The sequence below is a fragment of the Simochromis diagramma genome, unplaced genomic scaffold (assembly GCF_900408965.1).
Source record: "Simochromis diagramma unplaced genomic scaffold, fSimDia1.1 OVJJ01000186.1, whole genome shotgun sequence".
In the NCBI taxonomy this organism is placed as follows: domain Eukaryota; kingdom Metazoa; phylum Chordata; class Actinopteri; order Cichliformes; family Cichlidae; genus Simochromis; species Simochromis diagramma.
Window position 1 is genome coordinate 278,164 of NW_024387464.1, and position 63,162 is coordinate 341,325.

At 39.9% G+C, this 63,162-nt stretch overlaps 2 protein-coding genes and 2 long non-coding RNA genes across 5 annotated transcripts; 3 read left to right on the plus strand and 1 right to left on the minus strand.

The window, feature by feature from the left end:
- Positions 1 to 4,376: 4,376 nt before the first annotated feature.
- Positions 4,377 to 7,275, minus strand: LOC120723232. Its single transcript, XR_005693688.1, has 2 exons — positions 5,246 to 7,275; positions 4,377 to 4,709 (listed from the first exon to the last, which is right to left on the minus strand). It is a non-coding gene; the product is annotated as an uncharacterized LOC120723232 (long non-coding RNA).
- Positions 7,276 to 25,018: 17,743 nt separating this feature from the next.
- LOC120723219 (carbonic anhydrase 4-like) lies at positions 25,019 to 29,199 on the plus strand. Its single transcript, XM_040014566.1, has 9 exons — positions 25,019 to 25,184; positions 25,342 to 25,414; positions 26,308 to 26,334; positions 26,423 to 26,593; positions 27,438 to 27,586; positions 27,722 to 27,817; positions 28,001 to 28,079; positions 28,211 to 28,374; positions 28,489 to 29,199. Exons 2-9 carry the CDS (start codon positions 25,342 to 25,344, stop codon positions 28,678 to 28,680), a joined length of 951 nt encoding a protein of 316 aa, XP_039870500.1. The 5' UTR covers positions 25,019 to 25,184; the 3' UTR covers positions 28,681 to 29,199.
- A 12,181-nt stretch (positions 29,200 to 41,380) lies between these two features.
- Positions 41,381 to 49,221, plus strand: LOC120723217 (integrin alpha-M-like). 2 transcript variants are annotated; one of them, XM_040014564.1, is made up of 15 exons: positions 41,381 to 41,756; positions 41,859 to 42,013; positions 42,127 to 42,252; positions 43,290 to 43,363; positions 46,737 to 46,878; positions 46,967 to 47,065; positions 47,186 to 47,265; positions 47,350 to 47,436; positions 47,531 to 47,600; positions 47,687 to 47,785; positions 47,898 to 47,978; positions 48,102 to 48,212; positions 48,296 to 48,409; positions 48,488 to 48,598; positions 48,774 to 49,221. In XM_040014564.1, the coding sequence occupies exons 1-15, from the start codon at positions 41,729 to 41,731 to the stop codon at positions 48,870 to 48,872; spliced, it is 1,476 nt and encodes a 491-aa protein (XP_039870498.1). In that variant the 5' UTR covers positions 41,381 to 41,728; the 3' UTR covers positions 48,873 to 49,221. The 2 variants fall into 2 exon arrangements, with proteins under 2 accessions (XP_039870498.1, XP_039870497.1); XM_040014563.1 differs by having other exon boundaries at positions 46,967 to 47,061; positions 47,182 to 47,265.
- A 10,133-nt stretch (positions 49,222 to 59,354) lies between these two features.
- Positions 59,355 to 60,253, plus strand: LOC120723231. Its single transcript, XR_005693687.1, has 3 exons — positions 59,355 to 59,497; positions 59,923 to 60,025; positions 60,205 to 60,253. It is a non-coding gene; the product is annotated as an uncharacterized LOC120723231 (long non-coding RNA).
- The last annotated feature ends 2,909 nt before the right edge of the window (positions 60,254 to 63,162 follow it).

Sequence of the window (63,162 nt, forward strand, 5' to 3'; positions counted from 1 at the left end):
CACTTTGTGGAGCATTGGACTGCCATTACCTCATAAGACTTTGTTGTTATACTATCTCTTACCGTACATACTAAATCTCCATTTGCACTATTTGCCTATTTGCACTACTCTGCCTGGTTTGCACTCAATGTCATTTACCCTTACCTGAATATTGTATATTGTATATTGCATAGCTTTCTTGTTAAATTGTATTGTATTTATTTAAATTTTTACTTTTTTAATTATTTTATTTGCATTTTTAATCACTCTCTTATATTTAAATGTTCATTTGCTATTTCATCTAGGGTTTGAGAGTAACGAAATTTCTATTCTCTGTATGTCCTGTACATGTGGCAGAATTGACAAATAAAGTTGACTTTGACTTTGACAATTTATGCAATGTATATGAGTACTACTTTACTGTCAAGATGACATCGTGGGCTTTCTATTGGTGCCATATTTCTTGGGATTTGGGCTAAAAGAACACACAGATTTTCTTTTCAAAATGTTAAGTGATTGCAGCTTCTGCATTTTGTGGCCACAAGGGAGATTGTGTGATAAGATCATGTGATTCTGTTCCCAAAAAATGAATTGTTTCTTTCATTGGAGAGTCTTAAATTTAATTTAGTTAGATTTCAGGAAGAAATCTTATCATTTATTTAGTGTCCTTTGTAGGGGACAACAGGACTTACCAACTCACATTTTCAAACTGTGTCCATACTTCAGGAAGTAGAGGGCAGGGTGAGTTTTTGTATACATTATATAGACGCTGAAACTCACAGTGCACCAGTCAAACTTTATAAGTATCATCAAGTATCAAAAGCATCACTGACATTTGTCCACTCATCTGCAAGAAACATACAGAAATGCATTCATATGCTATGATCATTACAGTATGACATATTTCTGATTTTCTGTCATTCAGCTCCACACTCTGTCTCCCTGGAAGGATTTCACCACCTGCCTGCCCTCTTGCCTCCGGTTTCACGGGAACCTTGGAACTCAGGCCAGCCCATCATCAGTATACTCAGCTTGCTGACCAGACCTTCACCTACCCCCTCTACGTATCAGTAAGATCACTCCTCTGTTTTACCTCGCCAAGTTAAATCACCAAGCCACGAATCCCTTGTTGAGTTTTCCCCTTTATTTATACTTTAAGTTCTCTGCTGTCTCCGTGTTTGGTTCTGCACTGGAGTCCGCAATCATGTACAGGCCTCTGGACCTCTTTGACACAAATAGAGTGTAGTAAATAAAGTCCACTGTGAGAAGTCATTTATTGAAATCATGTTTTAGTGTTCAGGTGTCTTTCTTTCATCTATTTTAATATTCATGAAAGAAAAAGAAATTTGAGCAGAAATCCACTCAAAAATGTGAAGAATCCTACATGCTCCCTCAGAATCTGCTCATTAAAAAAAAAGAAAGGAAAAATTAGCCCCATGTAAAAGAAGAAAATTTTTACCTTGATAAAACCTTGCATTTTTGTGCCACCATAACTTAAGTGGTCAATATATCTACACTAGTTAGTCTTTAACACAGCTTAAATGTGTTAAACCTGAATTAAAAAGAAAAAAATTCAGACCCAGTCAAATATATTTTGAAGGTTATTTCAAAGTTTATAGACAATATTTTGCATGGCTTCATTAAATATGCTTGAGTTAATGTACCAAAAACATCAGCTGATTTTATGGTAGGTAGGAGGCACACTGACCTTCATGCATTTACCAAACTGCAAACCATCACAATTCCCTATTCCATTTTGTTAATATTATTCAAGTGGAGCACTGACCAGCACAATAAAAAATAGAAATCCAGACAATGATGTAAGATGAGCAAACTGTCATTAAATAAACTACATATGTTTTCTATTAAAATGTATTTTATTCTTGTTTACTTATTGCTGTGGGGCATGATAGAGATGATAGTTCTGATTAGACAGATTAGAGAGATTGGATAAAACTTTATTATGACCTCGGGTGGGTTCCTCCGGGAAATTCTGTTTCCAGTAGCACAGCACCGATAGAAATGGCAAAAGAATGTAAGCAGAAATAGAATTATACCATATATACAGATATACACATATATAAATTCAGAGACATAAATACAGAGTATATAATAGCGACAAGTAGGGTAGGAATACCAGGGAATTGCACTGTCACGACCTGCGGGATCGGCAAGGCGCTGATCAGCATCTCTTCACTCCTAGCCCCCCTTCTCTTCTCTTTTTCCTCTCCCTCTCCCCTGTTTTGCCGGGGCGGAACTCATGGCGGGTTCACGCCCTCGGTCCACGCCTTCCCGGATCGTGCACACCTGGGCCTCATCAGAACAGCTGGTATATTAGAAGGAGGAGATCAGCTGTTCAACGCTGGATTGTTGTGAAGACTCTAGTCAGTACACGTCAAGCCCAAGTTTCGCATGCTTCCGTCTCAGAAAGTTAACGTGTGTCTCTGTGTTCTAGATTCCCCGGACCTGTCCCCATGTTTCCCTGTGTGGAGTGTGGAAGGAGTGACTGGTCACTAGCGGAGAGAGAGAGAGGTTGGAGTGAGTGCGTGTGTGATTCCCTTGTTTTCCCTGGAGCCCTGGAACCCTGCCTCTCACATCTTGTATATAGCACTATCTTCGCACTGTCTGTTAATACATTTGGTGAAGATCTTGTAAGTAAACCATGTTAAGGTTCAAAAATTGAGGAAGGAGAGTACAAACAACCATGGTCCAGAAGATCTTGGTCAAACAATGATTTTAATGAATACACACGTGTGGGAAGAACAACTCTGTACGCAGACAGCAATCGATCTTCGACTTAATCAAAGCATGAACAGGTATTTTATACCGTCAGGGCTTAAATTTACTGACGCCCCTTTAACGTCACAGACAGGATATAGACATACGTCAAATCAACACCACAATAACTTTTAACACAGTTTTTAAAAGAGCATCGTCTTCCATCTTCATAGCAGGTGCATCCTGTCACTGCCGGATGCTCGCTTGTCATCTTGACACCTCAGCAGCAGTTCTGCGACAAACTGCTTTTTGCAACCTCAGCAAAACATAATTAAACTTTCCCCTATAAATGATTCTCTCTAACTGAGTGTATGTGTGTCTGTGTCTGTGTACTAACCACAATCGCACCCTGTTTCACCTCGCGACTAGCTCCTGACCTCTAACCAGACAGAGAGACAGAAACCACTCTCGTATATGTAATAATCGAACTGAAACTATGGATATATCATCTGTTAAATAAATGTTTTAATCAAGAACCTCTACTAAAAGCTTAATATAAAATGACCTGATATAAGTGTTTTGTAAGCATGTATTGCAGTTTTAACCTTCTATAGCTCCAAGTCACTTGCACAATAGATTGTCCGGACATCGCGCCGAACAAAGCTTCCAACCCCCAATTAATTGACCGAGCTCCAACTCTTTAATAAGCACAGATATGCAATATGTATAAAATAGTTATAACTGCACCTGAAATACAAGGTTAACATAATAACTGTATGCATAACATCTTAAGGCCTTCTTAAAGCTATCTGTTACATTGTTAAAGCCTCGTCTTAGCCTGCTGCTCAAAATAACTTTCACTTCTGCAAACTCTCTCCAAGCCTGTTTCCTGCCACTTAGTCTTTCTGAAAGACACACACACTGTTCAACCTCTAAACGCAATATAAACTCCAGATTATATTATTAATGCAATGGTAATGATGACAATTACTTAACAATAGCAGTAAAATAATTTCCCTGCTCCACATTCCCTCTCTCGACCTCTGGCACACCAGAGGTCGCAATACATTGTGTCCTCGCTCAGCAAGTCAGACAACCTCATGTCATCTAATTGGTCCGGTAATAAACACCAGCTCCCATTCGAGAACACTCCATGTGTAAGCTTTGGTTTTCTCAGTCCCTCTCTTGTGGTTCAGCAGGCCTCGAGATCTCCAGGATCCTCGCCGAGATCTTCTGCAAAGGAAGCAAAACACCTTTTCCTGCATCTCCCGAACTTATCCTATTTGGGACTCTTTAATCAACAGCATGATCCTAATTATGCTCTTAACTTATTGACTTGTATTTATATATTCTTCAACGTTACTCATCACTTTAAAACTCTTAAGCGCTACTTCCACGTCCAATTGCTTGCTCTATTTTCCCTATCTGATCATCAACATCCTGTACACAAACTGTCCACCTTTTTAACAAAAAATCATTAGAACCAGCCTATTCTACTAAAAGCTCCTAAAGAAAACAACCACTTTAATCAATTAAGTTTAAGCATATAAGCAATTACTCCTGTATACATTTCATCATAGCTAAATGCTGCCTAAAAACAACTCCTGTGTGTTAACACTCACTTCATTTTAACCTCACATTTCCTATGTCATAACCTGGTTTTGATATAGCCTTTTTACTTCATTTTGCTCCTTTTAATGTAACAATACCTTCTAATTCTAATTTATCAGACTTAACCAAAATATGTGCTTTCCTTCCTCTTTGGTCCTTCTTTAAGTTCAGTTAACAACTAAATGAATTTGAGGCCTTTTGCCTGCAATCAATACTGTCATGTGTGTTTCTGGACTCTGTGTCTGTAAGCGTGTGCAATCCTTCAATATGTATAAAAATCATTTCTATTTATAAACTCTCCCCTTTATCCTAAAAATAAATCTATATAATATCTGTATATGTACGCCTACATTATAACCACTTCTTCTAGAAATCAAAAAGAAATCAAACCTGTTCTCCTCCTTCAACCCTCACTAATTTTCCCTCTAAGATTTATTCACAGCTTTGAAAAACCGGCATTGTATCTTCTAAACAGGATTCAGTTCACTTTAATCCTTTAACCTTAACATAAAAATAACAGTTCCAGTTTTACCATACCCAAATGATCAACAAACCCCCAAACATAATTACGCATAATAAGAACCACAAAAGTCCTAAAATGATCCTAAACTATTAAACAATTAAATTATTAAACCCTAAATTCCCCCTTTATTTTGACACATTTCATGTGTCAAAATACTATACAAAACTTAAAATGCTCAGTTTTCCCCACTCACGATCCAATCTATGTCATAAAAATAAACTTAAAACAGAACAATTATCAGTCATGTCTTTTCTTCAATTAATGGTAACATGAGTTACATCAAAAAATGTTTCCCCTTTAACATTTGGCATTCTCCCAACAATATACTATAATCCCACAATCTAACCCCAGTCTACAAAACAGAAATTTTCTCTGGTAAAAGCCAATTGTTTGTCCACATTTATTCATCCTCACCTTCATCCAGTCACACCTTCACTCACATGCAGTCACACCATATTTTGCTAATAGTGGAGCTTCCCGCACGATCAGATTCTCCACCCTCAGCAAAATGAGCTCATCCATTTTTTATTTTCCATAGGAAAATATTTCTTTATGCTTTTGGACTGGATTGACTCGCATAAAATCCTACAATTTTGGACAGGGACTTACGACCTGATCAGTCCCCACTGGTAGCTTTCTCCTCAGCCAATTGTAATCTGGAAAGCCCCCCTTATATTTGCTCTCCCCGAGAATTTGTCAGCGCTGTTGCAGGCCTGCTTAGAACAGAAATGAGAAAATAGAGCTGATTATTAGCTCACAAAACACAAAACAAAATCACCTGACAGGTTTTCTTTAAGTGCACTGTTACAAACTAATGGGCCCCTCAGACATGTCCATGTTTCCTAAAACTCCCTCTATTAAAAACAAAAACAACAACAACCCGAACCTGACTGACAGAATCAACCCATCACCACAACAACCTCAACAACCTTAAACACAAAAGTTTTGCCACCACATAATTTCACCTCCTCAATACACCGAAAGTCTTGTTAAAGCCACACAATTTGCACACAAAAATCACCCCCTTATGCTCTTTAACATACTTAAATTCAGCATAAAACCCCCTTACGACAACATATAATCACTAAACTATAAATTTCCTACCCAATCTGCACTTCTCGTCTCTGCTATGCTTCCTTTTCTGAAAGTCACTTCCTCAGTCACACACACAGACAGGAAGCTTCTTCGTCACCACTCACTCCAGCTAATTTGCATACTGAGTCATCTCTCAAGAAGTTGCCATCACAAGAGAAACATATGTTTAAACATTATCTCCTTATTAAATTATTTTATTTCATTTTTCACACAAACCATAGTACCAGAGCACTCCTAAGTCACTCTTTTAAAACTACTTTAATCACTTTTTTATTTTCCATAACTCCCTTTGTCATATAGCTTCTTTTGAGTTATTCCTCAACTTCAAACTCAAATGTATTTTATGTTTGTGTATGTCAATTTGCATGTGTTGCTTTTCCAGTGTGTCAAACTCCTTCATAATTTTGCCTTTAAACAGTCAATTTTCTCCTTCCCAAATTTGCTAATCCAAATTTTGATTTCCCACCTTAAATAGCAGCATTCCCTGTCCTCAGCCAGAAGTTAGGGCTCCACTTGCCACTTTCCACCTCCGCCTTAGCCCAGCGGCTTTACCCTTGAGGTCCCATCCTCTTCACTTCATCTCACCCGTGAGTCTGACCTCACAGGGACTGAGTGAGGCCGAGTAATCGTGACTGTGCCTGCCTTAGGTTGTCCCAGGGTTTTGAGGTGGGATCTTACCCGTCATGGGCTATCCAGCCTTCCATACTCGCCTGATACGGAGGCCAAGTGGGCAGGGGAGGGAACACACTGGCTCTGGAAATTAAAGGAGTGAAGGCTGCTTCCTTCATTGCATCTTATATTAACCTATCTCCCTTCTGATTCTTTCCTCGAATAATTTCACATATGGCACTTTGTGTATGTGTGTTTTCTATTCATTAATGTAATTGTCAGTTATTTTCTCTCTTCATTTTACTTTTTTATCTGTTTGTTTGTAACGTTCTACTTTAGTTCTACTAAATCTTCATGTAAACAATACACCCTTATTTCACGCACACTCTGCAGTTTGCCTCCGCACACACTTCTCTCTCAGACTTCCTCTGTTCACACACTTGCCTATGAGTTATTATTAGTTCTTTATTACTTTGTACAAATCACACAGAATCATTCAAATCTAGTACTCACAGCATTCACATCACAACCTTCAACGTGCTCACTTTCAATCCTGCAAGATGCAGAGATGGACATCTCCTTCACCTAACATAAAACTAAATTACCATATCAACATACAATTACTGAAATTCAAACTCAAATACACCATCTGTTTTAATAAAGTCAAAGAGTAAACGGGTGTACCAAGTGTATGTACTTATGTGTTTTTGAACTGAAAGAAAAAGAAACTCAAACTCTTATAACATCCCTCATGCATCTCTTAAATTAAAAACACTTTCAAAGTTTAAAACATCCTACTTTACATCACCAAAGAAATACCTCTCACACCTTTATTCATCATTCAAAACCTTCTAGTCACCGCATTCACACACTTAAACTGTGACCAGAGTTGAGGAATATAACTCAAAACACGCTTTCCTAAGAGTATTTTAGACATGCCTTTCATAATCAGAAAGAGCAAGTAAACAAAAACAAAGAAAAAAACGATTGAAACCTCTATTAATTATCACCGCACACACAAGAAATTGAAAAAATAAAACACACCAGCAACTACTGCTACGGCAACTCAATACTTTATTTATAGTCCTCTAATAAACATAAATGGCATTTTAAACACACACTCAACAATGTTTGCAGCAGTATCTGTAAAACCAACTGTGGCTTAAACAGTTCACTGCTTACTCATTTGCATTTTCACTCACACACACACCGTCTAAAAATAGCAGCAGCATTGCCTCAGACTCCTTTCACACAGAGATCTTTTTTATATTACAAAGACGTCTTATATTTACAACCACTGTCAGATCTGTCAGCTTTAGCGCCTAACCAATTTCGACAAATTTAAAATAACCGCCCAGCGGATAAACTCTCAGTTTTTTACGACCAATTCACCAGTATCAGACTCTAACTGTTTCTGGTCTAATCTCTAACATCCCTAAATTAATTTAAAAGCGTCAACCAACCCAAACTTTGCCTGAAGCTCTATTTTTGGCGTTTCACAGCCAAGGCTTACCCCGAAGTGTTAAGTTAAAGTTACACGCCCGAAGTCCAACTTCTGCTGACCAAAAAAGCGCAGATACCGTTCCAAACGGTAAGGAGACTCTAACTCCTAGCTTCATTCCAGGATGCCCTGTACCCCACAGTTAAGCCAAACTGAACTAACCCTGTTCGCCGACAGGTCAATGTCGCGCGTCCACGACAAGGAGGGAGCGTAGCCTCCGGGCTCTGCGCTTCCTAGCAGACTCTAACTGCCGTTCTAGAATAATTTATAATACTTTGAAACAACAATCAACACCCAAAACAAGTGTATGACTGAGGTAGATCTACCCTGATGGACAATGGGGACTCTAACCCACAAAATGACCAACAAAGGTCTGACCTAATGACCAACCGGGACTTTAACCCACAAAATGATCAAATTCCCTACCAAACTACTTGAGACTCTAACTCAATTTCTTTGGGACTTCAACCCAGTATTTAAACTTTTCCTAGCAGACTCTAACTGCTTTTAAATCCTTTTCCTTGGGACTCCAACCCAATTTTCCTAGCAGACTTTAACTGCTTCAACTCATGAGATTTTCCATCAAAATCAAAACAGACACCCTCCAGTAATTTCAGTGAGTAGACTTAAATTTTATCATGTCCAATTTGGCACACTTTGGAAATAATTCAACAGGTAGTGCCTTACCTTTGGATAAGCCGGCTTATGCCCACTCACTTCGACCACTGGCACTCATGTCTGCCCGTCCGACCACCTCAGACCACCGAATTTCTCCGTCTACACCTCAAATTCTCCCTCCTCAATAACCGGACGAAGCCCCCAAATGTTAAGGTTCAAAAATTGAGGAAGGAGAGTACAAACAACCATGGTCCAGAAGATCTTGGTCAAACAATGACTTTAATGAATACACACGTGTGGGAAGAACAACTCTGTACGCAGACAGCAATCGATCTTCGACTTAATCAAAGCATGAACAGATATTTTATACCGTCAGGGCTTAAATTTACTGACGCCCCTTTAACGTCACAGACAGGATATAGACATACGTCAAATCAACACCACAATAACTTTTAACACAGTTTTTAAAAGAGCATCGTCTTCCATCTTCATAGCAGGTGCATCCTGTCACTGCCGGATGCTCGCTTGTCATCTTGACACCTCAGCAGCAGTTCTGCGACAAACTGCTTTTTGCAACCTCAGCAAAACATAATTAAACTTTCCCCTATAAATGATTCTCTCTAACTGAGTGTATGTGTGTCTGTGTCTGTATGCTAACCACAATCGCAGCCTGTTTCACCTCGCGACTAGCTCCTGACCTCTAACCAGACAGAGAGACAGAAACCACTCTCGTATATGTAATAATCGAACTGAAACTATGGATATATCATCTGTTAAATAAATGTTTTAATCAAGAACCTCTACTAAAAGCTTAATATAAAATGACCTGATATAAGTGTTTTGTAAGCATGTATTGCAGTTTTAACCTTCTATAGCTCCAAGTCACTTGCACAATAGATTGTCCGGACATCGCGCCGAACAAAGCTTCCAACCCCCAATTAATTGACCGAGCTCCAACTCTTTAATAAGCACAGATATGCAATATGTATAAAATAGTTATAACTGCACCTGAAATACAAGGTTAACATAATAACTGTATGCATAACATCTTAAGGCCTTCTTAAAGCTATCTGTTACATTGTTAAAGCCTCGTCTTAGCCTGCTGCTCAAAATAACTTTCACTTCTGCAAACTCTCTCCAAGCCTGTTTCCTGCCACTTAGTCTTTCTGAAAGACACACACACTGTTCAACCTCTAAACGCAATATAAACTCCAGATTATATTATTAATGCAATGGTAATGATGACAATTACTTAACAATAGCAGTAAAATAATTTCCCTGCTCCACAACCATCTCTGTTAAAACACAACTCCGGAGTCCTGCGAGTGGATCCTCAGAGCAACCCGTGACATGCACATTTCAACTATTGTGAGTCTGTTGCACCGTTGAATAAAGAAAATATTACACAGTGAAAAGGGCACTACTATTCAAATAAAGAGATAAATAAATAGCAGTAGTAATGATCAATATTGAAACAAAGTGCAGCATTTCTCACTTAGAATCAAAGAAGAATGAATAATAGCAGTTTAAAAAAGGGGGGACTGTAAATTGGATGCAGTCTGTTACTTTTTTAACTCTCTCAAGGCAGGCGTTGCCGATTTGCAACAGTTAAAAACTAACAACCTGATTACCCCACATACATATTTTATGATTTTTTTTTTACTCAGAAGTACCACTGCAGGACTTGGTTGTGCATTAGCTACAAAAAGTTTAATTTGAGCCTGAGAGGGTTAATTGTTAAGGAGTTATGTTGTGCATGTGTTTTTGTTTTTTGTTTTTTTGACTTTTGCTGTCATGATTCCAGGTCTGTCTTGGAATTTTTACCTGGATAAATAAAGGACTAATAATAAATAATGAAACCATAGTGTTGCTTTCATTACCACTAGAGGGCAGCAAAGTCAGACATTTTTAAGTTATGTTTTCTGATATGATTACTTTGAAAATCTCAAACTGCTGTAACTGTGCATAGCAAATTTATTTTTCATTTATTTTTGTTACACAAAGCAAGCCTTTCTTTTTGGGCAGGCTAAGATTAATCAATATGTTTTTTTGGGTTTTTTATTTTATTTTAATCAACTTTAATTGAATTCACTTTATCTATCAGTTCAAGATACAAACAACAACAACAAACAAACAAACAAAACATAGCATGCGAAAATACTTTGTTAAATGATTTACTACTAGATTTTCAATCTCACCTGGCTGGTAGATGAATAACCCAGAAGATGTACATGTACTCATGTACATCTTCTCTTTATCACATCTAAGCTGATTTCTTCAGACTGCAATCATCAGGAATTCACACCTTTTTCTGCAGATGACACCTGATGCTATGAAAAAACATCCAAAATGTCTGATTTGTTTTATGTATCTGGAAATATGCCTCGCAGTTGATGAGTGGGTGATAGCACTGTTAATAAGCTTGTGGTGGTGGGGTGGATAAGCTAAGCAAATATTATTGAACTGTCTTGGCTGAAATCTTTCTGCAAGACAGGAATCAGATGGAAGTAGGGACAGTGTCTCTGGACTGACAGACTGTAGTGGTTCCCCTTTATAAGAACAGGAGGATGGACCACAAGCACCTCTAATTTAATCAAAGCAGCCCTAATGTTATATTTTTCAAATTTTGTCTATTGGAGACAGTGCATGCTGCAATGAAAACAAGTTTAAATGTCCAATGTTCTTGATGTTATAATGTTACAGTGCACTCACGCAGAGGCTTTGCATGCTTTAGTAGCATGGTGTGTTAATAAATTAGACTTGTGTTGCTGCAGCTGAAAGAAGAAGAAGAGAAAATTCAGTGGCATAAATCAATTCTCCAGCTTCAATAAGTTGCATGCTATAAGTCTGCTATCACTAGTTGTCAGCCAAGGAGCTGAGGTAGCTTATTAGTTTTTTATTCTGGCTGAACTGGGCTTCAGAGCTTATTTACAACACAACAGAGCTCCAGAGAGAAAGTCAGAAGGATGTTACTTGTCAGTGCCTAGAAGCAGCCCTTATTCAGTTAAAATATTGTCAAAAAGCAGTATACATCAGGCTTTTATTAGGTAATAAATGATTTCGCTGTTTCATTTACCTTTGTTGTTACAGTACAATGACTGCGAGAGGAATACGGAGAGGGTAGAGAGAGCAAAAAGAAATGGCCAAGAGTTGACATGTAGTTGTAAAACTGAGGCAGCTTACAGGGAGTGCAGAATTATTAGGCAAATGAGTATTTTGTCCACATCATCCTCTTCATGCATGTTGTCTTACTCCAAGCTGTATAGGCTCGAAAGCCTACTACCAATTAAGCATATTAGGTGATGTGCATCTCTGTAATGAGAAGGGGTGTGGTCTAATGACATCAACACCCTATATCAGGTGTGCATAATTATTAGGCAACTTCCTTTCCTTTGGCAAAATGGGTCAAAAGAAGGACTTGACAGGCTCAGAAAAGTAAAAAATAGTGAGATATCTTGCAGAGGGATGCAGCAGTCTCAAAATTGCAAAGCTTCTGAAGCGTGATCATTGAACAATCAAGCGTTTCATTCAAAATAGCCAACAGGGTCGCAAGAAGCGTGTGGAAAAACCAAGGCGCAAAATAACTGCCCATGAACTGAGAAAAGTCAAGCGTGCAGCTGCCAAGATGCCACTTGCCACCAGTTTGGCCATATTTCAGAGCTGCAACATCACTGGAGTGCCCAAAAGCACAAGGTGTGCAATACTCAGAGACATGGCCAAGGTAAGAAAGGCTGAAAGACGACCACCACTGAACAAGACACACAAGCTGAAACGTCAAGACTGGGCCAAGAAATATCTCAAGACTGATTTTTCTAAGGTTTTATGGACTGATGAAATGAGAGTGAGTCTTGATGGGCCAGATGGATGGGCCCGTGGCTGGATTGGTAAAAAGGGCAGAGAGCTCCAGTCCGACTCAGACGCCAGCAAGGTGGAGGTGGAGTACTGGTTTGGGCTGGTATCATCAAAGATGAGCTTGTGGGGCCTTTTCGGGTTGAGGATGGAGTCAAGCTCAACTCCCAGTCCTACTGCCAGTTTCTGGAAGACACCTTCTTCAAGCAGTGGTACAGGAAGAAGTCTGCATCCTTCAAGAAAAACATGATTTCCGCCTTAGCTACTGTGGTTGATATGGAGTTGGGACGGGCTTAGGGCGCCTGGAGGACCCCTAGAGACGTTATCCCTGGAGGGCTTAACCCGGGGGTTGTGTTCATAACCTGGTTAGTGGCTCTGGTCGCTCTTAGAGGTTGTTCTCCTCGTGGCTGCATGCAGCGGGGCTGGAGGATGGTCTGTACTGGTGGACGTAGGTTACTGGCCTGGTGGCCTGGCTGCCCCTGAGTGGATCTGGGGCAGGCATGGGGGTTTGGGGTTCGGGGGTGCCTCGCCTCCGTGCTGGGGCTCTGGCTGGGCCTTGGGGGCTTCGGTCCTCGTCGGTGTGTCACCGAGGTTGTGAGCGGGTGGGTGCACGGGGGCTCAGCCCTGGCGCAGGGGGCCTCTTGTGCATCAGCCTAACTGGGGGGCTCTTCAACTGGCGGGGAGGTTGTTCCATCCTTGCAGGAGTCCACTCTGCAGGTGGGGGAGAGACATAGGAGAGGTGGAGAATAAACTTAACCTGGGTGTCTGTTGTCTTGTGTAGTCTGGGAGACGATTGAATGTTGGGGTGGGTACAGTTTCCTCTGCGGTGGGGTAGGGTGGTCCTGTGGGGCTTGGCAGTGCTACCGTAGGCCCCGGTCTGGATGGACCTGGGCTCCCTTGCCTTGGTGGGTACCAGAGGACGGGGGTGCCTACTGGGGTCAGTGGGGGAGCTGGCCTTAAGGAGGGGCATCCTCCCCTCCCTCCTTTTCCTCCCCATCCCCGGCTACCTCCCTCTTCCCGCTCCACCACACTCACCCACACAGGTAGGGCCTTGGGGTGTGGGTGTGTCACAAGGGTGCAGGGGAGACATCCCCCCCCGTCCCCTTCTGGCCACCTGTGCCTCAATTTTATCTCACAACTTAGACATCCACATTACTTACACTTTCATAACATACTAGAGATGGCACGATACCACTTTTTTATGTCCGATACCGATACCGATATCATGAATTTGGATATCTGCCGATACCGATATGAATCCGATATAGTGTGTTTTTTAATCAATAAAACTGTTTTTTAATATCTTGCTGCATTTTGTATAAGTTCATACTCAAGTTTAAATAAACAACAGCACTAAAGCTATTCTGTTATACCTGTGTGTAAAAAGTACACTGCGCCCAAAATATTTCATAGTTCAGCAACACTGATCAATCTAATAAACTTAAACCTGCTCCATCCTTCCTATTCTGGTATTTTAAAGAGTACTTAGCAGAAATATTAAGCAACCTAACTAATAGGGTTGCAAACTACCAGCAAAAAAATTTAAAAAATAGGGAACCACCCTCCACCCTCCACTTCGTGATGCTTAATCGATGTAATCAACTTTAATTTGATGCAGTGTGAAAAAAAATGCACAGAAATAAATTATTTTTTCAAGAATAATTAAATAGATTCAACATCTTTCTTCAACAGAACTGCAGACTGCACAGATGGTACTTTCCCAAAGGAAAAAGTACTATAGCTTACTAGGGTATATTAGACTTAACAGTTACTATATACAGTAATGGACTTCTATACATTTTACATCAGATTAAAACTTTGGGTGTAAGATTCAGATAATTATTTATTAAAAGCTAGACATTTTAAATGAGAACAAGAAAGAAAAGTATGTCTTTGTGCCCCCTTTTCCCTGTTAACGCCCTATCGGCCCCCGTGGCTAAACTTTGCTAGATCCGCCCCTGCACAGTTACCAGCCATCAGCTGCGTAGAAAAGGATCCTGGTGTAGAAAGTAATATTAAATGAATTCTAACAACAGATTATCAACCTTAAACATGCTGCTGTTGTTCAGCCGCTGGTTTCCTCTTTCTGGTGCAAAGTGGGCCAAAAGCAAAGAAGAGAGACGGAGTCGCGACAGAAAAGCCGATCAGCTGATCATTAAGCAGTTTCATGAAGTAGCGGCAGGAGAGAGAGAGAGAGAGAGAGAGAGAGGCACTTGCTCCATATATCAGTTGTTAAGCTTAAGGCGGGAATGCTTTACAAACATTCAGAGAGGAACTTACACACTTGCTTTACTTCTCTCTGGGATAACTTCCTCGGAGATGAAATGCTGGTTTGGTAGCGAGGCTACAAATACACACAGCTGCTGTATCACGTGACCACACTGCTCCGACGTGCTACGGTTATGAGCCAAGTTACGCCATGTCGCAAGTTTTGTGAGGTGCTTTTTTGATATTTAATGGATCGGATTACATTTTTTATTTCTCGCCGATATCCGATCCAGTAATTTAGGTCAGTATCGGACCGATACCGCTACGTAATATCGGATCGGTCCATCTCTATAACATACACATATATATAGGGACTCTAGGGTGGGCATGTTAACGGCGTCCAGTGGACGGTCTGTGTACTCAAACCTACCTCTGGCACTGGTGCCCACCTCTCAATTTTAAATCCATGTAGACATTGAGGGTTCTCGGGAGGGGCCGTGCTAACACCTGCTGCTCTCTGGCAGCAGCACCATGCTCTCCCTTGTTTTAAATGCACTTTAGAACAACACGCAGCAACACTACACATGAGCGGGAGGAGGGAGGTATGGGGTCTTCACACACCCCCGTTCTCTGCTAGCCATTGGGGCGGGGGGGCTGGGAGGAGATGTTGGCTGTCCGATTGGCCTCCCTGCTGCTGCGGGGCCTGGGACGGTCTTCTTGCCTCCACCCCGGGGAGAAGGGTAACATCTCTTGGGTCTGGGTTCTGTTTCCCCCTCTGGGGGCGAGGGTACCTGGACCCGCGGTATAGAGTATGTTTGGGGAGTGTGATTGTGTGTACATGTCCATTTATGTCAATCCTTACGTTGGGTGAGTGCTGAGTGTTTGTATATGGTAAAAAATGGTAAATGGCCTGTATTTATATAGCGCTTTACTAGTCCTTAAGGACCCCAAAGCGCTTTACATATCCAGTCATCCACCCATTCACGCACACATTCACACACTGGTGATGCATGTGTGCATGAGGGTGGGAATGCATGTTTGTGTCTGTGTGTGCCTGTTTGTCTGTGTCTATATGTCAGGTCGGGTCTTAGACTCCACCTCTCTGGGAACTCCCAGGCCCTCCAAGGCCGATTTCCCCCCACCACACTCCCTGCCGGTGACTGATGCCCTCAGGGGTCGGTGCATTGGTGGTTCTTGGTGTCCGGGGCTGGGCACTCAGGTATGTACCAGCTCACTCCCGGTGGCTACCTGGCGGGGCCTGGCGCCTGTTGCTCAGTCAGGCCTTCTCCGGGGTGTGGGGGGCCCTCGGGCCTCCGGCCTCTGGGCCTGCGGCTCGGTTCACTCTAGCACAGCTGGCTGCCGGCAGAGCCGGCGGGCATGCCGGTGCAGCCCCCTCTAGCTTCTGCTCGGTGGCTACTGGGTGACGCCTCGTCTGGGGATCCTCAGCCCTTCCCATGAGGGTGGCACGGATGCCCCTCCGGTGGTCCTCCTTGGGCTCTCGCACTCTGAGGCCTCTGGATGTCTGGGGCCTGGATCTCCTCCATGCCTGTTTCATGCCCTGGGGGACGGGGCTATGGCTCGCTACATCCTCTTGCAGACCATTACATGTGGAAACCATTTAAATACAAGCGCGCTGATCCACACAGGTATGCACACGGGTGTTCACTGCTCGTAGACTTAAATTACACCTTTCTTGGCTGCTACTTCAAAGCACATTGTGCGCTGTCTGTCCTGCGTGCTGCACAACAACATTGAATATTTAGTATTTACTGCTGTCTACACTTAGCTAGATTAATGCGATGGTGTTGTGTTTAGTATGTTGCTTTGGTTTTTTTCTTTTTGCCTGTTTTCTATTCTTCTTCTCTCAACAGGTGATCCAGGAGATTTTTTTTTCTTCTCCCCCCCTTTCTCACTGTCCCTCTCCCCTTCCGTTTTTCTTTTCCTTCCTCTTTCTCTCTCCCTTTCCTATCCCTCACTCATGTCTGTCCCGTCTGTAACATCTGAAAATAAAATATAATAAATAATAAAAACAAAGGTCGATCAAATGGACCAATACGGCAATGCCACGATGAGCCACTTGGCAAAGTAAATCCATTGGGTATCCTTGTTGGTCTTCAGACAACAATTTTGTTGGCTAAAGAACCAAATGGGACAGGCAAAAAAAAAAACAAAAAAACAAAAAAAACAAAAAAAAAAACATGATTTCCATGCAGGACAAGTACTCCACAGCGTGGCTGGCAAGAAAGGGTATAAAAGAAGAAAAACTAATGACATGGCCTCCTTGTTCACCTGATCTGAACCCCATTGAGAACCTGTGGTCCATCATCAAATGTGAGATTTACAAGGAGGGAAAACAGTACACCTCTCTGAACAGTGTCTGGGAGGCTGTGGTTGCTACTGCACGCAATGTTAATGGTGAACAGATCAAAACACTGACAGAATCCATGGATGGCAGGCTTTTGAGTGTCCTTGCAAAGAAAGGTGGCTATATTGGTCGCTGATTTGTTTTTGTTTTTGTTTTGAATGTCAGAAATGTATATTTGTGAATGTGGAGATGTTATATTGGTTTCACTGGTGAAAATAAATAATTGAAATGAGTATATATTTGTTTTTTGTTAAGTTGCCTAATAATTATGCACAGTAATAGTCACCTGCACACACAGATATCCCCCTAAAATAGCTAAAACTAAAAACAAACTAAAAACTACTTCCACAAACATTCAGCTTTGATATTAATGAGTTTTTTGGGTTCATTGAGAACATGGTTGTTGTTCAATAATAAAATTATTCCTCAAAAATACAACTTGCCTAATAATTCTGCACTCCCTGTATGTTCTGCTCATGTTTACTGATGATTTTATGTTCTGAATAGAACAGCTATGACATGAAACTCTGACTCCAGCCTGAAAGAATCTGCTGCCATTCAGAAGGCAAATGAGGAGCTGGGAGCGTGGCTCACTAAGGTGGACAAGTCCAGCCTGCCTGGAAGATTTAAAGCCTGGATCTACCAGCATTCCATCCTGCCCCGAGTCCTGTGCCTCTGCTTGTCTATACAGTTCCAATAACTACTGTGAAGTGGCAGGGAGCATGGACAAGGTGGGAGAGCACCTTGCAGAGTAAGGTCACATGGGCAAACATCATGCGGGCAGACTTCCACCGGATCCATTTCCTAGTGCAGGCAGTATATGACACTCTGCCAAGCCCAGCAAACCTCCATCTGTGGGGGAAGAGCGAGCGACCTGTCTGTCCCTGGAAGAGGGACCCTAAAACACCTCCTTAGCAGCTGCCCAAAGGCCTTGGCCGATGGTCGGTATCGTTGGCAGCATGACCAGGTGCTCAGAGTAGTTGCTGAAAAGATTGACTCAGCAATCAGCACCAGCAAGCACCATCATGCTCCGAGGAGGGCAATCTCTTTCGTTAAGGCTGGAGAGAAACCCCAGGTGCGCCCACATTTAACAACCGGCCTCCTTAACAGAGCCTCGGATTGGAAGCTACAGACTGACCTGGCTAAACAGCTAAAGTTCCCACAGCACATTGCAAAAACATCCCTCCGGCCAGGCATGATCATTATTTCTGAGGCCTCAAAACAGCAGATCATGCTGGAACTCACAGTGTCCTGGGAAGCGCGGATTGAGGAGGCCAATGAAAGGAAATGCAATGTTTTCTCTTAATATTAAGTGGTGTTTTAATTTACTATTTTAACACAAAACCTATGTCCAAATTGACCCAAATTCTTCCAAGTTATCTATTAACTTACTAGCTATGGTTAATTGTATCTTTTAGATCTTATTTGGACAGATTAATATTATTGGATAATTTGCATATTTTAAAAAAAGATTTAATTTGTTGTGTGATTAATTCATAGATCTGACACTACTGAGTGACAGATTTTTAATCTTCCCCTTCAAAATGGGCACCATTAGAAAGAGTAGGCTGAGAGTACGTGGAAATTATTTTAGCTTTAATCACATGGAATACAATTGCATGTGCCATAATACGCCCAATACATGATCAGAACATTTGTTTGTTTGTCTGTTTTTTTCTTCATCTTCAGATAACAACCTTTACCATGAAGTGAAAATCAAAGGTGAAATTATTTTTTCAGTAAAGCCTTTGCAACTTTGCTATGTTAAAAATATACTTAACTGCTAATTTATTCTGACTTCAAAAGAGCCACTCCTAAAGTTATACTTGGACAAAAATGCTATCAGGCCTGCAGGTGTGTACATAGATTGTACTGACTACATTGCACAGATACCTGCTAATAATGCCCATATGTGCTTTAAACAGTACAGAGTTTCTGAGAAACTGGAGCACAGACATCTCAGAAACCTGTTTCATGTGACTTTGCACATAGCATTCTGCTTAACTGCATATTTTACGTAATTAAAATGAAAATTCTCACACAAAAACATTAGACACAACTGACAGAAGCAGTTCCAAAACCGAAAGCACCTAAACTGCTTTAAGTACTTCAGTAAATTTAGTTCCTGAAAGTCTACTTATGTGTCATCACTCATAAATAAAACTGTACTTTTGGCATTAATCCATCCAGTCTTCATGAGGATTTATTCTAGTCTATGTTGCTCTGGATGGAATGAGGTCAAAGTCTAAAATGGAAGCTGACAGTAACAAATAAAAGTTTAACTTTATTTAATATTCAAGTTAATGTTCAAAGTTTATTTTTAAGTAAATTAGCTATTTCAAACACTAGTGTATTATTAATTCATTTTAGTTGATGATGATGATGGTTATTATTATTATTATTATTATTATTATTATTAACAATATTATTGTTATAAACAATTTGGCTTTTCGCTCGTTTCACATGAAGTGATTTGTAGTAGCTGCCTTTGCTGTGTGCATCTTTGTGCCCACCATTTCCTGCAAGCAGGAATCACATGTGTATTCATTCATGAGCTTTGTTTCTGAGATGTTGTATAATCTCAGAAATCTTATTTGTATTCATGGCATTCTGAATGTTAACAACCTGATGGAAATTGGCAACTATATTGAGACCTTTACGATGACATTCATAGAAAACACTGGTGACACCAGTGATAACTAGGCTTAAAGCTTTATAAAACAATAGTGGTTACGACGTCCTTTTGACATGGTGTAAGATGTGAAGATTCATATTTTTTTTATGTGCTGCAGTGCTTTTTTTACTGTCCTTAAGCTGCTCTCCCAGTTAGGAGCTCAGTCTGAGGATAGTTCTCTTTTCTCCCCATGACCCTGATGTTGTTTAATTTCATTGTTATTCTTATCATTTTACCTCTCTCCAACCTGTCCTCCCAACGAGCCATGGATGTATGGTCGGAAGGGGTCCAACCTTCGCTGCACATGACAAAAAATGAAGTTCATTTATTATTGATGCACATTGTTTATTTCCTTAATTCTTTCCTGTATTGCTTGAACATGAAGAAAACTGTGACTTCATCTTATTAAATGACAATGAAAACTATTTGTGACTGTTTCTGCAGTTTTCCCTCTTGGAAGTTTCAGCCATTTTAAAATGATACATTGCTGGCTGGACTCTTTCATAGCTGCATTTGGTTTCCTTAACTAGGCCAAGTTGTTTAATATTTTAAGAGCTTGCTGTTCTAGTTCACAAAAAGTGCTTAAACCATGTATCTTCAGAAAAAAGTGTGCAGTTTTATTCCCAGTTGGTTTAAAAGCTGTGAAGCTGCCATTGTTTTTCCCACTCTCGTTTTAACCTTACAAATGTACGAATGTGTAGTGGTTAACGAGCTGTATCATCAATGAAATGTTGAAATATCAGGCCAAACAACACGCACCATTCTCACAATGCTGTTCCTGCTTTTGTAACAAAGGTATTTGATGGTATTGAGATAACATTAATTGCACTATTCTGCTCACAAACCTTCTCAGAAAGTAGTTTGAGTTAGTGTTTCACAAAGCTTTCTAGTTTAAAAACCTTCTGGTCATGAGAAAACATTAGCAGGGACATGCAGAGGAAAATTATCAGTGCAACTCTAAGCAAGCTATGGACTGAAAATGGTAACATATGATATAACACATTCTTCCAATAGGTTTGACTGGTTGTTTAAACAAACAAAAAAACAACAACAAAACTAGAAAAGTTGCCTGTGAATGCCAAAGTGAAAACAAACAGTGTCACAGACATTGCATGTGCACAATGTGTGCTTATGTAATCATATTTTTCATGGTGGCAAATCAAAGTACTTGTCACCATGCAACAATGATGGAAATAAAAGAATTCACCTTTAACTTGAAAAATACTCCAGCAGAGCCAGACTCAGGGAGGAAGAAGAAGGAAGGACAAGAAGACAAACTATGGGAGAAAGAAGACAACATTTAATGACATGCAATATGTGCTGTTGTAGTCAAAAGTTGCACTCATCATGGGCAGGAGTGTCATGGTAATTTGGGGCTCTTAATGACTCTTTTGAACTGTTCCTTTTCCAGGGTGGAATCATGTACAGCATTCATCTTTAATAACCACCAACAAACTTCTGGCATAATTCTGACTGGATATTTGACCACTCTTGGCAGAATTAGTTATTATCTTTTAACATGATTAGTTTTAACAGAAACAGATTTCATTTCATTTCATGTATTTATTTATTTATTTCACTCTTGGTTCAACAGTTTCAACAGTTTATCATTTCATACACACAAACCTTTTTCGATTTTTTTTAATCTGAAAAAAAGGGGGAAAAAAAAGACAATTTTTTTTAAAAGTCTAAAAATGGCCTGTCTTTGTATAGCGCTTTACTTAGTCCCTATGGACCCCAAAACGCTTTACACTACATTCAGTCATCCACCCATTCACACACTGGTGAACCACCAAAATAACCTACATTGCTGATGGGACTGTCTGCACTGGACAATTGAACAATGGAAGAAGGTGGCTTGAGCTGATGAATCAGGTTTTGCTTTCTAACATCCCCGTCCCACCAATTATGAAATAATTATTAACACAAGGCATAACTGTGAACTGAATGGCTTTGATTAGTCTTGACAGAAGAGTGAAGCTATGACAAACAGGCTGCTGTGGTTCCTGGTTACATGTATGCAGGAAATATCAGCATCACATGTGTTCACTAAAAACCGGTTGTGGGAAATTTCAAAAACTGAAAAAAAAACCCCATTCCATTTTAATAACAGCAACGACTCTCAATCACATGCTGCTGTCTTCCTGTTACTGATTTGGATGGGTGATAACACACTCAAACTGTCTATCAATACGTCTATCGTATTGCAAAGCTTTGTGTGTTCAACCAGCTTCCCAGGACCTTTCAAGAAGAAGAAACTGTAGCAGAGATCTAAGATTACTTGTTAGTGTAATTATCCACATAGCATTCTGGTTAGTTGAAATGTTTGTCATTTAATTAAAACAAACATGTTGGCATTGAAAACGCTATTGATGGATTGATACTCAAAACCCAAGCTGTCACCTGCACTTAACTGTCATGCATTCACACCTATCACCTTTCAAGAAAAACAAAAGAAAAAAAATTCATGCAGATCAAAGCTTGAATGCTCCTGAATGATGGAAAGCATGCTGTCTGTAATTGTCTACTGGGTGTCTAGGAACAGTCCTACCAAGGCAAAGACTGATATGTTGTTTTAGCAGTGAGTCGCATTAAATCGTCTTATTATTCATGAATCGACACAATCACACGAAAACACAAATAGAACATGATTTAAAAAAAAACCCGATGATAAAACAATCTCCCTCTTTGTCAAACGGTTTTCATTCTTGTTCACTGCACAGTTCCACCCCCGTTCTCTGCGGCCTGCTGGAGCGGGGGGCTAGGAGGAGGAGTTAGCTGTCCGACTGTAGTCTGGAATGTGGGGCCTCCCTGCTGCTGCGGAGTCGGGGCGGTCTGCCTCTCCCCACCGCAGGGAAAAGGGTAACACCACCTGGGTCTGGGTGCAGTTCCCCCCTCCAGGGGCAAGGGTACCTAGACCCGGTTCGTAGAGTACGCTTGGGGAGTGTGATCGTGTGTACAGTGTCTCTTTATGTCTGTCTCCACGTTGGTTGAGTGTGGAGTAAGTGCACACTCAACCAAGGGTGGGAATGGATGTTTGTATATGTGTGTGCCTGTATGTCTGTGGGAATGGATGTTTGTATATGTGTGTGCCTGTATGTCTGTGTCTATATGTCAGGTTGGGTATCAGACGCCACCTCTCTGGGGACATCTCAGGCCCTCCAAGGTTTGGAGGCCTATCTCCCCCCACCACCACTTCCCCTGGCGGACTCCCTCAGACATCGGTGCGTTGGTGGTTCTTTGTGTCTGGGGATGGGCGTCCAGGTACACACCGGCTCACTCCTTGGTGGCCGCTTATCGGGGCCTGGAGCCTGGGGCTCGCTCGGGCCACTTCGGAGGTGGGGTGCCCCCGGCCTCTCGGCCTGGGGCTCGGTCACTCAGGCACAGCTGGCTGCCAGCGGAGCTCACGGGTGCGTCACTGCAACCCCCCCTGGCTTCTGCTCCGCGGCTGCTGAGTGACCCCTCATCTGGGACTCTCCTCAGCTCTTTCTGGGACAGTGGCGCGGCTGCCCCTCTGTTGGTCTTCCTTGGTCTCTTGTGTTCTGGGGGCCTCTGGATGTCTGGAGTTTTGATCTCCTCCATACCTGCTTCATGCCCTGGAGGACAGGGCTGTGGCCCCCCCACACCCTCTAGCAGATCATTACATGAAGGAACCTTTTAAAAAAACAAGCGCGTCCATGCTCACAGGTGTACACACGGGTGATCACACCCACAAACTACACCCTTTTTGGCTCCTACCTCAAAGCACACTGTGTTCTGTTGATCTTACGTGCTGCACAATAATGTTTAATATTTAGTATTTACTGTCATATTCCCATATATCATTGTGATGTTGTTTATTCTATTACTCTTGTTCTCTTCTGCTTGTTTTCTTTTTTCTTTCTCAGCAGGTGATCCAGGTGATTGATATATGCATTTTTTTCTTTTTCTTTTTTTCCTGCCCATTCTGTTGGTTTTTGTTTTTTGCCCTTCTCCCCCGTCTCTCTTCTCAGCTGTTTCTCTTTCCCTCTTTCTTTCTCCCCTTCTTTCCCCCAGTCAAGTCTGTCCCGTATTCCGTAAGTGAAAATAAAATAAACAATAAAAGGTGAATCAAACGGACCATTACGGCAAGGCTGGGATGGTCAATTTGGTAAAGTAAATCCGTTGGACATCTTTCTTTGCCTTTAGACAATAATTCTGATGGCAAAAGAGCCAAACGGGACAGGCAAAAAAACAAAACAAAAACAAAAAAAACCCCAAACAGTTCCTGCTTGTGTAAAACAATAAATGAAAAAAGTGAGATCATTAATCATCAGGACGCAGTATTAAGGCCACATTAAGAAAAACTATCATTTTGATCATTTTGAGATTGAAGTCGAAACTATTTTGAAGAAAAAGTTTGCTGTACCCTTTCCAAGATGCCTTGTTTGGATTAAATTTATCAGCCGTCTTGTTATAAAACATGCATCATATTTATTGCACGAGGCTGTAATAACCTTTACGTAACCTTTCTGTCCAAAGTTGTGTTTTTTCCGTCTGCCCAAGGTGCAGTTTTCTTCTTATTTTCACCTTTTTATAATGACACCTACACTTTGTGAATGTGCCAAAAGAAAAAGTATTTCTTTTCTTGTTACGCAAACCGATTCTGAAGTGCGATTCCGCTTTGTCTTGAAATAACGAGTGTAATCTAGAATTACGACTTTAAACTCGAAATTTTGACTTTATTCTCAAAATGATCGATAATCTATTTTTTTTCTTAATGTCGCATTAATACTCAAATTCAAATTAAAATTTTATTTGTCACGTACACAGTCATACACAGTACGATATGCAGTGAAATGCTTGGAAAACTGCTTGTGGCCTAAAGAAAACAAAAAAAAGGAAAAGGCTATGAATAAGATAGGAAATAAATATGAAAAATTAAAAAGGGTAAATTTTACTAGGAAGGAATAAAATATAAATTAAGGTTAAAAAGGAAATAACTGTACAACACAAATTAGAATGAAGGGTAAATTTAACTGAGAAAGAATAAGATAAAATATATAAATTAAAGTTGAAAATAAAATAACTGTACAACAAAATACACAATACACAATATAGAACTATATAAGAATGTATGAATAAATAAATACTCCGTTGTACTTCCGCGAAATTATTGCGGAGAGATAAAGACCAACTCACATGTCACATGGAGGCGGTGTCCAGCCAGCTGCAGGATGCACTGAGGGAATAAAAAGAGGGAGGGTGAGGTGAGCTGCATCTGAAAACAGGCTGAACGGAGGCACAGGTGCATCAAAGGTAAGACACTGTGCTGCTCAGGTGAAGTGGACAGAAGCAAGAATTAGGCTACAGTTAGAAACCTGCATTTGTTGCATTCTTTTCTCTATTAACTGCAGCATTTGAAATTTTAGCATTAGTTAATTTTTAGAATTGAATGGTGAAAGTTTTTATATAGGTAAATTTGTCATTCCATACAGCAACATGTTAATTAATAAATTCATTCATTTATTTCTGTGTTTTACATTTTTTCAAATTATTTTAATTTAATTTAATGTATTATTATTTTTTAAATATGTGCGATTCTAAACAATGTGGCTTTTTGCTGTTTTCAGATGGAGTGGTTTAAAGTTGTTGCGTTTGCTGTGTGCGTCCTACCCACCGCTCACTGCATATCGGAATCTATAGGTGTGTATTCACTGTTGTGAAATCAGTTTCACCACGGTTCTTTTTATTCCTCAGGCATCCAGAGACGGCACCGGAACTCAGTAGTCATTTCGCAAAACCTTTATTCATCTTTATTCATCTTCATTTAAGCATGCATCTTCTAGAAGGGAAGATGTGCAAGGCCAGGTGTCCCTCTGCAGATCTTCACTCCTTTGTCTGTGAAACACAGTTTTGTAGAAGGGACCCTATCATAAAACCCCCATGGTGTTCTGCAAACTCTGTGTCTGTGTGTATGCACGAACACGTGAGTGCCTGTGTGTGCGCGTACCCGTGTGTCTATGTGAGTGCACATGAGTGAGTGTGCATGTAGATGTGTGTGTGTCTGTATACGTGACTTCCTGGGGGACATAAAAGTAATCTCCTCACCCAAGCTACACTAAATTCCTCTACACAACATAGAAAACAAGAGTTAACATATTACAAACACTGAGACTCCCACTCTGCATCCACTGGGCCAGTGGCCTCTTGTTGTCTTACATTTACAGATCATGTGGAGAGTCTCCTGCAAACCTACTTCTAAGTTATAACAATTATGAGTTTCTATTAAAGGTACAAGCATCAGCAACCCCCAACTGCAGCTTCCTGTCTCCTTTTATGACAGCAGAACCCAGTGTCCATAAATTCCTTTCTCTCTAAACAATTACACACACTCTCAGGCCTACAGCTAAGCCAAACTGAAACACACAGACAAATCCTTTCCTATTCATCTGATCTACTGCTGGACGCTCTCATCTAAGAAAATTAACACATTGTATTCTAATAATTGTTTTCTTGTACTCACATCACTTAAAAGCTTTTTGTCTACATAAGGGAATCTGAATGTCCTGTTTTAACCCCATCTTTTTTTCATCCAGCCTGGTGTTATCACCTCCCATCCTGCAGTAAGTACCCAATATCTCCATTATCTATTCCATGTTGCCCACTGGGTGACCGCTCTCCGGTGACTTTATGTGCCCTTTCTGCTTATAGATGACACAACCTGGCCAACAAATTCCCCCCACTATTGCAACGGCAGCCGACAGTCACCCATTGACATCGTCTCAGCATCAGCCACACCGAACAACAACCTGACTGTATTCACTTTTGTAAAGTATGACAACACCTCTGCAATGACATCCATAGAAAATACTGGCGACACAGGTAAACACCGGGTGTAAGGCTACAAAAGTGTCATCTCGTGTTTTTTAGATAATAATAATAGTAATAATACTTTGAAAAAGAAAAAAAAGACAACATGTCTTACTTGGATTTCAGCGCCCCCCTCTTCTCTACAATTAAACTGCCTTGGACCTGTACATTTCCTCTTACTTCTTTCAGGTTAGGTGTATGTTAGGGAAAATATTCTAAAACACTTCTTCAGTAAAGACTCAGAGAAGAGAAACACACAGAACTTCTTGCTAGCAAGGGCAGCCTCCAAACTGAGACTCACGCTAAGAAACTGCCCCGGTCTTTATTTATACTTCAGTGAGCGTTTGTGTGTGTGTGTGTGTGTGTGTGTGTGTGTGTGTGTGTGTGTGTGTGTGTGTGTGTGTGTGTGTGTGTGTGTGTGTGTCCTGCTGATCAAAGGGTCATATAACATGAAAGCACAAAAGGTACATCCTTGGTCAGGAAGAGGGTAATCTCCCCCTCACCCTAGATGGTTCACCCTAGATAACACAGTGAAGAAGTCCAGCAGTTCATCTAGACAAAAAGGCACTTAGACTAAAACAGACATAGCTATGTTAAAACAATAAAACAATAAAACAAGGTGCGACCTCTCTCATGCTCCCAGGACGTGGGGGTGAACCCTAGAATGTTACAGACCTCCTAGGATGAGACATTCTTTCAATATGTCACCAACTATATACTTCTACACACAAATGATTACATGCAGCATTCTACCATATGCAAACTTATATCACTAAAAGATTATACTGACTACTAAATACAATTTTCCATTGACAGTGTAACTTCACCATGTTTTTGTTTTTCCTCCTTCTTCCAGTCAAAGTGACCCTTGACACAGGAGTTAAGATTTCAGGAGGGGACCTGTCCGAGCAATATGACAGCCTCCAGTTTCACTTGCACTGGGGTAATGGCTCCTCTGTGCCCGGCTCAGAGCACACAGTAGATGGAAAGCGATATCCTATGGAGGTACAGATTTATTTAACGTTTATTTTGTACTTTTATCTTGTACATGTTAAATTGTAAAAATAAATAAATAAATAAATAAAATAAACAAACAAACAAACATCTGTATGATCTTTATGAATTTATGAATTTTCCCAGCTGCATATTGTGAACAGCAAGTCATCCTACAATGGGAATACAAGTCTAGCCGTCAAAGACTCCACCGGACTCGCAGCTCTTGGTTTCTTCATTGAGGTGAGAGAAGCAGCGCACGAGATGATGCAATGCCTGCTGTGTTATTCTGTTTTAAAATAACTGCATTGTCATTGTTGTGTGTGCCTGTGTGTGTGTGTGTTTGGGGTGGTGGTGGGGGGTTGTTGGTATTCTGTTTACACATCTTAGATGGGTATGACAATGTAAAATAAACTTTTTTTGCAGGTAATGCCAGGTAACTCAACTGGCCAGCCACAAAGCTGGCGCAATTTGACCTCTTACTTGGCCAACATCACACAAAAAGGTAACATTTTTGGTAACACCCCCCCCCCACACACACACACACACCAAAAAGAAAAAAACAACAACCTCCTCTCCTGTTTCTGCCTCTAAATTCTGTAATTTATAGTTCCTTCATGTTGTTTCTGTCCTCAGGCCAGAACGTTTCCATTGCTGCCGGGTTTTCCTTGGATGACCTGCTTGTTGGTGTGAATCGCACTAAGTATTACCGCTACCTCGGATCCTTGACAACCCCAGCTTGTAATGAGGCGGTGGTCTGGACCGTTTTTAAGGAACCAATTAAAGTCAGCAAAGATCTGGTAGGTGTTATTTCATTTCTTCCTTGTGTCTCCTAATTATCATTGCTGCAAGCACATAAACACTGTTAGTGGTTCATGGAGCTAACTGGAAACAAAAAAATGTCTCACTACCAGATTGACCTCTTCAGCACCACACTGCACTTCAACGACAGCATGTCACCACTCATGACAAACGTCTACAGAAGTGTACAAAACCAAAGAGATAGAATAGTCTGGACTCAGAGGAGCAACAGTTCTGCCTCCACAACCTGCTTCTCCCTGGGTCTGCTGCTCCTCAGCCTTACACTGGGCTCGAGTTGGAGCTAAAATAGAAAGAGGACATCATCAGCAACTTTGCTGATCAACCTGTTGCCTCACTTCAGCACATGCATTCTTTCCCCATTTAATTAAAACTGAGCTTCGCTGATTTCTAATGTAGCTCTTTATGTTTGACATAATCATAAAAAGTGTGAAAAGTAATTTATGAAGGTGAAGGCTTCCTCTGCTCCCATGTTATTTCTGCTATTTCTTGATTATGGCTACCTGCTACAAAGAACTTGCCTGTTGTTACATATCAGTCTAGTTTACTTTAAGCAATGACATGCACAAGTTTTCATTTTGCCTCCATCAGTGCAGCTACTAATGCATTTAAAGTGCACTGGTAGCTAAAACCACAAAATGGAAAATGAAAACCTGATGACTCATTTATGAAGTTCATGTTATGAAGGCTTTGTGTGTTACTTTCTTAGATGAACAAAATTATTTATCAGGGATGCATATTGTTTATTTCCTTAATACTGTACTGTATTGCATGAAATGAAGAAAACTGTGACCTTCCTGATCTTATTAAATGACAATTAAAATTGTTTATCACTCTTTCTTGAGTTTTACTGTCTTTTTTAAATTCTTGGAGGTTTCTGGGACTTTTAAAATGATACATAGCTCTTTCATAAGCTCTGCATTTGCTACCCTTAATTAGTGGAAGCCATCTGAGCCTTTGAGAGCTTGCTATTCTAGTTCTGAAAACACAAAAGTCCCCAGTTTTATTCTCTGTTGGTTCAAAACTTGTGAAGCCGCCAAGTAGGGACATTCTGTACTTAAGTAGAAGTACAAATACAACTGTTAAAAAGTATTTCAGCAAAAGTTGAAGTACTGTTTCAACTTCTTGAATCAAGTAGAAGTAAAAAAAATGTACAGGCTCCGAAATGTACTCAAAGTAATTAAAAAGCTCTTTGGGGGATGTTTCTGTTTTTGTGTCCTATATTAACACAATTATAAAATAACTTTAGTCTAACCGTTTTTTATTCTAATTGTGCCCAGCTCAGATCTGAAGAGATAAAAAGGGAAATAAAAATACTCTATTTTCTGTTGCCTACATTGTAGAGGATGTCTTTGAATCTAAGCAGAAAAATTGGTACATTTAGAGGTTAAAGTGGATTCAGCAGGTGGGGGAACTCTAAAATCAGTTGTAGTGGCTCAGTGTGGGTAAAAGAATCACAACTCACAATAATTTCTATTGAGCACTACAGTAGATTTTCCTGATGTACATGCTTTGATCAGCTGACCTTTGTGGATTTACAGAACTAAATTGTACCACCTCAACTGCACACTTTTCATGAGTTGTCCTGGCTGATTTCCATTGCCCACACTGACTGTATGCATTTCTAGACTCTAGAAAGTTGATACAAAGGTTGAATTCAGTCACTGGATCTAATCAGGCTACTAGCGTCAGCTAAATTTATACAAATCTCTGCTACCCTTTATGTAACCTGAATGACCATGAGCAATACAGCCACTGATAGCAGTCCCACACACTGTTCTTTACTTTAACCTCTTAGGACCTGGCATCCACACATGTGGACATCACATTTTGGGTTATTTAGACCAAAATACTTAATTTTGCTCTACAAGGGCCTGATATCCACTTACGAGGACATTATACTGCTACTGTTCTATTGAAAATTTAAAAAAATATCCTCATATATGGCTCTCATTTTTCTTAGAAACAAAAATTAGGTAAAAAAAAAAAAATCTGGTAATTCTTTGTTTTTACATTCATCAGGTCCCAATCAGCCCAAATATCAAAGAGAAATTAAAAATGATTGCCGTGGAAGAGTTCGGGTCTTAGGAGGTTAAATCCATCGCAGTACAGCAAACTAACCTGTTTATCCTGCACTGACCTGCAGAGTAGTTTCACACAACCTGATAAGGTGACCTAAAAAGTTGGACTCAGACGCAGGCTTCCAATGCTCAGTGAATTTATGTACAGTAAATGTCTGGCAGTACACTGTTTATGCTGTCTTTTTGATTTTGTAAAACTGGTGTGAGGGTAGAATTCAGTAAATGGATTTAAGCATCATTAGTTAAAATTTATATGAATCTCTGCTACACATGTAACCTTACTCTGATCATCAAATCACAGCTGCTGTGCGCCAGTCACACACTGTTCTTTACTTTAAACCATCACAGTACAGCAGGCTAACCTGTTTGTCCTGCACCAACCTGCAAAGGTTTTTTTATGCAGTTTCTAAATAAGACTGTTAGTTTACCTCAGTTGTATTTGCAGCAAGTTTCACAATTTAAAGAAAAATATAATGTCACATGTACAGATCCAATATCTGATTTAAAAACACGAGAACTTACATGTGAGCTTTCCATTTCCAGTTTATCAAATACTACTGAGCACTCGTCTTCCTCGGACCCCCTTCTCTTACTCCGACTCTCACCTGCCTTCTCAGTTCCTCCATTCATGATGGTAAAGAACAACGCAGACGTGGCACCTTCGAAGGCCTCCATACTGATTGCTAAGTGAAGACTTGTGTAAAGGAGTGTCAAACAGGTGCTACAGTGATTTCATTCTGGTAGTTTTAAATAGTTAGGAATAGGTGATCCCTCAGCAACAGTCTGTGAGAATTTACTGTTATTTGACCTTGTCCTAATTTTCACTCCCTACACAAACAACTCTCATCTCATGTGAATCTATAACTGTCTATTCTCTTTTATTCTGAGTGCTCAGTAGTGCAATTAACTATTAAAGTGATCTAAAATATATTACACTCCATACCATTTGCCAGCAAAGGTTTTGTAACCCAAACTTTTCTAGTCTACTACTAACTTAGTAGTAAGTCTACTAACTTTTCGTAAATTAGTAGTCTTAATAGTTTTTGTTTGGTTTAAAATTATATTCAGATACAAGTCTTGTTGTGAAAGCCAAATTTATCACATCTATGAACCAGATTATGGGCCTGCTAAATGTTGAACATCTTGGTTGGTTTTAAAGATGGGGAAAAAAGTAATTTAGCTTGTGCTTCTAAATAAACAAGTTAAATTCTATATCCACAATCAGAATCAGAAACATTTTGGGGTAGTCTATGATAAACAATGCCACATGCTTTATGTGGTCAGTGCTTATTAGAAATTGTAATGCCAAATACAGAAATAAAAATGTCGCAATACCACACATTTAGAAAACCATTTAGACATAGTGGTGGATTTTAAATCGCTAATTTTATTAATAAGTACTATATGTGTTAGTGTAATTTGGTTGTATGACAAGTATATTGACTTTCTATGTTATAAGTTCAAATCAAAGGATCAAATCAGCTAATAAACAATTTTCTGTTTTTTTTCTCCCTCTACTTGCTTTTTTAGTTTGTTTGATGCTCAGACCAGCACCCAAAATACATAAAACTCTTACATGTCTAGAAAAGGAGCTTTTGGAAAGAAAGACATCAACTAAGTGGTAAGTATTTTGATTTGCCAAAATATTAGTAATCTTTAGTGTCATTTATGTTAATCATGCTAAACTTTAATCATACTTTAGACCTTAACTTCTCGCTTTATTTGTGTGCTGGCTTTACTGATCTTTCCCTTTCTTCTGTTTTTGGACTTGAGATATGACTGCCCTATGCTGTTGCTGCTCCAGTACATTCTGCGAGACATGCTGTGTAAGTAAATACAAACAACAACAGTTTGGTCTGAAGTTTTTGAAAGATCATATCCCATATCCGCTGTTTTTGAACAGCAAAATTATTTTTTGTGCCCAAATTATTCAGCAGATCACCAGAAATAAAATTTAGTGGCGATTTTTGCGTAGCCCTTTTTAAAAATAAGCTTTCACGACATTAATGTGTGTTGGATGGTGGTCAGGGTTATCAAGACTCACAAGTGGGACACTGAATGTCATCTCTCCAGTGGGGAGTGAGTGCAGGAGGTTGAAAGATACTCATCTCAATGCACAGCTTGGCTATCTGCAGCTGTATGTTATTTACACTCAGTGAAGACAGGGGCTGAGCTGTCAACTGATCAAAACTCACAGGTCAGTTTGATCAGGTGGTGAAGGAGCATGCTGGACAGACCTGGCAAGCCCAATTGTATAGTGAGGGTGCACTGAGGATGCCTGACAGAGACCCCAGTTCAGCAGATCATCAACTCCCAGTTTCACAGCATTCTGAGGGAGGCTAGGTAGTTCTGCACTTCCATAGCTGGTTGCTGCTGCAAGGAGCAGTGGCCACAAGGTGGTTGATGCCTGTCGTGGTCGTAATTACCATCAAGCTGACGAGGGGTCCTGTTTGGCTTGGATAACCATCAGGTGGCGGATCCGGCTATCTCTGGAGCAGTTCACAGCTGAGTATGGAGCGGTGGGAATATTAATCATCAACTCTGTGTTCATGGTCCTCAGCCGGAAAAGAATGAAGTGCCCAATCTACATCAGGGATGAGTTGCTGCCTCAAGTGGAGGACTTTATGTATGTCAGGCTGTTGTTCACGAGTGAGCAAAGAGGGGAACAAGCTATCGACAAATGGACTGTTGTGGTGGTACAGACATCTGACAAGAATGATTCCTGTGCGTCTGTTGGGTGAAGTCTAACATGAAAGGCCCCGGAGCAGAACCAGGACCTGCTGGAATTTCACTGGAGGAGGGGAGAGGGAGGGGATTCTTTATTTAGGCTGCCAGCTTCCTTGCAGATAAGTGTAAGAAAATTGATGGGTGTATGGATGGCATAATTGTTTATATCAAAGTTACAGTATTTCTTTGGTAATAGTGTAATAATGCAGATTGTCAAACTTAAGATCTGTTCTACAGCAGATCCAGAAACATTTTTTTATGGAAATATCACTTAATTTTCTAAAGAATATGATTGTTTCCTTGCAGGACACCAGGACAGATGAGCTCTCCATCTCAGATGGTGTTATCAGTGAAGATGGCCAAATGCAGGTTCACAGTCATTGCATCTCAAACCCACATCCACTTCCACTGTACTTAAGGGAAATTACAACAATGTTAAAGACTTTCATCATTGCATTTGTATCACCTAAATCCATGACAGCCATTTAGGCAGTAATGCCAGGACGGAGAAACAAAACACCATTACAAATGTTACAATGTAACAAGCATCTGTGTTTGATTGTTAAACAACTTTGTTGATTGAGCTAGTGTCATGGACCCGGTTCCGGGGAGTCGGGGTTCGTGAACAGTGTGGACCTTTATTGTTATTAGTGTATTGGATGTATGTTTGCTGCACTGTGCTCTTGTGTTCCATGCTGGTGTGTGTACACGTGTGTGTGTGTGTGTGTGTGTGTGGCTGGAGGATGAAGGACAGCCACCTGCAGGCTTGATGGGTGTGGCCCTGCCAGCTGCTGGTCACGCCTAGCTTCCCACACATCTGCTTTTGATCAGGATCGTCGGGGGAGCTACTTAACAGAGCGATGGAGCGTCCTCCGGCGCAGGATCGTTGAGTTAGACTCCACGTCAGTGTCTCTAGTGTTGTTAAGTGTATGCCTGCCGGAGTTGGTGCCATAACGGCTGTGTCTGTTTTTCCTCAGGAGGAAAGCGGAACACACGACTGCAAGACACACGGGGTGTGTGAAGGCACAGGGGCAGAGAGCACGGGATACCAGCACTTGGGAGAAGACACGTCACGGGAGTCGAGGGAGCACTTTGGAGAAATATTGTGTGGTGTACATTTACCTCACTGTAAATAAACCCACTGTTCATTCCTCTAAGTCCAGCGTTTGGGTCCTTTCTCCAACACCCCCCACGGTCTGCCCCCCAGACCGTGACAGCTAGAGACTGTACTTGTGGCTGAAAAATAAATACATTTTATATTGGTTATATCAGTAATGTAACTTGCAATACAAAGTTTGAGGAGCCTAAACCTAGTTTCAGAATAATTAAATTTCAGACTTGTTTCATTTTAAGGTTTTTAAAGTTTAAATCGTTTAAAAAATAAATATAAATCTGAAATTTGATCATGTTTAAAGTGTTATTAAATAACACCAGCTGCATTTGTGGCAATATACTTGTCATTGTTCAGCAGAAGGGTGTCCAGTGTGTTGGCAAATATACATTTTTATATTTGAAAATTAAAGTTGGGCTGATTTTAACTGCATTACAGGAAGTGTTAATTAATTATTTTGAATCATATATGTATAAAGTGTTTATGTTAAGTGTTGTACCAGAAATCTCAAGTTCAACGATTATAAAACATAATGTAATTTAGTTGTATGGATTTTATCAACTGGTCCCTTAACAAAACTGACAACCCCCGGGGAATGGGAGAGCCTGATTTTCCTGCGGAAACGTTTGCTGCTGGATACTCAATGGTCGGTTGCGACGTGTGTCTGGCAACACTCTCGATGGAAGACATTGAACAACATCTACCAATTTGGAACCACGATAACAGAGTTCTGGCTGATTGAAGCTGGCTCGGACCTGATGAACAAGAAGCGGCTACAGCTGTTCAAAATCCCACAAGGCTGGCCGACATGATAGACAATGGGCAAAGCTGTGAGTACTCTGTGTTTTTAAACGCAATATGGATGAGATCCAGGAGACGTTCATGGCCCTGCTATATGGATAACATCTTGAAGAAGAACAACGGGAATTGAGAGACCTGGTGACTAGTGACAGACATTAGACAAACTGTAAAATTAGAAGCAGTTTGTTCACACTACCCAAAACAAGCACTAACCAAACACATGTGCTATGTGCTCAGGTGTTTTTTTTTTCTCTTCTCAAACTGATCTCCCTGTTGGAGCTCAGTCTGGGGGGAGTTATTATTTCTCCTCGTCTTTCCTCATGTTGTGCATTTTCCATTGTTATACCTCTCTGACCTGTCTTCCTCATGTGATGTTGTGTAATGTATGTATAGTCGGAAGGGTAAGATGGTGCTGGCAAAGGTCGGCTGTCAAGAAGCGCTGTGTGGCAGGCAGGAGTTGGACCCAAAATCCAGGCGCTGGACTGAAGGGATTAACTCAAAATAACAGCTTTATTGGCTGGCACGAATACAAAACTAAACTACACTAGGGAAAATATAAACTACACTTTACAGAGAGGCACACAGGGAGATCCACACAGCAAGAGGGACGACGCAACATGGAACAAAGGGATACTCTGACATAAATACACAGAAGGTAATGAGGGAAGTGGGAACACACGGGGAACACAGCTGAGGACAATTACTTATGATAGCACGGAGAGGACACGAAACTGAAAACACTGACACCAACACACAGACCTTAAACATAACACAGAGAGAGGCAGAGAGAGAGGCAGAGAACATGAAGGAATACATGAGGGGATGAGGAGAACACAGAACACAAGGAGTGGGAACACGGTACCAGAACAAACACCACAATATAAGCACGGACACAGGGAGAATCCAAAGAAACCAAACCAAACAATCCTGGGAACATAAAGAACAAAATACAAAACGACAGGAAAACTAAGAACGCTGGGTCAAAATGACCCAGGACCATGGCATTGTCATTCTAACCCAAAAAATGTCCCACGCGTGGGACTAATAAAGGTTATCTTATTTATATGTAAACAAAATATTAAAAAGCAAGTTACCAAAATAGTTTTTTAACACTGGTATTTGATGGCATTTAGATAAGTAGGTCACTACAATTAGGGAGAGGTTTTCCTAATAAAGCTTAAACGGATCAGTAACCACTAAAACATTTACTGTGATGCTCAATCTGCAAAGTTGGGAATCTTAGTAACACATCGAAGTCATATTAACAAACCTCAGTCTTAAGAATATTCAAATATCAAATTTAAACATAAAACCTTTGTGACACAATGACAGCAATGAACATAAATGGAAAGGAAACACAGGTTTGCATTTAAATTGGTAAAGAACACACAAAAAAGTTTAATTTCCCAAATTCCAGATCTGATTGTTCTGATTGCTCACTACATACATGCATATACATACACATATATAAAAAACAAAACAAAAAAACACCCAGCACGCCCCTGCGGGCGGTTTATCCTTCAAGCTCGGGTCCTCTACCAGAGGCCTGGGAGCTTGAGGGTCCTGCGCAGTATCTTAGCTGTTCCCAGGACTGCGCTCTTCTGGACAGAGATCTCCGATGTTGTTCCCGGGATCTGCTGAAGCCACTCGCCTAGCTTGGGAGTCACCGCACCTAGTGCTCCGATTACCATGGGGACCACTGTTACCTTCACCCTCCACATCCTCTCGAGCTCTTCTCTGAGCCCTTGGTATTTCTCCAGCTTCTCATGTTCCTTCTTCCTGATATTGCTGTCATTCGGAACCGCTACATCGATCACTACGGCCGTCTTCTTCTGTTTGTCTACCACCACTATGTCCGGTTGGTTAGCCACCACCATTTTGTCCGTCTGTATCTGGAAGTCCCACAGGATTTTAGCTCGGTCATTCTCCACCACCCTTGGGGGCATCTCCCATAGGGTGGGAGAGGGTGTATATATATATATATATATATATATAGCCGGTGTATCAGAAAAACTCAGGAGAGTTTTCTCCAAGCATGACATCCCGGTGCATTTCAGACCCAGCAACACGCTCAGACAAAAACTGGTTCACCCGAAAGACAAAACGCCAAAACACAGACTTAACAATGTGGTGTATGCTGTACAGTGCAGCGAGGAATACCCAGACCTCTACATTGGACAGACCAAACAGCCACTTCACAAGCGCATGGCACAACACAGAAGAGCCACCTCCACAGGACAAGACTCAGCAGTCCATCTGCATCTTAAGGATAAAGGACACTCTTTCGAGGATGCCAATGTTCACATTTTGGACAGAGAGGACAGATGGTTTGAAAGAGGAGTGAAAGAAGCCATCTATGTCCACTGTGAGCGACCATCTTTGAACAGAGGCGGTGGTTTACGACACCAACTCTCTGCCATCTATAATCCAGTTTTGAGTTCCCTCACCAGACGCCTTAACACCCACTCACATCCTGGGCCATCTGACCTCAGGAATTCGCATGATAAGGTGGGGCCAGGTTTCACAATGAACTCACCCGAAACTCTGGCTGATTGGGACCCACACCCATTTTCACACCTTGGCTCAGGCGATTAGAGGATCATCAGGGGGTCCTTTTGTCCCTCTGTGGGGGGATACTCCCACTAGGCTTATATCTGGGACTCTCCACCATTTGACCTTAGAACTGAAGAAGCTTCTCGGATGAGAGGTGAAATGTCTTCAAGTAACTTAAAGAAGTCCAGACGCTTTTCTTTGCAAGCTCCTTTGACCACCCATAAGTGGCTTATTTTATGAGATGGTGACACTACAAGATCTTACACTACTAGTCAAAAGTTTGGACAGACTTTCTCATTTAATGATTTGTCTTTATTTCTACTACTTTCTACATTGTAGATACATATTGAAGACATCCAATATATCAAGCAAGATATATTGAATTATATAGTAAAGAAAATTTTGATAAATAACTCTCAATGTATTATATTTTAGATTTCTCAAAGTAGCTACCTTTTGCATTGTTGTGAGCGCTGCAAACCCTTGGCCTTTTCTCAGTGAGCTTCATTGATGTAGTCACCAGTTAGTGAATCAGGTGTTCATTTGTGGAATTTCTTGCCGTAATAATGGGGTTGGGACCATTAATTGTGTTGTGCAGAAGTCTGGGTTGGTACACATCTGACAGCCCTTTTTGATAACTGTTAGAATTCATATTATGGCAGTCCAGAACATTGCTTTATTTATTTATTTATTTATTTTTGCCTGTCCCGTTTGGCTCTTTTGCCATCAGAATTATTGTCTAAAGGCGAAGAAAGATGCCCAACGGATTTACTTTACTAAATGGACCATCCCAGATTGCCATAATGGTCTATTTGATTCACCTTTTATTGTTTATTTTATTTTATTTTATTTTCACTTGCTAAATACGGGACAGACTTGACTGGGGAAAAGAAAGGGGAGAAAGAAAGAGGGAAAGAAAAACAGCGGGGAAGAGGAACGATGATAAAGGGCAAAAAACAAAAACCAACAAAATAAGCAGACAAAAAATACATATATCAATCACCTGGATCACCTGTTGAGAAAGAAAAAAGAGAAAACAAGCAGAAAAAAAGAGCAATATAATAAACATCATCACGATGATCTATGGGAATATAACAGTAAATACTAAATATTAAACATTACTGTAAGATCAACAGCGCACAGTATGCTTTGAGATAGGAGCCAAAAAGGTGAGCACCCGTGTGTACACCTGTGAGCATTAGCGCACTTGTATTTAAAAGGTTCCTTCATGTAATGATCTGCTAGAGCAGGGGTGGGCAATTCCAGGCCCCGAGGGCCGGTGTCCCTGCAGGTTTTAGATGTGTCTTTGAACCAACGCAGCTGATTTAAATGGCTAAATTAGCTTCTCAACATGTCCTGAAGTTCTCCAGAGGCCTGGTAACGAACTCTTCATGTGATTCAGGTGTGTTGACCCAAGGTGAGATCTAAAACCTGCAGGGACACCGGCCCTCGGGGCCTGGAATTGCCCACCCCTGTGCTAGAGGGTGTGGGGGGCCACAGCCCCGTCCTCCAGGGCATGAAGCAGGTATGGAGGAGATCAAAACTCCAGACATCCAGAGGCCCTCAGAACACAAGAGATCAAGGTAGACCAACAGAGGGGCAGCCGGGCCACTGTCCCAGAAAGAGCTGAGGAGAGTCCCAGATGAGAGGTCACTCAGCAGCCGCGGAGCAGAAGCCAGGGGGGGGTTGCAGTGACATGCCCGTGAGCTCCACCGGCAGCCAGCTGTGCCAGAGTGACCGAGCCCCAGGCAGAGAGGCCGAGGGCACCCCACTCCCAAAGTGGCCCGAGCAAGCCCCAGGCTCCAGGCCCTGACAAGCAGCCACAAGGAGTGAGCCGGTGTGTACCTGGACGCCCATCCCTGGACACAAAGAACCACCAATGCACTGATGTCTGAGGGCGTCTGCCCATGGCAGGGTAAGTGGTGGGGGGAGCTAGGCCTCCGTACCTTGGAGGGCCTGAGATGTCCCTAGAGAGGTGGCGTCTGATACCCGACCTGACATATGGACACAGACAAACAGGCACACACAGATACAAACATCCATTCCCACCCTCATGCTCTCATATGCAATTACTCAACACTCACCCAACATAGAGACAGACATAAAGAGACACTGTACACACAATCACACTCCCAAAGCATACTCTAAGCCCCAGGTCTAGGTACCCTTGCCCCGGGAGGGGGAAACTGCACCCAGACCCAGGCAGTGTTACCCTTTTCCCTGGGGTGGAGAGAAGCAGACCGCCCCGACTTGGCAGCAGCAGGAAGGCCCCACATTCCAGACCCCAATCGGACGGCCAACTCCTCCTCTCAGCCCCCCCCCCCACTCCAACAGGCAGCACAGAATGGGGGTGTGTGAAGACTCCAAACCTCCCTCCGCCCGCTCATATGTAGTGTTGATGCATGTCTGTTCTAACGTGCATTTAAAACCCAAAATATTGCTAAAACTTTAAATGTGTCCCTAATTGCAGTAGCAAAAACCATCAAGCGCTGGATGACACTGGCTCACATGAGGACCGCCCCCGGAAAGGAAGACCTCTGTTGATGAGGATAAATTTATTTGAGTCACCAGCCTCACTTGTAAGTTTCTCAACAGCCTCCTGTACTCCAGTTCCTGTTTACCCTTAATACACCCAACCAATGCGGTGTCATCAGAGAGCTTCTGTAGGTGGCATGTTTCACAGTTGTAGTAGATATCTGAGGTGTGAAAAGTAAACAGGAATGGAGATCAGTCCCCTATGTGCCCCAGTATAGAGATTGAAAATGTGATGTTATTTCCAGGGTAAAACCGCAAAGAATTGTAAGTACGAGTGGTAAGCGGTACTAGCGCACGCAGGCTTTCACATGAAAAGTCAGACAGCGATAAAAAGAAACACAAAAAATGGCAAGAAGCTGTTGTATTATTAACTGCAATAGCCGGTCGCATGACAGCCACGGGAAGCTGACGGGTAAAGAGAGCGGTTGTTATCCGATTACGTCGTGGAGGAGAAATTGTTCAAGCCAAGTAACAAAGAGCCGAACGATGGCCTGGATTGCAGCCATTCGAAGACCAAATATAATGTTCCAAAACACTTCAGCTCACATGTTAGTCTGCTCCAAGCATTTCCATAAAGGTAAGTCTTCTGTTGTAGTTATTACATGATTTATCACATAAATAACATAATTGTTGATGTAGGTTACAAAAAAGTCTTATAATGATTTGAATTGAATTCGTTGCGTTATGCTGCTTTGTTTGCTGTGGCTTTGCAGGCTAATGTTTGTTGTGTTTTGTAGGAAAACGAGCCTAATAAAATGCTGGAATGCGATCCAGACTGGGCACCCTCTATCAACCTGGGTCATACTGAGTGTAAAGCTGCTACCAAAGCGGGATTTGATCGGTTAAGAGAGAGAGAGATATCAAAACAGCCACGAATAATAATAATTTACAGCATTTCTGTTTTTTGGGGTTTGGGGTATGATTTAGATCTACTTCAATTTTTATTAAGTTTTTAGTTTCTGACTTTCTAGTGCGCCCCAGTGTTTCCCTTTATACTCAAACTTCCCTCTGTGAATTATTTGTTTATTATTTTCAGTTGTGTTTTGTTTCATTGTTTCCTATCTCCATCATTATCTGATGTTTTATACTGTCTGAGTCTCCCTCTGTTCCGTGTTGCATATTCCCTCTAAATAAGTCCTGTGATTTCTGGTTTGAATCCCTTGCTTTTTTTTTTTTTTTGCTTTTGTTTTGAAAGTATTCAGCATTAAAGCTGCCTTTTCGGTTTAGATATCATTTCTCAGGTCCATATTTTCCCTTTCACACAGCTTAACCCAGACAATTAGATAAAATCAAAAGTTCTCTTTCCCAAAGGAAATTCTCCCCTTTAACAGGAAGAAACCTCTGTCTGAACACGGCTCAGGCAGGGGCAGCCATCTGCCATGTCCTTCACACGTGTTCTTTTTACTTTCCAGATCAAGACCCATAGTAACAGTAAAGGCTGAGGTATCGTTTAGCCCAAACAAAATCCCTACACAGAATGTAGACTGCTCAAAACCATTAGAGAATACAGCTGAAATCTGCTTTACTATGAGCAGAGTGTCTACAGTCGACACAGGTTAATCATCCTTCTCTCTTTTTCTCAATCACTGCACATCATTTTATTTTTATTGTATTTAAACTTGCAACATTAAAATCAAATTATATTTCTCTATTTTAGCTCGAGCAATGATTGATTACACTATAACACTGGATGCCACTCGCAAGCCTCCAAACAACCGAGCTTATTTTAGTGGGAAACAACGAGAGCAGTCTGGATCAGTTACTGTTGACTTAGGAATAAAAAAATGTTCAACTGTAAAATTCCTCATTGAGGTAAGATCTAATAGCAATCTTAAAATCCTTCAGAGTCATTAAACTTAAGATTTTGTTTAATTAATTTTACTTTTAAGACTCCTCCAACATTGAATCTAAACCTCTTCTTGCAGGCTTGCCCCGAAGACGCTCTCAACCAACTTTCCAATGAGCTCAAATTCACGTTTAATGGTTCGGCCTCAAACACCAACCTCAGACCTGGTCTTGTCCCGCAGGCCCAAACAACAACCATTCATCCTGTAAGTAAACCTTTAAAAACCCTATTAGCTGACCAACTGAAGCTAGTCTTTATGAAGTTATGAGAAACTTTTAGGTTTGCCCTTAACTTTACTGAATCAATTTTATTGTAGGCATGCAACTGACGGATACCTCTTTGAGCGACTTCTGTGCAAGTACTTGAAGTAAATGAGTCACCATTAGTGCAGTGACGACATGTTTAAAGCTGAGCCCATGAAGGCCTTCTGCCTGTTCAGAAACAAATATCAAATAGAAAAAAAAATGTGTTTTTAAGTCACACATATGACCTTCCTCTTAGTATTTATGCATGAATACAAAGCTGACAGCAAAAGCAAATATGAAACCCTGCAAAAAGAGACTTTCAAGCAATCACCACAGTGATTCTACTTTAGAAACATGAACAGGTAGAAGCAGGGGATACAGCCTGACACCTTATCAGTTTGTTACATGTTGAACTTCAGGGTCTGGCTGCTGGCCTGAGGTCGACATTCACTCAGCTAACATAACTCTGAGTACTTGTATCAGCATGTTGTCTGTGCAGGTGATTGCAAAGAGCTGAAGTTGTGTTAGCAGCATAATGCAGTTGTTTCTGTCCAGGATGCATTTTACACTTTACCATCATGCTCTCATTCTTTATAAATAAAAATTAAAATAAAAATCCTTTTGGTTCATAAAACTCCAGTATAACTGCTTCCCCAGTCTCTCAAAAAAACCTCACATCAGATCAAGTGCAGCTTTTTGAACTGTTCCCACAATTAGATTAGAAGTGTGCTAAGCGGGGGGATTTCTGTTACTGTGGCTCTGTGTTTACATTCAAAACAGACTCAAAGTCCTTTTAATTTGTGCAGGGTTGCAGTTATTAACTGTGTTTTTTGTGTGTATATATTAACTTCTATTTTCTGTCTTTGTAAAGTTTTATTTTGTTGATTTTATTGCCTGTAGACCTACATGTGGTAGCACATTGGATCACCATAAAACCACTCATTTAGTCTTTAAATAATTTATAATGTGTACTTTTCCATCATGCTCTCTTCCACAGTTAGGGTTTGAGATCAACTGCGGCACTGATAACAAATGCGTTGATAACCTGAAAGTGGATTTCAACTTCACCAGGTGAGTCACTGTTACAGTGGGATGCAAAAGTTTGGGCAACCCTGTTAATAGTCATTATTTTCCTGTATAAATCGTTGGTTGTTACAATAAAAATGTCAGTTAAATATATCACACAGTGATATTTGAGAAGTGAAATGAAGTTTATTGGATTTACAGAAAGTGTGCAATAATTGTTTAAACAAAATCAGGCAGGTGCATAAATTTGGGCACCACAAAAAAAGAAATTAAATCAACACTTAGTAGATCCGCCTCTTGCAGAAATTACAGCCTCTAAACGCTTCCTGTAGGAAGGGCTGCACGATTAATCGTTAGAAGATCGCGATCTCGATTCGTACTTATGTGCGATCTCATTTCCAAATGACAACGATTTAAAAAACAAAAACAAAAAAAAAAAAACGACGGCGACGACTGTACCGCATTTTGATCCGGGACGTAACCTGCATGAAAACAAGCACTCACTCTTCCTGCTCAACAAATGACAAGGGCGGAGCCTTAAAACACGTGATACAGAAGCTGTGCCGTGTGATGCTAAAATTAGCAGGGAAAAAAACAACAGAGAGCACGTCAGGGATGACGAGAAAGTGACAGGAGAAAATCCGTCCCGGTCAACCACCCAAACATCAATAACGGGAACATTATACAGCGCTTCACGTCGAACTCCCGCAGGCACAAAGAAATTACGGAGGCTATCACTTATCACCTGACCAAAGATACGGCTCCCATCAACACTGTGCAAAACGAGGGATTTAGGAAAATGATCAACACCCTAGACAAACGCTACACAGTGCCGTCCCGCAACTATTTTTCTATTGTTGCATTACCTGCTCTATACACGCAGTGTCGAGCAACGGTGGAGACGGAATTTCAAGCAGTACAACATTTTGCGGCAACAACAAAACGTAAGACATTTATTGTTTTTATGTTCAGTCTCAACTGTTACGAAGTTGATGTGCAGTTAAAAAGTGCAATAAATATTTATACTGGAAAAGAAAATCGTGAGAGAATCGTGATCTCAATTCTAAGCCAAAAAATCGTGATTCTCATTTTATGCAAAATCGTGCAGCCCTACCTGTAGGTTCCAATGAGAGTCTGGATTGTGGTTGAAGGTATTTTGGACCATTCCTCTTTACAAAACATCTCTAGTTCATTCAGGTTTGATGGCGTCCGAGCATGGACAGCTCTCTTTAACTCACACCACAGATTTTCAATAATATTCAGGTCTGGGGACTGAGATGGCCGTTCAAGAACGATGTACTTGTTCCTCTGCATGATGCCTTAGTGGATTTTGAGCAGTGTTTCAGGTCGTTGTCCTGTTGAAAGATCCAGCCCCGGCGCAGCTTCAGCTTTGTCACTGATTCCTGGACATTGGTCTCCAGAATCTGCTGATACTGAGTGGAATCCATGTGTCCCTCAACTTTGACAAGATTCCCAGTCCCTGCACTGGCCACAGAGCCCCACAGCATGATGGACCCAGCACCATATTTTACTGTAGGTAGCAGGTGTTTTTCTTGGGATGCTGTGTTCTTTTTCCTCCATGTATAACGCCCCTTGTTATGCCCAAATAACTCAATTTTCGTTTCATCAGTCCACAGCACTTTATTTCAGAATGAAGCTGGCTTGTCCAACTGTGCTTTAGCAAACCTCAAGCGGCTCTGTTTGTGCTGCAGGCAGAGAAAAGGCTTCCTCTGCATCACTCTCACATACAGCATCTCCTTGTGTAAAGTGCACCGAATGCTTGAACGATGCACAGTGACTCCATCTGCTGCAAAATGATGTTGTAGGTCTTTGGTGCTGGTCTGTGGGTTGACTCTGACTGTTCTCACCATTCGTCACTTCTGTCTATCCGAGATTTTTCTTGGTCTGCCACTTCGAGCCTTAACTTGAACTGAGCCTGTGGTCTTCAATTTTCTCAATATGATCCTAAATGTGGAAACCGACAGCTTAAATCTCTGAGACAGCTTTCTGTATCCTTCCCCTAAAAACCATGATGGTGAACAATCTTTGTCTTCAGGTCATTTGAGAGTTGTTTTGAGACCCCCATGTTGCTACTCTTCAGAGAAAATTAAAAGAGGAGGGAAACTTACAATTGACCCCCTTAAATACTCTTTCTCCTTATTGGATTCACCTGTGTATGTAGGTCAGGGGTCACTGAGCTTACCAAGGCAAGTTGAGTTCCAATAATTAGTTCTAAAGGTTTTGGAATCAATAAAATGAAAATTGATTTTGATTTTGTTTAAACAATTATTGCACACTTTCTGTAAATCCAATAAACTTCATTTCACTTCTCAAATATCACTGTTTGTCTCCTATATGATATATTTAACTGACATTTTTTATTGTAACAACCAACGATTTATACAGGAAAATAATGACTATTATCAAGGTTGCCCAAACTTTTGCATCCCACTGTACAAAACTTAAGCTTTGCTTGTGCGTCTTGTTTTCTTCAAATGTGTTGTTATTTGCAAGTTGTACTTAATGTCACTTAACTTGTCCTTATACAACCATTATTAATATTTTTGAAACTGATGACACTGTTGTTTTTGTGCTACCCATATGGAAAAGAAATAGAAAAAACTAATAAAAGACTTGCATAAGATGTGGCCTACTTCATATAGTGAATCATATAAGGCTTATATGATTTACTAATGAAAGTGGCCACTTTCTCATTACTTTCATATATTTTTTTAGTAAGTATCCAAAACATACAAGTTTCGTTTATATAATTTTTCTAGGGATCTTATATCTGTTTTCACTCTTGTATTCTTTTCATACAAGTTTTACACAAGACAGATACAAATTTATAAGATTTATATATATCTTTTCCATATGGGGTGGATTCGGGAGGACGGACAGCAATAAGACGGTCACTGAGAATGTATATAAATCTTATACAATTTATATCTGTCTTGTGTGAAACTTGTATGAAAAGCATACAAGAGTGAAAACAGATATAAGATCCCTGGAATAATTATATAAACGAAACTTGTATGTTTTGGATACTTACTAAAAAAATATATGAAAGTGTCCACTTTCATGAGTAATAAGTATATAAGTATATAAGCCTTTTATGATTCACTATATGAAGTAGGCCACATCTGATAAAAGTCTTTCACAAGTTTTTTTCTATTTCTTTTCCATATGGGGAACCAGCAAGTATTAGAATGTTAACTCACTAAGAAGGGACGAATGTTTTTTTTTTTTCACTTTTAGCATCAGTATCTTAGCAAAGCCATTTACCTTACTGTTTGAGCTGAAAAATAACATGGTTTATCAAAGCTCAAAGTGCATTACATTTGGAATACTGTGACATTAGTATGCTTCTAGTCTTGTCTTGTTTTGCCTTGTTCTCATCTGGCTGCATACTCCACAGATCATCAGAGGTTAGAGTGGGTATTGAAGAGCTTTTGAATGTCACAGTCACAGTGGAGAACAGAGGAGAAAACTCCTACAACAGCCGTGTTATTCTCACGTACCCAGCTGGACTCTCCTACAGGAAGTTTACGATTCAGCAGGTAAGGCATCAGGATCAAGTCTGTTTTAGTTCATCACTGATCTGCTGCTCTCCCAATCCATTCAGCAGTCATTTTATTCCTAATAAAGGGACGAATCGAGTGCAACTCCTTGGACAGTGAAGCTGGTTCATCACGAGGAAGGACAGACTGCACTATTGACAAGCCAATTTTCAAGAGCAAAACTGGGGTTTGTTTCTTTTCTTTTTTTATTGTATTTGTACAGAACATCTTTTATCTCTTTCTTTTTTCTGACTTTTGCACAATTTAAAGACAAAGGGAAGTCACTCATTTCTCTCATTCAATTAAGGCTTCCTTCATTGTCTCCTATGGGATTGAAACCCATAGTCAACTTGAGAGGAAGATCTTTGTCACTGCAAATGCCACCAGGTACTGTTGCTTTGGTACAGATACTCTTAATTTATGCAACAGCACCAGATACAGAACAGATTTTTTTTTTCTTTTCTCTTTCAGTGGAAATCAGGAGCATGCACCTACAAGTGAACTCTACAAAAAGAAATTGATTGATGTAAAATACAGCATTTTTATGACATTTGAAAGGTGTGTGTCGTTATGTTTGTAACAAAAGAAATCACACAGTAACAAATGTTCTATTACATAATGTATATTTAAACCTCAAAATATGTCTGTTTAGCTCACTCAGCTATAACAATTTCACATTTGGGAAGAACGATTTGAAGAAACCAGTCCAACAGTCCGTTAAGGTAAAATATAACTATCCTCTTTAAAAGTTTATTGTATGATTTAGACCTAACTCTAATTCATTTGGTCCTTTTCCTCATTCATTTAGGTCACAAATGATATCAGAGCACTTAATTTCACTGTGGTGATCAGGGTTCCAGTGAGGCTTGGTGAAAAAGACATTTGGGTGGATTTGAGCAATCTACAGGTAATATTTATGTAATATATGTTTTAGCTGCTGAAACTACAAATAACTTAATTGTGGATGGATGCATATGGTAAAATTAAGACCAATAAAACTTAAATCAAACATATGTCAGATTCCAGACTGTCAGAAAGGAGATGACGAAGAACCAAGTGTCAGAGATTTTGTTACAAAGATACAAAAGGATAAAGTGGTGGTAAGTATGCATCTGCACTTTACCTGTTCAAATTTAACCTGATTGTAGATTTAAACAAACAAACAAAAATCACATTACACTGGCTCACAGCTTGTGTTGCATCTTCTCTTCTTTAAATCACAGGACTGCTCTGTAGCCATGTGCAGAGTGTTCAAGTGCAACACGTTCCTGGAAAGACTGCAGAGTACGACGTACAAAATCTCTGCCAACATTAGTTCACGATGGATACAGCAGGTAACTGGAGGGATTTTGGGGTTAAATGAAAGATTTTTTTTTTTTTTTTTTTTACAACTGTTAAGCTTTACATTTTTTCTTAGATTGGACTTCAATCTGCTAAATACCTCTTGACCAGCACAGCCAGTCTTGATTACGACAAAACCCAGTACATCTACTTTTCAACAGGGTCTGACAACAGTCCTCCTGTTCGCAAGGTGTGTACACATTATTTTCTCTCATTTTACTTATTAAGAGTTTCATTGGTATCAACATCCTGTCACTTCATCTCTCAGATTGAGGCAGAGGTAGAAGTTTACCCTGAGCCAGATTTCACCAAAGAGATCGTTGGAGGATGTCTGGGAGGGTTGGCTTTTCTGGCCTTACTCACAGCTGGCCTGTATAAGGTGAAAGACTCTTCTTACACTTTTTCAACTAATCAGTTATAAAGGTTTTAGAGAACATATCCTGTTGAAAATAGTTTAATGGTTATTATATTTACTCATATACCTTGATTATTTTTGTTCATTTTTAATGCATGATCGTTACATTTATGTGTGGGGGTTTTTTTTGCACTCCTAGGCTGGATTCTTCAAGAGCAAATACAAACAGATGATAAATGAAAATGCTGCAGATGGTCCGAGTCCTGGGACTGATGCAGGCGCAACCCTACCAGAGTAAAAAAGATCACATATGTAGTTGTACATTTAATTTATATGAAATCTATAGATCCTCTGGATAGTTTTAGGAGTGAACATGGTAGGTACAAATGTCCATTCTACTACATTTGATTGATCGAATAAAAACAGCTTGCTGTGTCTAATATCACTCATTCAGTTTCCTCACTGGTGGTCAAGACATTGAAAACAGGGTCACAATACTGTATTTTGTGAGGAATCCTTCTGCTCATCTTTCAATTTAAATTACTGCAAACATTGTACAGTGAAACTAATTGTCATGCCATCATGTACTGTAAAACTTATCAAATTCAATAGATATAGTTAAAAAACACTTTGCTTGCTTTAAAAAACTGAACTTGTGAAATGTGACTTGCTTTGTTGAGAAATAATGGGTATGCAATGTTTTAGCTCTGTGATGTGACTTTGCATAAAAAGTATTTCTCATACGTCAGTGTTTGTCATTTGCAATATGTAAAAAAAAATTGTTTTTGGTTTCATATGATGAAGTTATAATTAGAAAGATGTTAGAGGAAACTATTCGTTAAACAAGTACTTGGAGCAATAAAACACAGAGACCTTAGATCTGTCTTTTCAAACGTGCACGGGTGAGGCCCAAAGGAAACCCATAACAAAAGATAACAGCAGTTTATCATAAGTTTATTAAAAGAAATCATTTTTATACAACATATTGTCATGTTGTCTGTGATGTGTGGTCAATCATCCAGATAAGAAAATACTTGTAGACATGACAACACGGGCTTGATAACATGAAACACACAGACAAGAAATACAAGTCATACTGACACAGAGAACAAGAGCAGACTCACACAAAGGGACATACAGTGGGGCAAAAAAGTATTTAGTCAGCCACCGATTGTGCAAGTTCCCCCACCTAAAATGATGACAGAGGTCAGTAATTTGCACCAGAGGTACACTTCAACTGTGAGAGACAGAATGTGAAAAAAAATCCATGAATTCACATGGTAGGATTTGTAAAGAATTTATTCGTAAATCAGGGTGGAAAATAAGTATTTGGTCAATAACAAAAATACAACTCAATACTTTGTAACATAACCTTTGTTGGCAATAACAGAGGTCAAACGTTTACTATAGGTCTTTACCAGGTTTGCACACACAGTAGCTGGTATTTCGGCCCATTCCTCCATGCAGATCTTCTCGAGAGCAGTGATGTTTTGGGGCTGTCGCCGAGCAACACGGACTTTCAACTCCCGCCACAGATTTTCTATGGGGTTGAGGTCTGGAGACTGGCTAGGTCACTCCAGGACTTTCAAATGCTTCTTACGGAGCCACTCCTTTGTTGCCCGGGCGGTGTGTTTTGGATCATTGTCATGTTGGAAGACCCAGCCTCGTTTCATCTTCAAAGTTCTCACTGATGGAAGGAGGTTTTGGCTCAAAATCTCACGATACATGGCCCCATTCATTCTGTCCTTAACACGGATCAGTCGTCCTGTCCCCTTGGCAGGAAAACAGCCCCATAGCATGATGTTTCCACCCCCATGCTTCACAGTAGGTATGGTGTTCTTGGGATGCAACTCAGTATTCTTCTTCCTCCAAACACGACGAGTTGAGTTTATACCAAAAAGTTCTACTTTGGTTTCATCTGACCACATGACATTCTCCCAATCCTCTGCTGTATCATCCATGTGCTCTCTGGCAAACTTCAGACGGGCCTGGACATGCACTGGCTTCAGCAGCGGAACACGTCTGGCACTGCGGGATTTGATTCCCTGCCGTTGTAGTGTGTTACTGATGGTGACCTTTGTTACTTTGGTCCCAGCTCTCTGCAGGTCATTCACCAGGTCCCCCCGTGTGGTTCTGGGATCTTTGCTCACCGTTCTCATGATCATTTTGACCCCACGGGATGAGATCTTGCGTGGAGCCCCAGATCAAGGGAGATTATCAGTGGTCTTGTATGTCTTCCATTTTCTGATGATTGCTCCCACAGTTGATTTTTTCACACCAAGCTGCTTGCCTATTGTAGATTCACTCTTCCCAGTCTGGTGCAGGTCTACAATACTTTTCCTGGTGTCCTTCGAAAGCTCTCTGGTCTTGGCCATGGCGGAGTTTGGAGTCTGACTGTTTGAGGCTGTGGACAGGCGTCTTTTATACAGATGATGGGTTCAAACAGGTGCCATTCATACAGGTAACGAGTGGGGGACAGAAAAGCTTCTTACAGAAGACGTTACAGGTCTGTGAGAGCCAGAGATTTTCCTTGTTTGAGGTGACCAAATACTTATTTTCCACCCTAATTTACGAATAAATTCTTTACAAATCCTACCATGTGAATTCATGGATTTTTTTTTCACATTCTGTCTCTCACAGTTGAAGTGTACCTCTGGTGCAAATTACTGACCTCTGTCATCATTTTAAGTGGGGGAACTTGCACAATCGGTGGCTGACTAAATACTTTTTTGCCCCACTGTATATAAGCATTGAGCCAAATTTAGTAATGCCAACATATTAAAAGAACAATATTTGTCTCTTATATAAAATACATCTATATATACACTGTCAAAGATACTTGTCTTTGAGTGAAGATTTAAGGTGATAGGAAATATAAATAAATGCAACTTGAATCTTTTCTGAAGCTCAGTGTTTGGCACAGAGTTCATGTTCACTGCTGTAATAACTAATAATGATTAATATAATATTACCCATATTATATTTACATTACCACAGTGAGATGATTTTAGTCTCATGAACAACATTAGCTAATTGTTATTTACTAGCTTATCTTAAATGACTGTTCAGTACAGAAATGAAGCCCAACAATCATGTTTTACAGTCTCGTGGTCTCAGCCTCAAATACTCAACTAATCACACAGAGCTCATGTAGAAACAAATGTACAAAATATGTTCTCCTTCATTTCTGTCAAACAAAGCTGTATGAAAAGTTTCCAGTTGTTAGTATCATGGTTGCTAGGCAACCTGGGCAGCACGATGGAGGCTAGACCGTCCCATTTCACAAGCCTACAAGCCTCGCACTTCCGGCCTCAGCGGTCTTTGAGTGCGGCCCTTGAGGACCGTTAAGGCTGCGTACTTTAAGGCTGCAGACCCTGAATTGGGACACAGCCCCTGAATTGGGATACAGCCATACATACATGTTTTGGTTCGTGTAACTGGTCCGTCTGGTTATTGTCTCCCCAGAAACATTTCCGTTGTGTTGTGTGTGCTTTTGCAGCGTTTTTCTTTTTGCAGCATTTTTCTTTTTGCAGTGTTTTTCTTTTTGCAGCATTTTTCTTTTTGCAGTGTTTTTCTTTTTGCAGTATTTTTCTTTTTGCAGTGTTTTTCTTTTTGCAGCATTTTTCCTTTTGCAAGTGTTTTTCTTTTTGCAGCATTTTTCTTTTTGCAGTGTTTTTCTTTTTGCAGCATTTTTCCTTTTGCAAGTGTTTTTCTTTTTGCTGGTGTTTTTCTTTTTGCAGCATTTTTCTTTTTGCAAGTGTTTTCTGAAGTTGCAGTCCGTTTGGCCTCTCAGGGCCACCGTACCCTTATGTCCATTCTTGTATATCAGTACATTACTGAAACCGATTTATTTAGCCGTGGAGGGTAAGAACTGAAAATATGAAATAAACACACATGTAAGCTAAGACTCTCTAAAGAAACAGCATTGTTTCGTGATACACCGTCATATTTACATTATTTGTACAGTACAAATGATTTGCTTTGGTACCTGGTCAAACTTCAGTTCTCCTCTGTCTGCCTAGCTCCGTTTCTCCAACAGCGCACTAGTAGGCAGCAGCTGCCCCGCCCCGCTTAGTGCCTGAGCTTGGATCATACCAATATTAGGGGGGATTTACGCACAGTCGTAAATTCCCACAGTGTGCACTATGTGCTTCGAATATTGTGTGTATTTTTTTGTTTTACACAGTTGTCAGCCAGGCATCTAATGATGAAAAAATTACACTCCAAAGGACCCCGGGCTTCTGAAAAAAACAACCTGGGCTTAAGCCCAGTAAGCCACCCCCCGCTCCGCCACTGATGATCAGTATTACGTTTACTGGCTGTTTACTATGACCAGTAACACAGGCTACCGTGGGCTGTATTCGACGCCAATACAACCGGGAAAACTCTCTCTCCAGAATCAAAACAAAACCCCCACTCTCTCTCTTCCCCAACTCGCGCTCCTTTCCCTGCACACACCAACAACAATACTCTTTAACACCCACCTACCACACATTTTCAGCCAACCACACGCATGCTCTGCTCTCTGTCATAGGTAGCTGATCTGATTGTCAGGCCCAACGGCCTCTACACTTTTACACATTCAGTGACACTCAGTACATCACACTGCTGCCGGTGTGGAGCAACTATGCCATAAGTGAGTGGCAATTCTGAACACAAAACACTCATAACACAACAGTCAAACTAACTTGTAACCCAGGCCTTTACAATATGATCCGGCGCATTAAACAAGAGAAACACAAGATCTTTACAATATAAAACACCTTAAGATTGTTGTGATTTGGCACTATATAAATACAATTGAATTCAGTTATGTTGAATGTGAGTTTATGACTGTCTGTTATAGGTCACTGGTATTTATTTTATATTCTTTGAACTAATATCTTTGTTATATGCATGCCTGCCTATTTATGATTTCAACATGATCAGTAAACTTAATATAGCTTCTTTTTCAAATCATAGAAGTTAAAGTCAGAGATCCTCAATTCAGCCTCTCAAGTGTCTCACTCATCTCATCATTCCATCTTAGACCTTGTCTAAGCCCGAGGTCAGCATTAGCACAAACATGCCACTCCACACAGAATCTCAGTGAGAGATCAAATGTTAAAATCATTTAATTCATCAGGTTGTATTTTCTTATTCATCATATTGATTAGACTTGTATATTATATTCTGATTAGAATGAAGGATTATTTTCAAAATCACATATAGGTAAATTCTGCTTTAACACTCTAGAGGAAGAGAAGACATTGCAGTAACATGAAGACAATACACAAAGACCTGAAGCATGAAACAGAAGAAGGAACAATTAGACAAACACTGTGGGAATCAAACACAAATAAATCCAAGAAGGAACTGAAACTAAATACAAATCAACGCTAGGACCCCAAGTGCTTTGGGATCCTAGTACAGCGCTATACAAATACAGGCCATTTACCATTTACCATCAATGAGCACTCACCCAGACCTCACCATCTGCCTTGCCCCCATGTCACAACCTGCCTGCGGACAAGACAAGATAAAACTCTTGCTCACTTATTGGCCATCTCCCCAGTGAACCTACTGACGACGCCAATACAACCGGGAAAACACTCTCTCCAGAATCAAAACAAAACCCCCACTCTCTCTCTTCCCCAACTCGCGCTCCTTTCCCTGCACACACCAACCAACAAACCTCTCGGTTTTAGTGATTCTATTCACCGGCCCCGAACAACGACTCCTTTGCCCATTTCCTGTTCATAATTGAAAGCACCTGATATAGTTTATTGGTCATGTTGTTGTATTCCAAGTGTCAAGTTTCTGTATAAGAAAGCTTTCACGTCTAGCCGCCTCAACAAAGAAGCTGTATACAAAAAGGGGACGAGCAAGCTGTATTTACTGAGAAAGCTTAGATCCTCCAATACATGCAGCAAAATGATGGAGATTTTCTGTCACTGTGGCAAGCACAGCGTAGATTGTGCGGCTTGCTGGTGGAGCAGTATCAGAGCTTATGGGCAATGCTGGCCATTCTCGATCAGTGCCACAAGGACATATACAGGGAAACTGTCATATCTTATGCAGTTACTCTCTTTAATCTGTGTCCTCAGTAAACATTTTTCCTAATTACCCGTGAAAGTGATAAACATCTTTATCTTAGTAAAGCTTAAAGAATTTAGTTTCACAGCTGCTAACAAGAAAATATTAGAAACTTTTATTTGGTTATTTTTATTTGTATTAATACTTATGAGTAAAACAATTTAATCTGGTTGCCCAGAAACTAATAGAACATACAGTCTGTTTACTATAAGTGTTATTATTGTTAATTAATAAGTAATAAGTTCTTGAAATACTGGTTGAAAATTAAGTAATGCTTTCATGATATAGTGTGTCTTTGCCATGGTAGTGATCTGTGACCAAGTGAAAGTTTGACATTATGCTGATTATTTTTGAATACTCTGTGATTCTTAGGTTCATGGTTATTTTTACGTCATGTATTAAGTATGTTTCTGTTAGTCCTGAGCTGTGTTATTTTTCAGTTTCTCTCCCTCAGATTCTAATCTTCAGGACCTGAAAACTCTTCAAATTAAATTGTCTCAGCAGGATGCAACTTTTATCAAACACTTAAATCTCATGCAGGCACCGAATGACAACACCCAGAATTTATTTCTGTGTTACTCAAATGGGGTCAGCTACTAAGCCTTTAGCAAAAGACTTCACATTCACACAGTCAGGTTGAACTACACTTTGCATCTGTTTCTCTCACTCAGATGGCTCATAGCATAAAAAAGACTTTAAAAAAAGTGAAACTTCGCGCCTCTGATACGCTCACAGCATCAGGTGTAAGGTTGTGGTGGCAAAAATGCACTTTGTCAGTGGTTGTGAAATAGAGGGTGACTTCCTGACAAGATGTTGTAGTGTGAAAAAATAAGTATGCACAGATGTGACAGGGAAAAACACATATAGTCAATTAGTTAGTCATCGACAAGCAATGTAGAGTTCACAAATTTAATATTTTTAAATGTTAAAAGTACAATAAATTTTTTAATCTTTTAATTTTTTTTATTAAATGTTCTAGCAGGGATTGGGTGAGTGCAGAGTGAGGGGAAAAAATAAAAATGTAATTTTCAGCTTTCGCTTTCATCAAGAGGCTTATCTGAAAGATAACAAAAGTGTTTTTTGACATTTTTCTTGTATCAGTAGGAATAGAAAAGCTGACATTTTTTAAATTGGCGTCTTTGTTTGTATATAAGCTGTTAAGGGAAACATTTATTTTTCAATTTAAAGTGATTAAATGTTTTTGAGTAAATCCAATTTCAGCATTATAACTCCTCCTACACAAGAGCTCTCTAAATGACTGTTTTAGCTTTGAGCTGTAACCCTGTGCACCTCCTCTGACTTCTTCTTCTTTCTGCAGAAGAAATACCTCACTCTTCTGCCCAATTAAAAAAAACATGTAGTTTTAATGGATGTAACACAATGAAATCCATCATTAGTGCTTCATCATTCTTGTAAAGCAAAATAAATTTGTGCTTTCTGATCAATCTGATGAATGTCTGGTATGACCTGAAACCTGTCTTCTAAATACACAGAGCACAGGGACATTTTTGATTAAAAAAAAAATACAGTACAAAATCAGCAGGGATCAGTGATTAGTAGGTCAACCCATATAATATAAAATACTTTTGATGTAATTTCCTCATTTGCATTTTTTCCTCTTCAATGAATGAAGTTCAACACAGCCAGTTTTTTTTTTTTTTTTTTGATTATCTCAGTTGGAGATAATAGGATATCATTGTAGTGGTTTACAACTTTCTCTGTTGGCTTTTTGCTTCAGGCTCTGCGCACACTCACAGTTAATGGGTCTTATGACTCTTCTTCTGCAAAAAGTGATCCCTATGAGTGCCACATACTCCAGTCAGACACAACAACATGTCCATTGTAATTTTGTTAACACTTATAAATTCTGCTAACTTTTTCCTTTCAAATGCCTCTAGGGCTGAGTTTCTGTGTGTTCTCTTGTACTCTTGTACTTTTAAGCTAACAGACACAAGGTGGCACCCCTCTGTCCCAGCTCACTGACCTACCAGTGACAGCTCTCTTCCTCTTACTGAAGCTGTTCTTGTCTAAATTGACACCACACTATCTCCATACACTCAGATCATATGATGATGATAATGTGGTTATTAAAAATCTGTAAATAACACAAAATAAAATAGTAAAATAATAATGACAATGTGACATACAGTTTGCACTTAATTCAGTAGTTTTAATAGAATAGAATAATCCTTTAATTGTCCCACAAGGGGAAATTTGGTTGTAACAGCAGCAAGAAAGACACATATACAAACAAACAGTACACAAGACACAAAACAGAAATACGCAATTTTTTACATATTTACATCAAGGACGATGGTTACCAAAAACAGAGTACTGTACAGTTATTAAAATTAAATAAAATTAAATACAGATAAGAGGCAAACCCTGGTTATAGTGTGAATCGGTTGATAAAATAGTGCCAAGTTACAGCGCTGATGTGAACATCTATGTTTGTTGGGAGCAGTTCTGATTGTATAGTCTGACAGCTGCAGGGAGGAAGGACCTGCGGAAACGCTCTTTCATGCATCGAGGATGCAGCAGTCTGTCACTGAAGGAGCTCTGCAGTTCAGCAACATTTCCATGCATGGGGTGGGAGACTCTGTCCATCAGAGATGTTATTTTGGCCAGAGTCCTTTTGTCTCCCACCACCTGCACTGGGTCCAGGGTGCATCCCAGAATAGAGCTGGCCTTCCTAGTGAGTTTATCCAACCTCTTCCTCTCAGCTGCCGATAAACTGCTGCTCCAACATACAACACTGTAAAAAATGATAGATGCCACCACAGAGTCATAGAAGGTCTTTAAAAGCGCTCCCTGGACTCCAAATGACCTCAGCCACCTCAGCAGGTAGAGTCTGCTCTGACCCTTCCTGTAAAGAGCATCGGTGTTGTGGCTCCAGTCTAGCTTATTGGTACCTTATAGGCCGTACCAATAAGGGTACTAAAAACTTATACATAAATTGTGGTTTACTTATGCAAAAATGCAAAAATTGTAAGCCAATTTACAATACACAATCTGTATTATACTTAAAACATGCTGTAATTAAACAAATCAGTGAAAATGTGAAGATTTTAAATCGCAAATCTGAACACAACCTGCTCCAAGTGAGGTTGTGTTCAGCGTAGGGAACTGTAACCCTGAGCCAGCTCCCACTTCTAGAAGCAGAGTAAAGTCAGTCATAAAATGCATATATTAGGTACTATATACACAGTTTTAGAAAATGAGACATAAGAATTGCATGAAATCTGAAGAGGTGAGTGTGAGTTTAAACATTTAAACATATTCAGTGTCACAAATGAATACAAAATATTACTTAAAATATAAAAAGGAAATAAAATAAGTAAATGTAACTGTCTAAAGCCAGAAAACAAGGGTAATATACACTAGTGAGTGTCAAACCATGGTCCATGGTCAACCAAGACCATTTTGCAAGTCTGTGTTTTCAAATTGAGTAAAACTCCAAGCTTAGCAAAGGTCATACATTCGCACAGTCAGGCTTGCTCTAATCTGCATCTGTTTCAATTTATCACACTCAGTTCATAAGAAATCACAGAGAGACTTGAAAAAAAGTGAAACTTTGCGCCTCAGATGTGTTCGGATCATTGGGCGTTAGGTTATGTTGACAAAAGTGCACTTTACCGGTGGTGGACTTGCAGACAAAGAGGGTGACTTCCTGAGAAAGATCATAATCCGAACTAGTAAGCATATACAGATATGAAAAGGTGTCAAAAGTAGCAGAGTCAACTGTTAGTCATCTAGCAGGGTTCTGACATTATTTTTAGATGCTCAAGTATTACTGAATACTGTTTCTTAATCCTAAACTGGAGCATACAATGAGTGAGCTATGCCGACACATTTAAAGTAAATGGCTTTAATTTTGACATAATGTGCACATTTGATACCTGCATAGAACATTTACTTTCATTTACCTTTTTCACCCATAGACATATTGAATCCAGGGATATTCAACCAACTCATGCTACGTGCATCTTGGGGTTTTTTGAAAGGGAAATTATTAGATTTTATGACTGAGTGAGAGTGCAGAGGAGGTCAGGCTTTGTATACATACAACTGAAACTATATTCACGATAACGAATAGATAGAAGGTTTCATTTGGTTATTTATGTTATGGTTGGACAGGCTTGGGTTTTGTTCCTGCTTTTTTCTCCGTCTACTTTGTCTCCTGTCATGTTCATGGTATTTGAGGATCAAATCCCATGAGCTGACTGGATGACTAGTGCCATTGTCTCTACGTTGCCACTCTGTTGGTAACTAGGGCTTGCTTCTTGCTACTAAAACTTTGTGCTTTCTGAACAGTGTTCCTCCATTAACCTCTTATGAGTCATGTAACAGATACTACCTGTAAGACAAACCTAAGCTTAACAGCTGGGGTAACCCACCACGACCAGACAAACCTACCAGCATCTCTCCACTGATTTCCTCACCACTCCTAAAGAAAGACAGCCTATTAACCAGTTCTCCACAACTCCAGTTGAAGGGAACAGGGAGCCCAGAAACTAATATAATAAACAGAATGGCTTGTTTAAGGATTATTGTTGTTTACTGAAAAATTTAATGCTTAAAGAACTTGATCAAAATTAAGTAACACCACTTAACAGTAGCAGCACTGTGTCTTATCAAACACAGTGCTGTCAACATTGTAACTCCCCCTACATAAGACTTCCTCCTAATGACTCTCCTAGCTTTGATCAGTCGCCCTATAATATCTGCATTTTTGGTTTCATCTCCTCTGATGCTTTCAGCAGAAGTAGTACTTCACTCATCTGTCATTTATTTTTCATGGGAGTAACACAATGGAGTGGACAATAAGTGTTACAACTTTATTGTCAGGTAAGACAGGTTTGTGCATTCTGATTTAGTCTTTATTCTCTAATAATTAACATCTCCAAATAGTGAAGATACAAATGACATTTAATTAAATCTGCAAGCTGTGTTTCCACTAAATGAAATCTATAAGCAAATGGAATTCCACATCTAACTGTTTTTTTTTCTTCACTTCTTTAGAAAAGCAAATGTATGTATGGTTGTTTTTAAGCGAATATTGCTCCAATTCACTATGTTCAGAACTTAAATCAGAATTTCTGACTTGTTGCTCTTTAGTTGGAATACAAAATTAAATAAACAAAACCCATTGAAGTAAAAAAAAAAGTGACACATAGTGTATACATTTTCTTGTATACCTTAAATATAGATAACTATAACTACATAATCGTCCATTACATGAGACTATGATGTTCTTTCTTCTTAATTCTCAGTATTAAATGCTGCACTTTGTTTCAACATTGATCCTGTGGCTTGGAAGACCCTGAGGAGTGCTGCTGCTGGTTTTGGCTACCAAGTGGTGCAAAGACAATCAGAGTAAGACGAAACAAGGATTATTTGTTTAATGTGGATTTGCAACTGCTATGTATTTTGTATTTTTAGAACAAAGATCTCTGTTATGGCCAACAGAAATAATTAAACAAGCATACAATATTTCTGAGCTTATTGCTCTCTAGACTTACATCATTCTCATTATTATGTTATTTATTCCTTAGTTTGCTCATCAGTGCTCCACTTGAACAGTATTCACAAAATGGAAGAGGGGAAACTATATACGTGCACCACCTCCTCCCCAAACTGCCAAAATATTGAATTGAAGGTAGGTAACTGTTTGTCTTGACAGGATGTCCTGAACTTTGACTTTCCACATCGAGCCCAGAATTAAATTGGTTAACTCAAATCATAGTTTGACTCAATTTTCCAAAACAAATATTTTAGTATGTAACAGTAATGTAGTAAAAATTATACTGATGAAGTACACCAAGCAAAGAAAAGCCAATTATTAAGATTATTCTTTTTAATTTTTCAGTTGTTATAGCTGTCATGTCAAAAAGGAAAAAGTTCTTTAATTGTGGTACTTTGGAGTTGTCAAAAATCTTTATGAGTGTTATAACAAATGTAGAATACTTTTATTACAGCACCAGGTTTTGCAGTCAACATGTCGCTTGGTTTAACAATGAAAAGTGATCCCACGGCACAAAACACTGTGGTGAGTTGTTGAACTACAGACATTACCAGTGCTTTGTTAAAAATCACAGAGGATGAAATTCTTCTGTCCTCTGCATCTCAGATGTTTTCTTATAGTTAGAAAATAATCATGAGTTTGTGGCATGCCCTTATTATTTTTTGGTGGGGAGGGGTTGAGTTACAATAACTTCAGAATATTTAATAAAGCCATGCAAAATTTTACCTTTATACGCTGAAAAGAATAAAAATTAATAAATGGGCCTAAAGGTCTTTTTTTTGTAATTCAGCTTTTTACCATTTAAGCTGTGTGAAAAGCTGAATGTAATTTTTTTTTAAAGATTTGGTTGATTTTATATGGAGCAAACTATTGCTTAAAGGAAATGGAAATAATCAACTCAGTGTATTAATCACAACTTGACTTTTTCTCCTCTCAGGTGTGTGGTCCAACCATTCCAAATGACTGCAATAGTATCACCATGTACAACGGTGTGTGCTTTGAGATGGATCACTCTAGTACATTTGGAACACCCAGACCTGATTTTATTCAAGGTAACAGTACATGGAGGTTGGAAAAATATACCCCAAATCATTAAAATCCTGCCTAACAAAAAAAAAAAAAAAAAAAAAAAAAAACCACTTGCATTTTATACTTCATCATAGTGCCTTTCTATTATTTTGTACATATTCCTCTAGTTTATATAGCTCTTCTGTTGGCTATTTATTTCTGATGTCTTTACTATTTTTTTTTCACTTACAACTGCAGAGTTGGGATTATACATGTACAATGACAATAAAAAGCTATTTTTTTCTATTCTATTCTATAAGTAAAGCTTATTTAAGTAAGTTTTACTTAGTTTTTTGAGGCAACAAGTTTGCATAATGTTTTAAGTTCTGGTAACTAATTGGATTTTATAGTGTAATCTCTAAATCTCAGCACAACTGAAACTGTATTATGACTTTATATTTCGTATAACTGAAAGTATGTTGAAACCATTAAAAACATCTATTAACCCATTAAAAAAATTTTAATTTTGAATCTATATCTTGAAAGCGTGCCCGCCCCAAGCAGACATTGCCTTTCTGTTGGATGGTTCAATCAGTGTGTCTTCTAGAGATTTTCAAACAATGAAGAAGTTTGTGAAAGATCTAATCCAGTCATTGCTTTCAATTGATACACAGGTGAGGTGCTGTAATCCTTTAAATACTAGCACACAAAAAATAGTGTCATTATTATTTCCATTTAACTTCACAAAACATGGCTGTTTTACGTGTTTTAAATATTTTTTCCCCTTCCTTTTTAGTTTTCTGTTTCCCAGTTCTCTACTTCACCACAGGTTCATTTTTACTGCACAAAATTTTCATCATCTACATCACTGGATACTACCATCAAAGAAATTAGTAAACTAGGAGGAACCACTTACACAGCGAAGGCCATCAAACATGTTGTGTAAGGGATGCAAAGATATTATTATTTATTCCCTAACTCTGTAAATCTGACCACACTGAGCACTGTGGTCCATGTGTTCAAGCTTTTTGAAAGAGACAATGAAAGACTTGTGTTTGGGGGTATTCTACTAATTGTGAGATGGCCCAAAGAAAACCTCAATTCAAATACTTGCAAAGCTAATTTTGAAAAAAAAAAAAAAAAACCTCCAATAAATAAATTTGCTAAGTACAAAAATCCGTCTACATCGAAAGGTAATATGAAAAAGAATGATGCATGCTGAAATAATTCTCAAGATGTTTTGACATTAGATTTTTGTTTTTCATTTAACAGGGAAAAGGTTTTCATACCACAAAGAGGTTCCAGACCAAATGTGAAGAAGGTCTTGATAGTAATTACCGATGGGCAATCCCATGATCGAAATCATCTGCACAGTGCAGCACAGCTAGCAGAGAGTAAAAACATTGTTCGATTTGCTATTGGGGTAAGTACTTTGATTATTTAAGCTTGCAGAATGTGTAAAGTTGTTTGACCATCGGAACCAATGCCATGAAGGTTCTAATGCACTGTTTTTGTTACCAGATGAAATTATTGCGTAAGCAGGGGGTGTCCAATGCATTATGTACCTCAGCACAGCCGTATTTAATTATGGTGAGCATGTAATCATGCGTAGTATCAGAACTAGAGATGGCACGATACCACATTTTTATGTCTGATACCGATACCGATATCATAAATTTGGATATCTGCCGATACCGATATGAATCCGATATAGTGTGTTTTTTAATCAATAAAACTGTTTTTATTAATATCTTGCTGCTTTTTGTATAAGTTCATACTCAAGTTAAAAAAAAAACACTAAAGCTATTCTGTTATAAAAAATGCACTGCACCCAGAATATTTCATAGTTCAGCAATACTGATCAATCTAATAAACCTAAACCTACTCCATCCTCCCTATTCTGGTATTTTAAAGAGTAAGCAACCTAACTAATAGGGTTCTAAAACTCCCAGCAAAAAAATAAAATAAAATAGGGAACCAC

Excerpts from the sequence above, each read along its gene's own strand:
- LOC120723219 (XM_040014566.1), top strand. The coding sequence starts at position 25,342 with ATGGAGTGGTTTAAAGTTGTTGCGTTTGCTGTGTGCGTCCTACCCACC. Across the intron at positions 26,335-26,422 it reads TTATCACCTCCCATCCTGCA|ATGACACAACCTGGCCAACA; the intron begins GTAAGTACCCAA and ends TTCTGCTTATAG. Across the intron at positions 26,594-27,437 it reads AGAAAATACTGGCGACACAG|TCAAAGTGACCCTTGACACA; the intron begins GTAAACACCGGG and ends TCCTTCTTCCAG.
- LOC120723217 (XM_040014564.1), top strand. The coding sequence starts at position 41,729 with ATGAGCAGAGTGTCTACAGTCGACACAG. Across the intron at positions 41,757-41,858 it reads AGTGTCTACAGTCGACACAG|CTCGAGCAATGATTGATTAC; the intron begins GTTAATCATCCT and ends TCTCTATTTTAG. Across the intron at positions 47,266-47,349 it reads GTCACTGCAAATGCCACCAG|TGGAAATCAGGAGCATGCAC; the intron begins GTACTGTTGCTT and ends TTTCTCTTTCAG.